Raw genomic sequence first — 72,089 nt, 5'->3', positions numbered from 1 at the left:
GTTGTTTCTGAAGCTCTCAGAGCTGACAAGAAAATATTACTTAATTAAGAAAAACGCCCTAGTGAGTCCAGAATTTAGCTCAAGGGAGACAGTGCCAACTATATTTTCTGTCTTTTCCCCCTTCTCTTTCCTTATATCTTAATAGTGAGAGTCCAGGCCAGGTGTTGCACAAGTGCAAATTGGTGCAGGTGATTCCATGCACACTCAGCAGAGCTTTGCTTCTTCTCTCTGACCCATCGTCACTGTGGAGCTTTGGGCCAGGCTTCTGCTTCCAAACATAAGATTCTGAGATGATAATAATAATAACAATAATAGCAATAATAATTGGCCTAAGCAATGAATAATGACCCCATAATCAAGTGACAGTGTCACAGCGTGTTGAGCATTTTTAGAAAGATGCTATGCTAAATGTTTGACTTTAGGGTGACTTCAAAGTGGAGTTTGCTCTTCCAGAGCTGCTGGGGGCAGCCCATTCCCTCCTGTCTTGAAGTGGAGGATTTTGAAGAGAGTGCTAATTGTCAGAATAACTGCAGGCTAATCGCCCGACAAAAGCACCAGTAATATTTCCAGCTGTGGGAAGAAAGGGTGTTAATCTAGCAACCACTCTCTGAAGTAATATACACATCATATCATTGGCTTGAAATCACGATTTTATTAATGACTTTGAATGTTTTACCATCTTAGGGGTGCTTTCTTCAATTTAAGAGTCAGTGCGTGTTCAAGCAGAATTGCTGTGGGTATATTTTCCAGTTTTTCTAATTGCATATATCTAGAACAAAGCTGAATGTTATTTCAGCAAATGTCAGGATGGCTTCACACACAGCAGTCGATTAGAGTTAATTTGTATCCAAGTTAGCACCTTATTTGGTTGCTTTGAAAATCTTCGCTATTAGATTTAGCGGGTGTCATTCCGTGAAAGCAGAGGCAAGGAACTGTTGATTTTGTTGGTTGATTTAGGTATGGTCAGGACTTCCTCTGAGAAGGCGATTTATGTATTTGGCTTTCCAGATTCTCCTATGATTGCAGAATCTGTGATGCCAGCAGGAATTTACCATAATAAACACCAGGCTTTTCTTGGAAGCAGCTCTGTGACATGCCGAGGAACTGCAGCTCTGGGGGGAAGCCTCAGGTGTGGGATGTAAGAGGGGTTTACTCCACTGGGCATCAGTCCTGCAGATGTGGGCAAGGGCGAGGAGCCCCACTCAAAGGGCCCATTCATGTGTGTAACATCGCTCACGTGGGCTGGGGCAGGCAGGAATGGGGCCCAAAACTGTTCTATTCTGTTTGCAAAAAGTACCCACTGCACAAAGAGTGTGACTTTATTCCCGAGCGAAACTCTGGCAAAACTCTTGCTGAGGGCAAGGATTTTTGTGTCTCAGTTTACACAGAGGTAGCAGTGGAATCAGAAGACAGACAGGTTTTAATTAGATAAGAAGCTAATTAGCAATTAATGCTGTAAATAAAAGTCAATACCGATAAAATCCTTAAAACAAATAATTTCCCGTGTCTGATTTTGAATAGTGATTTTCTGTTGTATCATGCAAAAATGACACTTTTATCTAATACTTATTCGGGGAACATTTAATTTAATTTAGGTTTACTTATTGATAAGGGTTGGAACAGGGTTTAGGAGAGGGAAGCCAATAAAGTTGATAGTGATAAATTATCATGAGTCCCCAGAGCAGTGTAATAAAACTGCATTGGGAAATGAAGCAGAACTACAAAGTGCTCTTTGGTTAATTTAAGAAGAAATTGAGTGAAACACAAAGCAATAAATCAGAGCAAGCCAGTCAGTGTGAATTTCTCCATGTAAATGTCACTTTAAATCCTACGCAGAAAACATGTGGCCAGAGAAAGAACAAAATATAGAAATTAAAAAGCAGGATACTTCCAAGTGGTCTCTGAACGCTGAGCTCTCTGGCTAATAAAAATGATGTACAGTAATGTAATTCACCACAAGACCTTGTTTAGCGTAGTGTGAGTGCGGCATTTTACTTTACTTGCCCTGGAGTACTCCTGCCCCATGCTGTTAGACTAATTCAGTTTAAATCACTCTGCCTAGAAAAAAAGTGAGGCGTAATGAAATTAAAACTCGCTGAGGACACATTAGAGTTAAAGAGTGTCATGTGCTGAGATTATTTAGTTAGGGGAGTTTGATGTAATTGTTGACAGGTCGTATTTATTCATCGTAGTAAATAAAGATTCACGAACTATTAAGAATGTGCATATATAACTAGTAAGACAGTAAAAGGCAATTAAGCAGTCAGTTTAATGTCTTATCTTGCTGGTTGCCCTACAGTTGTTTTACAACTAGGAATTAAAATTTGAAAAGAAAGTTTTCAGTGGCCCTGGCCAAATATTGATTAAGTAGTTGTTTGCTGATGCCATTGTGGCACATAAAAAGGCCAGTGGTTCTGCCCCTTGTTGTTCATCTTCCATTGTTGCTGATTCTTAACCTCGGAGATCAAAGGAGGATCATTTCAGTTTATCTGTCTTGGAAAATCCTTCTTTGCTCCTAAACCCGTATGGATTAATGGCCAAATTGTCCTTAATGAGATGTGAAATTTGAATGGAATCCTTATTTTGCATGGTCTGTTGAATGTATACACTGTATGTCCTTACAGTTTTGTGGTTTTTTTTCTTTAGCATTGCTGGATTTGATTTTGTTTTAATCACTTTTTTTATAAATACAGTGCTTTGAAATGTTACTATTGTAGCAGGTAAAATACAACATATTTAACTGAATTTTACTAAAACTAATTTTGTTGCATGTAATCTTTTTGGTGAGTGTAGCCTAAAGGGAAAAAAAAAAAAAAAAAAAAAGAAGTTGTCTTTGTATACCAAATCACATAGGAGACAAATAGTCCAGGGCTGCCAATAAAAGAAAGGGAGCTTGAGGAGCCAGCCCATTCTCCAGATGTGATTCTCAGAATACAGGGAACATAAACAAGCTTGCAACGTTGGTTTGGTCATTTTCTTTGGTTTGGATTTTAAGGACCCTATTTGCCCCAGTTAGGATAGTTGTGCTGTCCCTTTTCCCTAAAAAAGGAAGTTGGATCAATGAGACTGCGCAGAAAAACAAGCAAGAGCCCTTGAGAACAATCAGTTCCTTGTTGCATGGCAGAAAGCTATATTTATTTCAGAGATAGTAAAATTTACCCCACCACATCCTCAGCAGAAGAGGCTGTGCAATCTGGATGTGTTTTCTTGTCATTATGATATGAGTTTTCATCTGAATTGTGAGGTATGGGAGTGTTAGATCCAGCTCCCACTGCATCCACTGGACACAGAAATTCGGCTTCACAAACAGTAGTCAGAAGCCTGGTGAGACCAGAAAGCCTCTCTTGGTGTTGCACTGATTTTTAGGTGGGTGGGTGAGTCTCCTCTGCTGTGGTGAAAAAGAACAGAGCAAACGCTAAGACAATTTTTAAATCATCATTTTCTCATTCCCTTTCTTAAATACACTCTGCTTCCATTCTGTCTGGTTAATGCTGATTAAAATATCAGACCGTGCATGCTTTGCAAGTATGCAGCTACTTTAGGAGACATTTTGTTCCAGAGTAAGAGCTAACACTCTTTGAAAGCATTTTAGATACAAATTTCCTCAAAGTCCATGAACTCAACTTTTTTGTTTCCATAGAGAGCTGTGGTGAGCACAAGGATATCCATGCTACCTTTTCATTTTTTTTAACAGATATTTGCCTGGTTGTAGACTTTCTGCCAAACATTTTCAATGTTTATATCATGCACAAGCCCATATAAGGACCAGTCTTAAGGATTTTTATATTTATGATATGCCTTGTGTTGGATGTCTGATCTAAAAATGACTATGTAGTAATATTTTTATCAGATATATTGTCACATAGATCGCTGTGGTTTGAATAGTATGAGGAATAAACTGCCTGTGGCTGACAATTCTGCAAGCAGACAGCTTATTCAGCCCCTGTCAAGTCTTATTCACCTTACTGAAATGATCAGGACTGTTCATGCCAATATAATCAGAATCTCTTCCACGTACTAGCCCGGAAAAGCAATAGCAACCGCAGCTCTTTTGGCAAAATTACTCTGCACTTTGTTAAAAATGTAACCCATCTACCCCCCGTGAGGCAGTAGCACCAACCTTACTCAGTGTAACCAAATTGCACTTTAAACTGTTTTCCATCTCTGTTTTTAACTGTCCCAGGGAGGATGGAGATGAGTACGGACAGGCTTTATAGAAACCAGGCTAGCAGAGCAGCAGGGAAAGCTTCCACAGAAAATCCGTTTTTACTGAAGATGGTGTGGCAGGACTTCCTTTTCATTTTGACCTAAGGGCTGGCTGTTTGATCTGGTGTGAAGTGCTGAAGGGTCAGAGCTGAGGTGAGGGGATCTGTGCCCCAGCAAACACTCTGACACCTACCCAGCCCCTCCTGTCAGGCTGAGTGGTGAGAAAAAGGCTCGCACAGAACTAGCTGGAAGTCAGGACTCAGCTGGTCTCATGAACAGCAAAGTTCGTTCTTTTCAGAAGGAAGGCGTTTTAAAAGAAAAGAAGGAAGTAGAAATTTTTCAGCTAAAGAAAATAGGAAGTGAAATACACTGTTCCACAATAAAATCCTGGAAAATACAGATTTTGCAAAAAAACCCCAGAAACTCTGGAATTCCATTTACCAAGGGATAAATCAAATAACTCCACTGCAGATGGTGAACTGATGCTGTTGTGTGAGTGAACACTGAATTAAATTATCAGTATTTACACAGAAGAAGAGATACTTCCAAACAATTACTAGCTAAGAAGTGATCTTATAAGTGAGCCGTCGTCCAATCTTTATGGTGTGATGTTATAGATGGAGATCTATAATTTTTTTTGTAGAATTAACACATGTGGTGCAGAGAAAGGCATCATGTGTACCTCCCTTGCTGAGTTTGTTGGCTATTCCCTGTATGGTATATGACTTCACTGTGTTCTTTGTCTGTGCAACTGGAAATTAATAGAAGAAAACATTTAGGAATCTATTTAGAAGATTATACAATAGATGTCACAGTTAGGAAAAAGCCCTGTGGCTTCATCCCTGCATTAGCACAGTTGATTTGACCTGCTCTCTTTAAATCAACAGGCTCAAGCAAAACTGCTGGAATATTTGGCAGCTACATAGAAAACCACACAAACCCCTGTTGCTTTAGTACCCACAACTTGTTTTCCAACAAATACAGTGTTGTCTTTTGAGACCCCCTTAAAACGAACTGCTTGTCTTCCTCTTCTGAACAACACTGAAACTGGCACGAGCTGCATGTTGTGTGCTCTGGGGCAGGGACTGAAGCAGCCAGAAGCACTACAGGGTCTCAGGGTGCTCACACGTCCTGGTGCAAAATGGCTGCATGCAGCAGACATAGTTTTAATCTTTTTTGTTATTTCCATCTCTGTGTTTTGAAAGTTTCTTGAGACCAAATTGTATTGGCATTTCTGCCAAAATTGTATTGTCCTGTGCTCTCAGCAGGGCTGTGCAGGTTACTTAGCATTGAATTTGGCCCTGCACGGAAGTTTAATCACATTCCAGATTTGAGGGAACACCTTCACTTTCTCAGACTTAACAAGACCTTATAGTGCTAAACATCTATTTTTTGCTGGTAAAGAAGAGTTTTGACACAAGCAGTAACTGAAGTAAAAATGCTCCAAACATAGCAAATTAAAAAAAGCTGCTTTACAGAATAGCATTTAATTTTTCTAACATATGATTTAGAAAGAAAAAAAAAAAAAAAAAAAAGGGCAAACACCCCTCCCAGCTCTCTGCTGTAAGGAGCTCTGTAACCAATCTGCTCCATCAGTCCTGGCAGGGTGAGAAGCAGTGCTGCTCACTCTGAGGGGTATCAGGAGAAGCACACTCTGTCCTCGTATACAATATTCCTGTCCTCAACCTTTGGTCCTAATCAACCCAGCACATGAATTTTTTGGAAGGATATCCCATAATTTGAATGGTTGTCAAACCTTATACTATGATGAGTGTAAAGAGGCTTTGTCCCCAGGCTGTAAGAGGTCACTTGGCCAAAGAAGAATTTAAATCAGAATTTAACGTTACTGTGCTTTTCCTGTATTGGCAGTAGAAAACATGAAGTGATGACTGATGGCATAAATATTTCTGTTAATCTGACATCAGAAGGAGACTTGTCATCCCTGGAAGAGTAAATCAGAGACAGAAATTTAAAGTGAATATTAAAAGAATCCTAACTATAGCTAGTATCTGGATCCTGGTAATGGTAGTTAAAAATAAAAAACAAAACACCTTAGAAAAGTTTAATGGGGGGGGGGGGGAAGGATCCCCCAGATGATCAAGATGTGTAGGAGGGACTCACCTGTTCTTATTCTTGAGTGCCACCACGCAGAAAAGTGACCTCTCTGTTACTAGCCACCTGGTGCTAAGTGTTTGGCAGCTGCTTAGCACAGGGAGGGCCCGTGGAACGCTGGGTTTCCCAGGATGGCAAAGCAGGAACCCCTTTGGAGGCACTTTCGCTGTTGCTCCTCCTGTTTTAGCCCTTAGGGTGCCTTGGGCCCTTTTTCAGGGCCGGATCCTTTGGTTGAAAGCCCCATTGTGCTTCTCTGAGTGTGAACTTGAAGCAGTGAGCAGAGTCCTTGCAATTCAGGGCTGGGTGCAGGGTTGGCTCCCAGCCCAGGTGGGAGCTGGGGCTACCCTTTTTCCAACCCAGGAAGCTCCTCACTCTGCCCTTTTCTTCTGTCAGGCTTGCAAGTGGTTTCTTTATATTTATTGTGAGGTTTAAAGCTTCCACAGGAGCGTCGTGTTCTCGAGGTGGAGGCGGGGGGGGGGTCACAGTTGTGCCTTGTAGGTGCTGCTTTGCACTTGGTGACATTCAGGTCCCTGTGAGTTGGGCTGAAGGGCTTGCTCCCACCCTTGCACAGCTGCTGCTGGTTTGCTGCTGTGGAAAAGGGGCTGCCCAGGGCATATTTCCATAGGCTTTAACTTTCTTCTGACTGGGCTGTGGTGAGCGTGGTTCTGAATCTTTGAATTGGGCTAAGGGATCTTTCTAAATACCCCTTTTGAGTAGGAAGGAGTGATCTCGGTGACTAATATGTTTATAAGTAAGTGATACCCCTATACAAACAAACAAGAAAAAAGTGGTTATGGCAAAATTGGTGCTGGAAGAGTTGGCTTCAGTTTGAAGGGAAACTGGCACAATTTGCTCTGTGTTCCTTGCCGTGCCTTTCTGCATTGCTTGTGCCTGGAGCCAGCTGAGATAGGACTGCTGGCTCCTCCTTCCCAGTTGCTGATCTCTGCTGCTCTTCCGCTCCTCTGTGGTTAAATTGTCTCCTTGTATCTGTGGTTGTGGGTTTTTTTGGTTGTGGTTGTTTTTTTTTTGTTTTTTTTTTTTTTTTTTTTTTTTTTTTTTTTTTTTTGGTGTGTGTGTGTTTGGTCCGCTTTTTGTTTTGTTGTTGAAGAAATGGGACCGATGATATTTTCCTCTCTCAATGGTATTTCCAAATGTCTGGTGTCCAGGAATCAAAAGTGTTCCATAGGTTCAGCTGTCATCATTCATCTGCTGAAACTGCAAATCCAGATGGACTGATACTTGAGAATGAATGTTTGTGGCTACACAGGATTGCAGCCTGTCCTTGGAAGAGTAGCTGAGATTTCAGCTTTTGGGTTTGCAGAATTGGGAAACACCAGGTGTTGTTTGTCAGTGGGTACCCTCTGGTCCAGTGGCCCATGGTTTGGATCACTTAACTCACCAGATGCAGCAAGCCCTGGCACAGAGCATCAGGGTGTGCTTTGGTGAAGTAGTAAAGACTCTGCACCTTTATTTTCAGTAGTTCTATTACTATTTTTTAAAGCTAAAGCAGATCAGTGGTCTGGGATTAAGTCTGTGAATCTAGAGGTGTTACCTCATTTACACTGAGACTCTGAGCCACCAAGTATTTACCATAGTGCAGCAGTAATTGATGCATATTTTTTGCTAGTTTTGCTGAGTCTCCCATGAATACCCTGCAATTCTCTCAAATATGTGGTGTGAAAAATCTATTCAATATTACATACAAATAATCATTGGTTCTAAGAAAGTATTCAGTGCTTGGAATTTATGTGGTTATGACTGGGCTCCCAGATCTTGCATGGGTTTCTCTTCTACAACTGCTCTTGCATTCACTAAAAATGTGTATTTCCTGGAGAACTGTTAAAACTTGTTTTCCTTCTTTTTCAAAATTTTTTTTTTTTTTACTATTGTACTTGTTAAAACAGAAACATGCAGTGAGCAGAAAAGGAGACAAAGATCAGGCTTTAAATATTCTTTTGCGGTACATTGCCAATATTTATAGTTTATTCTTGACAAAGAGAAATAGTCCAGCAACTTGGACATGAATTAATGAGCCAAAAAACTGGGAAACCAGTTGCAATTGATAAACTGGCTTAAATTTGTAAGCAGGTCTTATAAAAAGAAAAGATTTGAGATTTAAAACTGCATTACAACTTGCAGTAAGGCAAAATTTGATTTCTAGAGTTGGTGAGACAAATATTTTTTACTGATTTCTAAAATTTCAAGGAAAATTAGATTGTTGCAGTCTATTCCTCAAACAGTAAATGTATAGGTTTGGTTTTGTGTGTTTTTCTTCTTTCTTAGCACCACTAATTCCTCTAATTAATAGTGTCAAGCATGTGAGATTGCTCATAAATCTGAAAAAAGGCCTATTGAATTTAATAGCAAGACTTGCATTGTCTTTAATGAAATTTGGTCAGATCCTAAACAGAAAGGTTTTTTTTCTGTCTCTCTCTTTGTTTTTTCTTCCCCCCCCCGCCCTCTCCTTTCCTTGAGGCAGAAAAAGTTTCGAGTTTTTCTGAGGAAACTGAGGAATTCTAGCATTCCTGGGCATGAGAGGAGAATACTGATTAGAATCAGGCAGAGAACAAGCAGGTGCTGAGCATGTTCATTGCTTAACCCCCTGCCCTGCTCCTGCATCCCTGCCTGACCTGGCACTGAGACCCTGCAAATAGCAGCAAGTTGCCAGATGTTGGAGATGTTTTCAGTAGGGTGATTATTCACCAGCTCTCGTCTAAAACCAAGGGGTTCCTACAATGGCTGTATTTCATCTTTAAAGCTGGGTAAGCCATTGGAGACAGTGTTGGGGAAAAATACTGTATTTCTGGGAGTGAGAGCTGGCTGTTCTGTAGCTGGCTGCTCTGTGGTATCCCTTCGCAAAAAGTAATTAAAAAACCTAACAAGCAGAGTAGATTGCTTGAGGGGGGAGAAAGCTGTCTTTTTTTTTTTTTCCTTTTTTTTTCTTCTTCTTTTTTTTTTTTTATATTTTTTTTGGTAATGAACAAAAAAAGATTTTATGGTTTAGAAACAGTGCACCCTAAAGAGAGGTGTGTTTAAAAGTTAAGACTCGAAAGCTTTTGTCTGGAGAATAATACGCTCGGAGTAAAGAGCGGCACAATAGAACTCTTTTCTTCCAGTTATGTATGGACGAGCATCAGTCAGCCAAGGAAGAACTTCAAAGGCCAATGTGAAAACTTGCTAGGCTCTTTCTTTCCTGACAGGTTCTTCTTGAGGTAAGATGGGGAGAGCTGTTTGTGCTGGGAACTGGAGCTCGCCTCCTGTGGCAGGGGAGGTGATAAATCATGTGCAAGCTGAGGTACCCAGGCTCAGCTATCTCTGTCTCCAGTTGATTTGCCTTTTTAGAAGTTACTAAACCATCCCATTTCATGAGTCTTTTATTGCTTATTCATAAAGAGGTCTCAAATTCCACTTCTGCCTTGCTGGAAAGGCACAGTGCCAGATGGAAGGGGAAGATGATCCACCTCTCTGCCTCCAAAAATACTCATTATTCATACACTGTAATTTGCCTTTAAGGTGGAAAAACAGCCCTAATGGGTTTTAATATAAGTGGTCCAAGGATATAACTGCTGTCTACTAAAACAGCAACCAAACTTCATGTCTGCAAGTATGTATGGAGAATATCAGAGCTGGAAAAGGAGATGCTTCTCTGATATAGGAAAGAGCAACTCCAAATAGCATCCAGAGAAACGTCTTCAGCTTGACCTTATATAATAATTTCATTTTATGAATTTTAAAATATTATTTTCTGGTTGGAAATTTATTTATGGTAAATACTGCAGTCTAGATTAATTTACCTTGTTTTAAAATGGATTTAAGGAGCAGTTTCAGTGTTACCTGTGAGGCTGTGCTCTGAAGGCACTGCTTTAGAGGACTGTGTCACATCAGTCTTTGTTAAGAGGAAGAGACACAGCAGAGAAACCAGAGGATGTGTCTGATGGAGAAAGCAGCTCTTTTGAGTTCCCAGGAGCACAAAGCAGAGCAGGCTGTACTGCAAGCCCAAGCAGGGCTGATGCTCCTGCTGATGCACATAGGGCTATTCACTTTCTGGGGGGATAGTGGGGTAGGGAAGGCCAGGCCCCTTTTGCTACAAAAGAAACCCTGCAGCATCTTGTCTCTAATATTTGAGAAATGCTTCCACAGGTGAGTGGGTAAACCTTCTGCCAGCCTGTGGCCATAGCAGTGTGAGCATCAGTTAGTGCCACTTGTGCTGCCACGGAGCCTGGGGCCAAGCACAGCTCTGGGAGCAGAGTGCTGGGTGTCCTTGCTCAGGAAATTTGTAGCAGTTTTTCTGACTTTCAGGGAAGGGCCACGTAGGATGTCCTCAAAGTGTTTGTGGTGGAAGCCTGGATTTGGACTTCACTGCTGCAAAGATGAGGCTATGGGATTTTGTGTGCTTTCTTTGTGTTCCTGTCCTGATCATCCAGCTCCCCCAGACTGAACATTTGAGTCCCTTTCCATGACAGCCCTTGTTCATTTAGCTATGCATTAGGCAGGGAAGAAGCACCAGTAATTATGAACAAGCTGTGGCAATACTGTGTTCCAGTAACTGTTTCATGGTGTGTTTGAGTTGATTGCTGCAAGGATGGAAAATAAGTCTTTGGGATGATGTGGAAGATCTCTGCATGCTCTGTCCCTTGGCTCAAGCCTGCTGTATGTGCTCAGACATCCTTGGCTTCGGTGAGGCTGTTTGAAGAAAAGAGAGTTTCTCTGGGGGTTAGGTTATTTGCCCACAGCAGCAGCAGTTGTGATATTTGCTAGGAGTGCATTGCATGACACAGTCTCTGGGCTGCTTTGAAGCCATCAATGGAAGGTGGCCGAAAAGCCAGATTAGTGTTGGCTGTCTTAAATTTTCTGTATAAGTGCACACATACTGAGGAGAAATTCTTCAAGTGAAAAAAAAGATGGGTTTCCACTGCATTGATGATTTCAGGTGAGTTCAGCTTTACTGCTGAGAAAATTTCATTTAGCAAAGCAAAGAAGTTGTGCTGTCTTCACACAATGAAGATGTGCAGTTGTGGAAAATGGTCATTTGAAACAATGGTACTTTATAATAAATTCCAAATGTGCAATCCTGCAACTGATTTATTTTTTTAAACTTTCAGCAATAACCCAATCCCCATCTAACTCCTTGAACATCAAATCTATGGACATTCACTTGCAATGAATTTTATCTTTCATTTCAGGAAAAGGGAGAAAGAATAAATAGGATTTAGAGCTGAGAACACGACAATAGACTTGAATTTGGTAGGGTGTTGTCAGTAGGATTTTAGTTTCTAAAAGCAAGAGAAAGGGGACCATTTTGGTTTTTTGTTATGTTCTGGGCTGACAGTCTTAGACCATTAGTGGAAATCAGGTAATAGTCCATCAGCTCTACAGAGCTTAAAACATATTTGGAAAATGAAAGAATTTGATGCCCACTTTCCTGAAACGATTTTAGACTCTTGCAATGTGAATGGAACATTTTTGACCATGATGATGTCTCTGTATTCTCATCTCCAAAGTGCTTGTTTTAACAAAATAATAAATGTTTGTTGACTTCCCTGCTGGAAAAGTTCTAGATAAACTCAGGATGTTATTTTTGCCCTGTTCCTTCTCCAAATTTAAAGCAGTCTCTCTTTGGTAGAGATTGAGATGGGGAAAGTTAAGGACCAGGAAAAGATTCTTATTTTGCTGCTACTTTTCATCAGATGTTCACCGGTCATGGAGTGCCACAGTCATTTGTAGAATGAGTCTTTACAGGTATCAAAATAGAATACAAGCTTGAAAATTTGTCTGACAAGTTTCTGTTACACAAATATTCAGGAGATGCTTGGGCATTTATCTGTCTCTGCCCTTGGCTGCACGGGGAGGAGTGCTGGGTAAAGAGCTCAGCATTAACTTCAGTACATGTAGATTCAGCCATTATCTTCTTTTTCCAGTATGTTTCTGTAGTTGCTGTGTATCCTCTGATCCAAATTTTACTAAAAGAACAATTTTTATTTTGTTTAGTTTGGTAGGTTACAAAGAATAAACCAACGTAATCTGAGATATTGTCTTAATGACTCTGGTGGACCAAGCAATAATGGACTGAGGAATTACAAATTTGTACTTTTAGGTAGATTTTCCAATAAACTGTCAGGAAACAGTGCTACAGTATAGAATATGTTTTTAGATCAGGTCCTGGACCTGGCATCAAGTTTGATGCCTACTGGCATCAAACCAGAGTTGTTCCTTTGCTGAAGTTCTTTGATTTTTCAGGAGTGTAATAGAGATCTTAACCTGCCTAATGGATCATTTTGTAGTTTGAATAACTGAGGAAGGGCATACAAGATGTACTGACAGATACTGGATTATTTGTGTTGTAAGATCAAGTTATTTTTCTAATTTTTCTTTGGGGATAATAGTTGCTCTTTATAGAAAATTTCGTTCTATTTAATAACATAAAACAAGTTATGGAATCAATAATACCGTATTTGGGGGAAAATGTAAAAGATTTCTGGTCTCGTTTAATACAGCTTCTGTAACAAGGGGATAAAGCACACTTCAGTGTGATGTGTGTGCCTATTGTTATCAGTCTCCTGAATGTATTTTTAAGGAATAGTGCAGATTTTGAGGAATGATGCTCAGTAACTTCTGCTTGTTGTGTGTGTGTGTGTGTGTGTGTCACATTTCACACACATTCTGCAGATGCATATAAACGGTGAAGCTGGGGCAGAGCTCGGTCTGACCAGGCACATTGTTTGTGCAGCCAGAAGAAATTCATGTACTTGGTACAAAAGATGAGTTTGTAACTATTTAAGCAAAGCTGTACCTCTTTTTATTAGTCAAAGAGTGCAAATGGAAGATTTTATGCATATTAAGAAATGTTTCTTTTACTGCTCAGAGGGCTTGCTGTCAGCACCCATTAAAGTCTCCAAATTAAAATAAAAATAAACAGAGCAACAAACAACCCCCTCCAACCCTTGAAATTTCAAACAAAACCAATCCTACAAATATGCTCTGTGTGGTATATAATTTAGTAAAGTAGGTTATATCCTCAAGACATTCTGCTGGCACCCCTCCATGTGAACATTGCTAATATCCTTTGAGTTACTTTGTGCTATTGTCTTTCTAAATACTACTTGGAGGTTGTGCTGCGCTGGAGATCTCAGAAGTGTTTTTTCTGCTGGGAAGATACGAGTCCATTGACCATGAAACTCTGTCAAATCATGACAATTACGGCAACATTTTGTTCTAAAGAAAACAAAAGGAAGAATTCAGGCTACAGAAAAATCACTTCTCTACATTTGCCATAACTAAATATTTTCGTTTGTTAATTTTAAAATTTTGATTGTAATTTTTAGATTTTTTTATTATTAGAAAACGAAGATTAAAGACCTGATTATTATTCTGTTTTGAGACAAAATGAATGTATTTTAAAATAATTTTTTCAGTTTTCTACTGTTGAGACCTATTACGATTTCTCTTAACCAGAAGGAAAACAAATGCAGAGATACTCAAATCCTTTGGGGACAGATCTCCCTCCACAAAGCGTCCTTCAGAGGGCTGACTGAGAAGAAATGTCAGAAACAAGATTTTCACTTTTCTTTGCCCCACCACGCAGACTCTGCAGCCAGTCAGCCCGTGGGATGTGCAGAAGTTGGCAGCCTGTTGCAGGGTGAAGGAAAGCAGCGATTTTTGATTTTTGATTTTGGTGGTGGTGGTTTCCTGTGGTGCTGCTGTGCACAGGGGGAGCAGCACCGGGCAGGAAGGACCCAGAGCAGGAGCTCTGAGTGCCCCAGCTGGGATGGTCCCTGGGAGGAAAAAAGAGGCTGTCCCAGCCAACAGTAGGAGTACTCATTTGCACCAGAGCAACATATTTCCCCCACCCGTGCAGTGTTAGTATTGAGCAAATTTGGTTTGCAGTTAGCTTAGAAAGAAGCGATTTACGCAATAACTGTAATGGGGTTTTTTTTCGGTTTGTTTTGCAGAGTTTTATTAATTTAAAATCATAGGAGCTGTTGAGGGAAATAGCAGACAACTTAGCAGCAAGGCAGTTAATTATAACAGTGCAGTGGTTTGAAATGGAGACATGAATATTAATTCTTTTAAAGCTGCTTGACGTACAAGCCGAGTTTGTTTGGGGCTGCTTCTTTCTCTCTCTCACTTTAGCATTCCTTCATTTTTTCATTCTTTTGTCCACTTGACACACAGCCTCTCTAAAGTGGTTTTGCAGAAACTGTTGGCATGATCCCTGAACAGTTTTTCTATGGAGTAAATTGCTCCCCCAACGTATAGCCCGCCTTTTATCTAAAAGGTTTGTCTACGCTGTTTCAAACAGATGAAGAAATATCTGTTGGTGTGAAGGTGTGGGTGGAACGATGGTCTGTGCTGACAGTACTGAGCACCTCTGTGGCTTTTGGATATTGGGGATAAAAAGGTTTGTGGGGAAAAGAATGTGGAGTTTTTTGCTTTTGGAAGATTTCTGGGGCTGCCAAAAGTTTTCAGTTCGGTTATATTCAACACCTTTGAAATTTAAATACAGGTTGAGAAAAGAGTTTTGTTTATTAACTCAAGTTATGGGTGCTGTCAGTCTTCTGCAGGGGGGAAAAAAAGGAAAGAAAGGTGTAACTTCGAGCACACACTGATTTGTTCTTATTACATAACAAAAGTCTATTTCTTTATCATGTTATCATTCAGTTAATAAAAATTAGCTACAATAACAGCACCAACTTAGAAACCCCTCAAAGTCCAGGGGATTTTCTTTCACAATGAACATGAATACTGTTCAGAAATACAAACAGTCAAAGGATAACTTTAGGTCTGAAAGAGAAACCTGGCAAGGGTAATTGAATAAGCCTGGATCTCCTGAATATGTCATGGTGAGTGCAGTCAACATGTCATAATTAGGTTTATTGAGGGCCATTCCAACAATCTGCTTCTATTCTTCCTGCCTTATTGTCCACAGCTAGGCAAATAGCCAGGGGACAAAAGGAATCAAGTGCTGACAAAACATGAAAGAGGAAAAAGATTTAGCTGCTTTTATCAAAGAAACTGAGAAGGACTTTGTGTAAATAAAGTAAGTAACTGGCCATCCTGCATTTAGGCAATGCCGTTTTCATTAGAATTAATTCTTGACATATTGGAAGGGTTCCAAGGGAAGGATTTCTACTTCTGACAAGTTTAATTTGTAAATTAAAAACAGTTGGTTAAACATGAGCTGCCATCAACAAAACTTAACCAAAGCCATACATGGTCAAGTCCTAAGCAGGTGAAAAAGAGAATTACTCTGAAAACAAAGTTCCCCAAAATTATGCAAATTCTTGTTATTTCATAATAAATGTTTTCTATTGAGACCTTCAGCAGATAGCTGATTGCAAATCTTCTTTGGATCCTGTTTATTTTGCTATTTACATCCTGTTAACTTGCACACTACTTGCTGCTTGCTGTTGATGGTGGATAAGAAAAAGTGACCTCAAGGTTTTGGGATCTGCTGGGGTCTAATAGTAGAAAAAAAAAAAGTAAGGCTTATGTAAAGTGCCCGTGCTTCGGGTAGTAAGTGGAGAAGAGCTTTTCAGGTGGGTTTTTCCTGCCTCTCCTTTAACTTTTCAAGTGATGGTGGTTCAAATGATGGTTTTGTTTGGGCACAGGGACAAATGAAGCATGTTCTGGATTCACATATGGTAGTTTGATTATAGAACCATCTCAGCACTGCCATCCTTGTTTGGGAGCTGCTCCTGGAGAATCCTCCTCTTACTGAAGTCAACGTGAATTTCTTGCTGCCTTAGTGGGAGTAGGATTGGTCCTTCTGGGCTGAGCACAGCACAGGTTATATCAGAGGATGTGCTTTGGGGCAGTACCAGTGGTCTTTTACGATTAAAGAATTAACATATGGTCACATTTTCATTCTCTCCTACAACTTTTAATTTTCCTTTAAGAAAATTAGGTTGCGTTGTATGTGTGAAAACTAGACACCCCTGTTTTGTAACTGTCTGAAGGGTTTGTTTTCTGAAAAGTTTGTCACTGAACATTTCCAGACCAAAAACCTTCAAAACCTTTTGCAAATTTAGTCTTAAGGTTGAGCAGATGTAGTATGAAACTTGCAGGGGAAAAAAATTTAAACACACATAAATCCCTTTCTTCAGAACTTTAGATTGTCTTGAAATTAAAAAGGAAGACTGAAATTTATGAAATAAAAGTTCAGTGCAGAAAACTTCAAAAAATGTGTCCAAAGTCTTTTGGTGCTTCCCAGGACTCTGTGCAGCTAGAACTAGCAGCTGTCCTGCAGAGGAGTTGGAATGCTGACAGCATAATTCAGTTTATCTGGGTGCTTTCCCATAAATTTGGGTTTTGCTGGAAGTTCAAACTTGTCTTTGAATTTGTATATTTTCTAAGATTTGATTTGATTTTCAATTTTAGTGATATTTTAAGATTTTTTTCCCTTTAAAAAGAAAGGAAAAAAAGCCAGACTTGGTTTCATTGATCCAGGAACACTCTGGGCTCTTAAAGACAACCTAAAAGTGCTGATAAAATGTCTGGCAGGAGCTTGGGTTTGGGCAGGAGATGAAGGAGGATGTGCCCATCTGCATCAGGCTCTGCATAAACCCCAGGAATGGTGGCACTCTTGGTAGCAAAGAGCAGATTGTCTGACTTTTGGGACTGTGTTTCCACCCACAGGACACAGAAGGTAGGGGAATGCTGTTCTTCGAAGTTTAAGTCGGCTACTTTCAGTCAATTTCCTGAAGATAAGATTAGATGGTGATTATTACACTCTAAAATATTTTGGTTTATTTTTTTCTGTTTATATATTAATTTCTCCTCCCCCCCCCCCCCCTTTTTTTTTTTTTTTCCCAGTAACAGTAATAAACCCACTGCCAGTATTAAATTACTTTGTATAGGATTTACTACTGAAGTTGCAGATAATAAAAAAAGCTGGATAATCAGACTTTCAAATGTGGTAAAGCTATTTAAATGAAAACCAAAACCAGAAATAATATTAAAAATTGCAAAAAGCAGAGAATAGCTGAATTCAGTTATCACAAAATGGTCTTGTGGTGTTTGTCACAGATTTTTCAGGAAAATATTGTCCAATAGCACGCATGCCCCAGGCAGTACTGGAAGGACAGCTAATTGTAGGGGAGTAGGGCTGGCTGTGTGCATGCCCCTGTCCAGCTCAAGTGGTTTGTCTCTATGAATGGCTCTGTTCTGCTTTGTATCAGCAAAGAACTGGTGTAATACAAAACACTAAGAAATCCATTTGCTTATGTTTCAAATTTCATGGTGGTTCTTGATAATTCAATAATGATAATGACAATAATAAATGGTCCCTTTGGTTCACAAAACATAGAGATTTATCTGTTTTTATGGTAGTGAATATGTAAGATGGCTTGAATAATAAAATATTGGGTTTGCCCAGTATTAGGCTATTTTAGAACTGTTATTATCGTACACTGTGTATGTTTTATGTACCGATAGAGGGTGGAGTGACAGATCAGACAAAATGCAGAATAAATTTAATAGAGAAATCCATGTTTTCCCCATTTTAGTGTTTGGGGGGGATCTGTGTTAATGTATAAGGGTAAAGCAATTTACTAAAATTTGAAAGATGGAAAGCATCTAAACTATTTGTTTTGTTTTATTGGGTTGATTCTTAACATGTTCCAAATGGAAAGTCTAGATATTCTTGCTGGAGACTTGTGCTACAGCTTTACATGTGTAATTTATACATTACAGTCAGGAATTATTGTGACACTTTGCTGTATTTCTAGACTGTGCATTATGAATAAGAGCAGTTTGCATCAAAGAAGGTCTCTACAGGCTGCAAACCCCACTGCACTGCTAGTGAACAGAGGACAGTCTGTGTGTTTCGTGCTTGTTTCAATAATGTAATAATTGTGGCAATTAGTGTGTGAGTAGATTTGCCTTATTAGTTGTGACCTGATGGGGGTCAAAATGCAGGTCTCAGCTCCTGCAATGACACCGCAGTGTCTGTCATGGGTGAGATCCCTCACCCTCCTGGTGGTGAGGCTGGGGCTGTGCCAGCCTTGGGAGCTGTCTGTGTCTGAGCCTCACCTTGGCCTTGTGAAGCAAACAAACCTGGTGGCACCTGGCTGGGCCAGCTCCTCTGGCCTCTGTGAGGCTGTGGCATGGAGGAGGCTGCTGGGTGCATGGCTCAGTGCTGGGAGATGCCTGAGCAGTCCCTCAGCCTGGAACAAACCCTTGGGAACAGCTTTTCCATCTGCAGCCCCAAGCTGGTGCCATGTGTCAGGCTGCTGCTCAGCTCACTGTCCCCACTGTACCCACAGCCTTGCTCTGAAGTGCTCTACATCTGGGAAGCATTCCTGTTCTTGAGTGGAGGTGGCATATAGATGACTATTTCTAAATGTACTGTGACGCAGTTTTGCTTCCAGTGCCCTTCCAAGGCTGTGATTTCTAGAAGAGGAATTCAAGTGGGGCAGGATGTTTTATGTCCACAGCTAATAGTGTAATCGAGCCTCATCTACAGAGCTGCCTGTGAATACACGAAGAGTGAAAATAATAATGTGGAGTATGGAAAATATAGGGAAAATAAATTAGCTAATATTTAAAAAAATGTGTTAGAAAATATAACACTTCTGAAATAGAGGAGCATCAGGTGTTAGAGGAGCATTGCAGTGGCGGCGTTTGACATTAAATGAAATAAATCTCAAGAGTTTTGAGGGTCTTGACTAGTGTTAAAGCAAGATTGCAAACCAGGGTAGCTCAAAAAGCTCCATCCAGATTTCAGTAGTACCGTTAATTTGATGCAATACAGTTGAGCAGTTTTCTAGCAGGCTGCTCAACATATGGCTTTGTATTCTGAAAAAAAAGCTATTTAACCATGCTGGTGCTGGCACTGAAACCTCCAAGTCTCTTCTGCCCCTCTTCTGCAGCTGAGACCTTTTCTTCTGTTGCATGTTTTTCATTATTGTGCTGCTTCTCTCCACTTTACAAATGCAAGATGCTTTTCCAGAGTTTTCAGTACTGAATTTCCATCTGGATGTTTAGGGTCAAAGTTCTTCACGTTCTGGTGAGTAAGAAAGATTCTGATCCAGGACTGGGATGATCAACACTTGCTAAGCAAGACAGGGGTAGGGTGGCAGTGGAGGAGTAAAAAAATAAATCCCAGGAAGTGTCAGTGAGGGGAAGTCTTGTGAGAGCTTGCACACAGTGAGTGGATGCAATAGTAATGAGAAACCCTTTTTGCAATAGTGGGGCTAAAAATGTGGTCTGTGTTTTTCCAGGTTGTTTGTACTCCTACAACCTTCTTAATTATGGGAGATAGCAGCACAATTCCTGGTGTGAATGCACTCATAAGTCACTTTTACACTGTTATGAGTATAGCTAATCCTCTTTCATGGGGGAGTAATTCTTCTGCAAGGAAACAACCTTGTATTTGTTAAGTAAATTATTTCTGTGTAAAGAGAAGTCTGAGTCTATAAATAATAAGTCAGAATTTATAAAGAGGACACCTGGGAACTTCTTGTTTCTGTGTACTTGCATTGTGACTGTAATTATATTACATTATATTTTATGTTGAAGCTTCTCATTTCAATCTTATATTCTTGCTATTTTAAAGAGAAAATAGAAGACTTCGTAGGCAGAATTAAAAAGTTCGCAGAGTTTTCCTAGTGCAGCTTCATAAGTCTCAAATAATCAAAACTAGCAAGTCAACCTAACAAAATCCCTAATTATTGTAATTTAAAACAAAGTATTAGAGACCTTTAGGCAATTAAGGAAGTTGAACACTCACACATTTTAACACAGTACTGAATTCATTAGGAAAAATGTAAATCAATAATAATTTAAGTAAAGAGTTTTTTATTCCCTAGGCACTAAAATGCAAACTACTGAACGTGCTTTGTCTCAGAAAAAAATAAGAATATTAACTTGCTGATTCCTTTTCTTTATAGCCCCGGAGAGAAGCGTATTAAAACTATTTGTTTCTTTGGTCTAAGTCTAAGGGTGAAAGTTTAAACCCCAAAGTGTTTTTTGTGGACGGGAGCAAGCAGAGGCTGAGCTGGACCCCAGCGTTTTGCCGAGGGTTGAGGCCTTATGAACACAATGGGATGTTGATGCTTTTTTAACACATTTAGCCATATTAACTTATTTTCTGTTGTGGGGATGTTTGCGTTGTTTTTTATTTGTTTACTCTTGTTTGTTTGAACTAATCACCACTTAAGTAAAAGCCTCTCTGCCTGCCCTGCCTCCTCTTCACCCAGCATTTAGCCATGGTGACCAGTCAGGCATAAAAACGTGCTTATCTGCAAATGAATGGCAGCTCTTTGCTTCATTAAAGCCTCTTTCTCTTCTGGCACTCGCATTGTGACCCTTTGATATTAATTCAAAGGGCAATTAAAGAATGCGGCCCATCTTTGAAGTAGAGCATTCAGGGCAAGGAATGGGATGAACCTGGGACTCTGATGGACTGTGCACATTCAACAGGCCTTTTCAAGGCAGTTTGAAGTGACTCAAAGAAAATGGGCAGGAGAAGGTCAAAGAGAAAAAAGGGGCTAAAGAAACAGTCTGTATTTGTTCGAAGTATTAGCCAAGCAAACTGCAAATAGCAACAAAATGAAACAGTTAATAGAGCAGCCAGACAGAGGCATGTCAATCACTTAACTTGAACAGCATTGGGCTAACCAAGGCTTCAGTCCACTGTGTTATCTAATTATCTTGGGAAAGCCAGTAGCTGGAAGTAATAGTATTGTATTTCTTTCTGCTTACTGCTCAGAAAAGGTGATAAATACTCACAGCTTCATAATTATTCAACATATATACATAAAGAGTGGTGGGTTGGTGGATTGTAGGCAAGCTGCTAGTAGAAAACCAACAAAAAACCCTTCTCAATTAACCTGAGATGCAGAATGTGAGCATTAGCATGTTTAAAAATCGTGTAAGGGTTTGCTTATGGAGCGAGCTAAGTAAGACACACATGGTTTCCTCTGGAACAAACCTTAAAGACAAACACATTTACAAACCTTGCAGCGTTGTTTTCGATCTTTCCTCCAAATATAGCTTTAAACCACATATAATGTTAAGGGTCAGACTTTAAACCACAATAAACAATGAGATTAAGAGCCAAGACTGCAACTCTCCTTACTTAGCATATGCTGTTGTACCTAAGAGATGTAGCACACATGGTATGAGATTCCTGCTTTGTTTTGCCCTAACAGGGTAAATTAAGGACAAAGTTTCACATTTGCCTCACAATTTTTTTTTTTTTTTTGTATTGTTGGTTAAATTATCCCCATGGGGCTTGATTTTCCACTGACCCAAATTTGCACATGAAAAACAAATACATGATTTTATTTGCCCAAATGGATGTGCCCATAAACAGGCATATTTTAAAGTCCTGGCATAAGAAAAGATTCCTGAACTTATCTTTAAATTGTTGCATTAAATTGTCAAATTATTGAAACAAGGAAATAATAATGAATTTCCAATGTGAGAAAAGTGCTCTGGCCTTGATCCAGATGATGCAGAAGATTGCATAATAAGACACGAGCAGAAGTGTATGGAAAGAACCATCTTGAAATATGTGAAGTTTTGCAGCGTTACTGAGCCACTTGAATCTTGGGGATGCTTTTTTGGTCTTGATTTTTTTTTTTTTGTCTGTTTTTGGTGTCAATTGATTGTATTAGAAAGCGTGGCTTTTGCTTTCTACTGATTAAGTCTGCCTCACAGGTTTGCATCAGTTTGCAGGTGCTGCTGCAACCAAAACCTTTGTGTAAATGTAACTTCAGTCTCCAACATGATCCCGTTTGGTGGGATCTCACTTGTGTTAACAAGCCCTAAGCTGTGTAGCAGGATTGGGTGGTAACTTGGTTTAACATGGTAAAGAATTTGTAACAAAAAATGCTCTACACACATGAAATGGACAATATACAATGTGACTTAACGCATGTTAAAATAATACTCCATCAACAGCTGGTAATCGTTTACTGTGGAGGAGAAGGAAGAAATAATTTTTTGTTGCTGTTGTTGAGAAAACAAAAGCATTGGCACAGTCAAAAAAATCACTTTTGTTGAGATCTTGCATGCTAAATTTTAACCAGAGGGACTATTTTTTTTTTCCTGGCTACATTGCACCCTCCTTTGAACTTCAGTCTAACAAATAATCTAAAAGGCTATTCAGTGTGGTTGTGCTTGTATGAAGGGTTCGGCCATCATGCGAGAAGAAATATAGTCTTTTCTTTTATAGTGGCCACTGTATTTTCTTTTTTAGGAGCAGAAAAAAGAGGAATTCTTGTATATGTTAGGCATAACACTGTTTTGAAGTTACATTGTAATAGAAAAAATGGCACTGTGTGAACACTTCACCGTCTAAGAATTTCAGCTGAAATAACTATATGGAACCAATGACCTTTGTTTTGTATGAGTGCCTCCTGATGTCCATAGGGTTTTATCTGTAGTCTGTTGGAGCCAAAGCCATAGATTAAATTAGTTTGCTTTTAAGAGGTTCTCCTCTTATAGGAGGGATAAGGCTTTATAAGGATGCCTCTGAATATCTCAAGACTGACAGAGTATCATTTCATCCGCCGAAAACAGAAAGGATTTCTACAAGGAACATAGAGCCTTAGCTGGTGCACACTGCCTTGCCTGTATCTCCAGATGGATTTGGACCAGGATCCATGGCAGAGGCAGTCCTGTTTGGTGTAATTGGCTAGCTGGGCTGTTTTCATCATCTCTCCTTTGATTTTAAGCTGTTTCTAATATTATCTAAACTTCTTTCTTCCACTGCAAATGGAAAGTGCACTGTTCTCGCTCCCTGGGGTAGCTGTATTTGCCCGGAGCAAGGAAGGTCAGTGCACGTCCCAGAGGGTTGCTGGATAGCAAACCAGTTTAATAGGCTCTGCCAAGGCAAAACTGGGAGAGTGGGACTGCAAAAGGAAGCAATAGTCTTCATGTTATGGCCAGAGCAAAAGAAGGATGGCTGGATGGAGTCAGCTGAGCTGACAAAAGAAAATGGAAGGCACTGAAGTCCCATGATGCGTGTTACCTATTATCTGAGCATACAGCAAACCACTTGGGGTTTGAGCACCCTGTTCTGTGGAAACTTGGAGAATTGGGATATCTACCCAAATCCTATTCACATGAATTTTGGGGAGCTTTGTTTCCTCCTTAGATTTTGGTTTCAAGCCAAGCAAGGCCTGGCTGCAACATGCATTGGTGAGACAGGTGCTGCAGCCAGGGCCTTGCTTGGAACTGTGGGTTTTTTTTTTTTTTTTTTTTTTGTTTTTTTTTTTTTTTTTTGTTTTTTTTTTTTTTTTTTTTTTTGTTTTTTTTTTTTTTTTTTTTGTTGCAGTTCTCTCTACTCATGGTTTTATCCTACAGAAATCTGTCTAATTGTCTGAGGGAGCCATCAAGCCCCAAACCCTGAAAAGAACCCCACATTATTTGGGGTATGTTCTCTTTTGGAAAGAGGAAAGAGCATTTTAGGTCTTCTCGGAGATGCATAATGATTTAATAAAACCCCCAAACTTTGATTATTGCTGTTGCCTGGTAGAGTTCCCTAGCTGTGTTGTGACTGAGTCCCCTCTGTACATGAGACAAGTGTGTTTTGAGGCTGGACACTGCCCTGGGCCACTCCTGATTAGCCAGGGAACCGGAGATGTGGAGTGAGTGCTTGGGATGTACCCCTCTCAGCAGGGAGTGGGATGCTTGAAAGCACAAAATTTCTTGTCTGGCTATTCCCCAACTCAACTAAACTGAAGTCTAGTTTAGCTGCATGGAAAGAGGTAGAACCTGAGCATCTTTTCTGCAAAATTGGCACCTGGTTTTCCTTGTTGGTGCAAGTACCTGATGTGTCTGTTGTCTTTGATTTCTTCAGTGAGTGTTGGTTTGTGCTGTGTGGATTTAGATTTATAAATGCAAAACGTATTTTTAATCTGCTTTTCTCTCAGAGTTTTGGGAAATATTTTTGCCTAGCAAGAAAGCAGAGCCAGCTTTTAGACTGTAACATCATAATTGCTGAGGCTATACTGCATTTTCTGAACAAAAATAGCGGTTGGTCTCTTTGCTTTGCTAAAACCCCTTATTTGCTGTGTCCCAGTGCTTCTCCTTGAGACTGGAGGCCTTTTATTTGCTGGTGTTCCTTCCCAGACGCTGACTGCTGTAGCACTGCGTGTGCAACATACACTCGATACATCATCTGAGCACTGGAAAGCATTCATTCCCTTTGTGCAGTCTCTCAGGCCTGATGTAAACCAGGCAGAAGTTCCTGCCATAATGTAACATGATTCCAGGAATTAGAAATTTCCAACTCTGAATGTACCAGCAAGAGGCAGCGATGGGCTGGTGGTGGGCTCCTCACCCTCTCCTTTTGGCGCAGTGTGTGTGTATGGCTGCAAGAAGAGAGGGTACAGAGAGGAAGAATAGATGCCAATATAAATGTATCTTTTTTTTTTTTTTTTTTTTCCGTAGACTCTGAAATTTCTTCCGAGAATTAAGTCTAAAACCACCAAGTGTTAGCTAGAAAGTGGTTCTGAGCACCTCAACTGAAAGGCTGGATCTTGCTGACATGGGAATCAATGGAAGTTTTGCCTTTGGCTTTTATGGCTGTGGGACTGCATCTTAAAAATGCTGTAAAGCAATCTGAAAAAAGTTGTGAAGCTGCAGAAATACACAGACAAATCTGAAAAGCACGAAAGGAGGCTTTTTAGAATATATTATCATTCACGGGGAGGTTTTTTCTAATGTCAAAGCTCTTGAGTGTTACCGGGAGTTTTGCAAAGCTTGGAAACAAAAGATCAAACTCTAAAGGAGTATTTTTAGGTTTGTTTTTTTTTAAATTTTGAAACCCACTAAACGAAAAAAAAAATATTGTACTCAAATTCAAATAACAACAAGTTAAAAAGAGGTGAGAAATGCTTAATAAAACATGTCTAAAATTAATTATTACTAGAAAATAAGTTTTTTCCACTTGCAAACAATTGGCAGGGTTTAGGAATCAAGTCTGGGGTCAAAGGGTCTTGATGGCCAAGTCAAAGGGCACCCAGAGATGTATATTAATGCATGTCAGCTTCTAGATCCTAGAGTCAAGCAGTAGTTCATAAAAGAAACAAGGCATCTTAAGAAGAAGTGTTATTAGCAAACATCAGGTCAAAGTTTATCTTTGGGTCAGTGTGTATGGGAGGGTCATCCATTCATGCTCCTAACACAGGCGTTATCCGTAAAGCTGCTGGCGAAAGATGTAAAGGCAAAACAGAAAACTGAAGTTTTAACTGCAAAAACTTGGAGATTTATCAGAACACTTTGCAAGACTAAGACTAAAATTGAGCATCCTTACTGGAGCAAAGGAAAATAGGAGTTTTGTTTCAATTACTCTTAGGTAGTGTTTTTTGCTCAATTCCTTTTTAAATCCAAAGATAAAACTTAATTTCGTATGGACATGCAGGATTCTCAGCAATGTCTTTGCACCCTTGCCTGAGCCAGAGTTGATGCTATAGGGGACAGACACGTCTTTCTTTTGAAAGGACCAGTATAGCCAATGTCAAACCCTTTGATGTGGAGGTATTGTAAATCTTTCCACGTGATCCTTCCTGGAAGCCATGGATTTCCTAAGAAGCGCGTTGACCAGTTCATCCCATTTACAACGCTGCTTCTGCAGCTCTGCTTTCTCCTCTTCCCACCGCCTTGGGTGTGGGAACCCTGGCGCCCAGGGCAGCCGTGGCCGGGGGCACTCCGCCACTCAGACCTGGAGGAATGCTCCTGCTGTGCCGGAGCACACAAAGGCTGCCTACTTGCTTTGACAAGCCCATGCTGCAGAAAATCCTTGCAATCTTTTGTGCTTCGTGGTGTTGACTTATTTTAGTTCCACGCTAAGATGCTCCCCATTGAAACAAGCAAAAAAAAAAAAAAAAAAAAAAAAAAAAAAAAAAAAAAAAAAGGGGAAAAATGGAATACGGTTCTTTTAAAAATTGGTATTCTGATGCCTTTAGGAGGCACTTTGCCTGACTTTCTAAAGAGAAGTGTTTGAACAGTGCAACTTTGCTTATGCTTTGGAGGGGAAGAGAAAGGCATAGTTGTAGGAATAATAAATATGGCTGTTCACTAAAGCCCATTATGTTTGAGTTGAATGGCGATTAAAATATAATGTGCAATGATAACTGAGTATTTCTGGGAACCATTGTGACAAGAGGTGACTTAGAAAAGAGATTATCTGTTGGACTCTTACTTAGTGTATGGTCTGAATATCCTAGACCTGAATTGTGAATTTAGTACATATGTTGTGCGCAGGAAAGTCCTCAGCTCCAGAGACATCAGCATAATGGAGAGCCTTAGCATGCTCAGGAAAACAGTCACGTGTTTGCTGCTCTTCAGTGCAGTTATAAAAGGAGAGTTCCGGCCTCGTAATTAAGTTTTTCAGTAAATCTCTCTGAATTTTGTTCTGGTAAAATATATGAGGAAAGTCTTATATGTGAGAAAAACCCTTGAGCTGCAACAATCAAACTTCAATGTTTTTAGACAAAATGTTTTCCCTGTTGGACCTTGGCAGTTGGACAAAACTGACTTTTTTTGGGAGCACATCATATTTGCAAGGAGAACTTTCCTGACTCCAGATGGAATTCCTGGTTGGGAGTAGGAGATAAAGTGCCTGTCCTGTCTGCTGTGAGCAGGGCATGTCACTGCATTAGGAAGGGAATATGTTTCCTTGGCACTGAGGTCAAAGCTGTAACCAGACCTCTCTAGTCCTTCAAGTTCCTCCACTTCTACCCTCCATTGGGTATCTGGAGCGTGGGAGAGTCAAACTCAAATGCTTGAGGCTTATTTTGGGGTGTGTGTCGGGTTTTTGTTTGGTTGGTTTTTGATCTGTCTTTTTTCAAGCACTCATTGGACTTTCTGAAGAGTGGAAATAGAGCAGGAGTTACTGGTCTCATAGACTGTTCAGTTGGTCTCCCCTCCAAAGCCTCCTGAGTGAGTGCCATGACCACATGCCTCTCCTTCTAGAAGACAAATGATTCCTTCTTTCTTTTCATTTTTCACAAAAGACTTAACTAGATTTTGGGTTTTTTTCCACTAGCACAGAATTGGGAAGGCGGGGGAGAGAGCTTGGAAGGAGAAATGTGAAATGAAGAGAAGGGCAAATATTCCCTTTCTCACCAAGTTGCAACCATGGTCTGAAAGCATGAAATGACATCAATTGGAAACATACCCAAACGGCAGAGCAGCTGAACCTTTGCTACTATAATCTCTCATGGCTCCACCGAAGTTAATTTGAAAGTCTGCCTGTTCTTAAATAGGTGCAAAAGCCTTCCAGAGAATTGTGTGTTACCATAAGAAATCGTATTAAAGGGAACGGCATTTTGAGAATCTGTAAGTTGTCACTTTTGTAGCTGCATTGAGTTTGATATAAACTCTCAGGAAATTTGTGGGGTTGACTTTAATGTTGTGAGAATATCTGTACTGCTAAACTGAGAGTTGAAACTCCGTAAAATACTTTGTGCTGGAGCCTGGTCCTGATGGAGTTCTGCTAAAAAATGTGAGCTGTATCATGGCAACAGACTATGAAACATGTTGTACGTGTGGTGCAGAGTTCAGAAAGCCAAAAGTTTGTTCACTGTCTTCATGAACTCCAAGGCTAAGGAGGACTGTGGGAATCTTGGTTCCTTCAGTGGCTCAGCAGGATCAAATTTACTTCTAATTCTTTCTCCCTAATTCTGGTTGCAAAAATTGACCAGATAACTTGAGTTTATCAGACAAAATTAGGAGTTTATCATGTTCCAAATGAAGCTTGAGGGAGCATTCATTTACTACAAGATGGTGCCCACTAAAATAATAAACAATTACTTTAAAAGAGGAAAACAACTGAATGCCAATTAAGACAAGCATCAGAATGACAATGTTCCATTTTTCCACTGTACTGAGAATGATTTGTGTCCAAGGGATTACTTTTGAAATTGTTTTGAATTCTGCCCTTTAATTTATTAAATGAATCCTTCTTAGGAACTTGATCGCTAATTCACTTTAATTTAGAAAAGCCCCACTGTCTTTGGGTGTAGGCAGAGCCCTCAGGGGTCTATAAAACTGTCAATACGGCTGTTAATTTGGCTTTTCTTTTTTGCTTATGGCTTAAAGCTTAATTGTGAGAGCTGGGAAGATGCCACAGTTTTGGTTTGCAGGGACTCAGTGTCTTATGGGTTTCAGATTCCATCAGAAGTCATAGGAACCCTCCTGCTGCTGCTGCTGACACGCCAAGCTGGAAAAGCTGCAAAAATCTGGGGAGGACCAAGGGTTTGCTGAAAGTGAGTCCCACCTGGTTTTCATGCTGGAATCGGAGATGGACAAGAACCAAGTCACTCAGTCTAAATGTCCCTCAGCTTTGGGCTGGGCTGGATCCTGATCAGGATCTGAACTTTTTGTGCCTTAGGCTTGTCTCTAATTGAATCCATGCAAACCCAGACATTTCACATGACTTTGATGCAAAACCATAAATAGGCCCATTTTTTATTCAAAACGAAGTCCAGGTTTGCTTAGAAAGATCACAAACCTCCTACTGAACCTTGATGGTCCCAGATTATAATGAAAATTGAAGTCTCCAGTGCAATAACATTCCTGGAGGCAAAGGTGCTTGATTTTTGTCTTTCTAGTTAAATGTGTTACTGTTCAGAGGCAGGAAATTATGTCCCATTTGCTGCAAGTTGGACAGAAGATGGTCTAGACCCTTCCTTACACATACCCTGGTTGTAATTAAGTTTCTTGGGTTATATCCCAATCAAAAAAATCTTAGTGGCAATTCTAGTGGTTTTGTGTCTTATATGGAGGAGTCTAGAAATAATTCCAAGTGATATGCAATTAAAAATGCAAAAGAAAGCATGGAAGTTTGGATGGGATTTTGTTTGGATTGAAACACTTTTTGCAAACTCTTTCCCTGATCAGTCAGATTAGGAAAAAAACCACCACCTCTAAATATTTGAATGTTGCAAAACAATTTTTGAGTTGAAGGAGACTTTCAAAAAGTGCAAGGATTTTGGCAATACAAATTCTGGTACCTAAGCAGAACACCATGACTATTATTTTATTTTAATGATAGATGCGGGCTCTTCTTGAAAATTTGTGAGCGTTTACTGTGAAGTTATCCACTGCACATACTGGTTAATCCATTTATACGTGATCATATATGTTAGAATTAAATGAGTGTTCATCAGACATAGCCTGGGTCAAAGATTGTTTGTAAAATATTGTTTGGCAACTGCCCTTAGACTGTGATTTGGAAAGTCTGACCGGAGTGTCTGAATAGGTAATTGTCACTGAAAACATCAGAAATGTTTCCAGGCCATCTGTCACTCAGCCATTTGTTGTTATTTGTATTTCTATGGTAAACAGGAGCCCTGCTCATGGACTGCCACTGTGCTGGGAGCTGTACCAACACAGATTTTGGGGTTACTCTGTGAAAAGGACCTAATGATGTAAGCGCATGAAGGTGCACAGACATGTTTAGACTTTCAAGTAGAGATGGAAGCTGTTGAGCTCTATAACAAGCAGTGGCTTCAACTCACTGGTACCCAAACTGCAGCAGATGTTGGCAAGTTGTCACAGTAGCAAAAGGCCCTCTAGAATTCCTGTCTCATTTGATGTCTATTGAGACAACTAATGTTCTAGGCTTCTGCTGTGAGCCCAAAGGCACAGCATTTATGTGCTACCAGGCACAGAGTAAAACCGATTACTTGGCCAACAGTAGACAAAGGCAAAAAGTCCACTACCCTCACAGGGTAGCCCTCTTGCATTTGTTTCTGTGGTTTGTGATCCTCTCAGGCAGGATTAAGCCTGGAACCCTGGATCTCCCTGTCCCGCTTGTCTAACAGTAAAAAGGAAGCCACTTAGAAAAGCTTCCAAGAGCTGTTTTCTCTGTTGATCTTGGTTTTCTTTTGCAGGCACAGGAGGCTGGCTGGCAGAGTGCAGCTTTTATTCTTTTCTCTCTCTCTGCTGTTGTGCAGAGTTCACTCTGGCAGGCTCTCCAGGACACATCTGGGGTGTCTTTTAGGCCCCTCCATCAGGCTCTGTCCGGCTGGGTTGCAGGCCAAATTTTGATTTCCTAATTGGTACTAGGATTGATTACTTCGATGAGGCTCTCAGCAGGGTTTGACCTAAAGCAGGTAGAGAATCACATCTCACAATGTATATGGTATGAATTGAAGAAAAAAACCATCAGCTTTTAAAAAAATAGTCAAATAAAAAGAAAGAGCACAATTTTTGCTGAAATTCAGTTGGGTTTGAATGCTTGTCTTTTCTAAGTTTCCTAGAAAAGTCCAGCAAAGTATGTGCTGCTTGTTTGCATAGGCAGGGAAAGTGGGCTGTGTGGTAACGGTTGTGGTTCTTCCAGAACTCATCATGGAGGTATTTCTCTTTCAGGCTGGATTTACAAGATGAGGTACTCAAGCTTCCATTTTAGGACCTGTGATGTTTTCATATAGTGGCAGGAAAATGCCAAGCACTCTGGAGAGTCTGCTTTCGAGAAGTCCCCTTGGTTTTGAATGTGCTATAATATGATCTTTTCAGGAGAAATTAGAAACAAGAACTACTTTCATTCCCACCTAAGAAAGCTCTCTTGTTGCATGTTTTGTGATGGAGCTATTAGGACTCCCACTTGTGATGTTCCTGGGTACCCAGCAGTGCATGTGTCAGTCTTTGCAGGCTGTGGTGCTCTTAGTTGAGTAAAAGTGGAAGCAAAAAAGAGCTCTGAGTGTTGCCAGAGCACTGGAAGGCAAGATGAAGCATGAGCCAGGATTTTTATAGCTGACATAAAGCTTCTCCCAGATCTTCTCCTGCTTGCTGCTGAAATGTTGAGGACCTCTGGGGAAACAGAGAGAACCTTTCAATAGATGCTATCAATTAACCCTACAGCCTAACAATTTAAGACAGCTGGTTTTACAGAGATGAAAGCTGTAGCTAAGAAACTAGGCATTTTAACTTTTCTGGATTCATCTATTTGCATTTTGGCAATTCCCTCCCTCCCCAATTTTAAACATTGCAAATCTGATTTGGGGCCACTTTTACTATTATCTTTGAGAATTTGCCCTATTTCTGGAGGGTAAACCCATTAGTTTTAATGAAACTATTGATTTTCAGTGTGTGGGAGATCATCTGAAGTGAGCACCTCTTCACGCTCCAAGAAAACCCACAGCAACTTTCATTGGGTTCCCCGCTTGGGCAAAAGGAACTAAAGTAAAAACCTTGTGTCTTCTGAGTGTGAACATTGCTGATGCCTGAGGGTGTGTGAGGGCTACCTCTGAGTCTAGAGGCTGGATCCAAAGACCACTGACACAATGTGACTTGCATTTAATGCTGGGAAAGTAGAACTACATTCTTCAGTCTCTTTCTTTGGAAATTGCAAAGAGCAAATTAGTTGTATGTGTGGTTTTGCACCTTATATATCACTTAAAAACTCTCTGTTTAGACAATCATGTCACTTTAAGTCATTGAATTTTTGGATGTTCTAGGAAGACTGTGGGAGGGGAAATAAAGGAAATGAATGAAAATCTGTTTTGTAATGTTAGTGTCCAAACAAAGCTTCCAGGACTCATCAACAGGCATTCTGCCACTTCTGCTGTATGTGTAGGGTGAAGAGTTAAGAGAAGCCAGTGTGTTTTATTGCACTAAATTTGGTTCAGAGTTACTTTTTCAGTTTTTCGGACTGCGAATAATTCAGAGAGACAGATATAAATTGGTTAATATATGTAGAGGTTTCAAGGCTGGTGATATTAAGTATGTGTATATTTAGTCAAATAATTTTTGACATCTCTACCATTAGGCATTCACCAGCAACCGTCATTTCCGTAGGTTTTCAAGAACATTTATCAGCATCTGTCAACAAGTAGTAAATGAGAGCAAATGTACGGGAATTGCAGATGTCTGTGGTGTAGAGCTGGATCCAGAGTGGCTCCCAGCTGGCACATTTTCCATGCTATAAAGGTGCTGTGGGGCTGGCTGCAGCCCAGCACAGCCCATCACTCCCTTTCATTGACTGCTCTGAGATCAGCTGGTGCAGGGCTTTGTTCTGTTTTTTTTTTTAATAGGACTGAAAAATTGTGAATTTTCTTTGGAATAGATAGCAAGCTGTATATCTTCCTTTATTATTAGCAAGCAGAGTCCATGTCCTCAGAGCACTGTGTGTGTGCTTTATTTTCTCGTGTTTGTTTAGTGTCCGTATTATGGCAGTGCTCTGGTCAGGTGACATCTGTGAGCTCCAATAGCTTTTGTGAGGTTGGTAGGAGACAGTCCTCAAGAAATGTAATTAAAGGATGATGTCAGGAACTCATGGGCATGCAAACCTCTCAGGGTGAGGAACAAGGAGCATCTGCAGGTGACCAATTCTTGGATGGGCTCAAGGTAATTACTGTAACAGCATCACAGGCACTGTAATGAATGAAACAGCATTGTGTGCTTCAGGGAGTCTTGGGCATAGAGCTCTGCACCACCCCCATGCTGGCACCCAAGGTAGGGGCTGGAATGAGAAACCCCACAGGAAGTAACACAAAGAGATACTGAGCACCCTGCTGCTATCCCGTTGTAGGGTTCTTTTATCCCAAACACTGGAATGACCATAAAGGCAGGGGCTGTCTTTGACCAGTGGGACTGGAGGGCTCAATGCCCAGTAGGACCAGGTTTCATGACAGAAGATGATGGATTTTGAGGTCAGCACCCCAATTCTTATGTAGCTGTGATGGAAGTGACCTAGAGTTACTAAAAGCTTTGGCTGGAAAAGAAGTATTTGGCAGGAGTAGGTAGTGTCTTTGAAAATCAATCATAGGAAAAAATATTTGATGCAAAAGATAAGCGATTTTTATTGACTGAATAAAAAGCAGAGAAAAAAATAGTCAGTACTTTTAGTTTTCTTTCACAAAAGCCTCCTGCAAAGTTAAGTGATTTCTAGAGGAAATGTAGTTGTATTCAACAACAAATTCCAATATTCTGTTTAAGGAGAAAAAGAATTCTGGAAGTATTTTAGCCATTCCAAGTCCTGAAAGCCATAAATAGAGATGGTCATATAACTCAGTGTACCTCTGTAGTGGGTAAAAGTCGCTTGAGGGGGGTCTGGCTGCTGTGGGTTTAAGAAGAGATGATAAACTTGATTTCCCACTGAGACTTTGAGGATTGTAATCATGACATGGAGATGAACCTATCCACAACAGCTTGCCTCTGCTATGCTAGTGATTGTTTGGAATCAAGAATGTTATTAATTCAGGTGCTAGAACTAGTTGAGACAAATATCAAGTTTATAAAAAACATTCTTAAATTTTTTTTTTTTTTTTACTTTAGCCATCTGTACCATTTCTGTTTTCTTCAAAAATATGTTAACAATACTACAAGTGGAATCAGTGAAGAAATGCAGAGCTGTTGTCGAATAATGGTTGTAGGCCCAGTAGTTTGATCAGCTCATATAACTTTAGGAGTTCTGTTTGCATGGTGTTGTTGCAAAGGATTGAGGCAAATATAATTTATAGATTTTTTTTTTTATTATTCTGAAAAATCCACACTGCCTTACACAATTGAGAGATTGCTGACAACTCAATTATTTGCAGTGCTTTAACTCACTAATACAGTCTCGTTATTTATCCAGAGACTCCTTCATTTGCTTTATTTAATTTTTCAGCTGACAAATTCCATCTCCCAAGATACTCAATGCTTTCAGTCTTAATTGGTTATCAATCAGCTCTTCCATCAACTGATACCAGCTTGAAGACATGACGCCAATCCTGTATTAATATGTTCTGGGATTTCTGCAAGAAAGATCTCACTTTCCTTCTAAGTCTACCTGACTTAGTCTTATATTAGAATATCACCAAAAATACCAAATTTCTAAAGGTTTTTTGGGGAAAACCTCATTTGGATTTCTGTATTTATTTTCCTTCGCCTTTTTTTTTTTTTTTTTTTTATTTAAAGAGGCAAAGTTCTTTACTCCTCCAGAAGCTTTTCCTTGAAATGTCCATATTTATAAATGAACAGACAAGGGTTTGCAATACCTAAATACAGTACTCGTCTTCTCAGCGTTAGCAGGGATGCTCCCTGTGGGAAGAAGGGCTGGAAAAACTCCACAGACATAGGCGCTTGGAGCTCCCGGAGAAAAACAACGAGCTGTGCTCCTGCAGAGCTGCTTGGGGCAGTGGGGCTGTGCTCGGGGGGCAGCCCAGGTGACTCTCGGCCGGGGCCAGCCCGGCTGTGTGCCCTGTGCCCATCCGTGCTGTGTGCTCTGTGCCCATCCCTGCTGTGTGCCCTGTCCCATCCCGGCTGTGTGCCCTGTGCCCATCCCGGCTGTGTGCTCTGTGCCCATCCCTGCTGTGTGCTCTGTGCCCATCCTGGCTGTGTGCTCTGTGCCCATCCGTGCTGTGTGCTCTGTGCCCATCCCTGCTGTGTGCCCTGTCCCATCTCGGCTGTGTGCCCTGTGCCCATCCCTGCTGTGCTCTGTGCCCATCCCTGCTGTGTGCTCTGTGCCCATCCCTGCTGTGTGCTCTGTGCCCATCCCGGCTGTGTGCTCTGTGCCCATCTCGGCTGTGTGCTCTGTGCCCATCCGTGCTGTGCGCTCTGTGCCCATCCTGGCTGTGTGCTCTGTGCCCATCCCTGCTGTGTGCCCTGTGCCCATCCCTGCTGTGTGCTCTGTGCCCATCCCGGCTGTGTGCTCTGTGCCCATCCCTGCTGTGTGCTCTGTGCCCATCCGTGCTGTGCGCTCTGTGCCCATCCCTGCTGTGTGCTCTGTGCCCATCCCGGCTGTGTGCCCTGTGCCCATCCCTGCTGTGTGCTCTGTGCCCATCCCGGCTGTGTGCTCTGTGCCCATCCCTGCTGTGTGCTCTGTGCCCATCCGTGCTGTGCGCTCTGTGCCCATCCCTGCTGTGTGCTCTGTGCCCATCCCGGCTGTGCACCCTGTGCCCATCCCTGCTGTGTGCTCTGTGTCCATCCCTGCTCTGTGCTCTGAGCCCAGCCCGGTTGTGTGCTCTGTGCCCATCCCGGCTGTGTGCCCTGTGCCCATCCCGGCTGTGTGCTCTGTGCCCATCCCGGCTGTGTGCTCTGTGCCCGGCCCTGCTGTGTGCTCTGTGCCCATCCGTGCTGTGCGCTCTGTGCCCATCCGTGCTGTGTGCTCTGTGCCCATCCCTGCTGTGTGCCCTGTGCCCATCCGTGCTGTGTGCTCTGTGCCCATCCCGGCTGTGCTCTGTGCCCATCCCTGCTGTGTGCCCTGTGCCCATCCCTGCTCTGTGCTCTGTGCCCATCCCGGCTGTGCTCTGTGCCCATCCCTGCTCTGTGCTCTGTGCCCATCCCGGCTGTGTGCTCTGTGCCCGGCCCTGCTGTGTGCTCTGTGCCCATCCGTGCTGTGCGCTCTGTGCCCATCCCGGCTGTGTGCTCTGTGCCCGGCCCTGCTGTGCGCCCTGTGCCCAGCCCCGGTACCGCAGGGCGGCTCCTCCCGCTCCTGCCTGCTCTGCTGGGAAAGGAGGGACGGACAGAGCGAGCCTCAAAGCTTGTCTGGATCCAGCTTTGCTTGTGTACCAGTAGAAACAGCAGAGCAGTCTTTTAATGTCAGTGAATGGAAATCTACACAGTCGGTGAAGAATCTTGGCTTCGTGGGGAAAACTAGCAACTTAAATTTTATTTAGTCATTAAACCTGAGCTAACCCTTATGTGAATACCAACTTCTGAAACCACAGGGAAACCTCCCACAGGCTACATGACTTTTACCAAATCACATTATTTATTTGGCTTTTTTTGGTTGTGGTTTTTGGTTTGGTTTTTTTTTGGTTTTTTTTTTGGTAACACACATAAGTGTGTGTACTCCCTGGACCATAGGATCTAAGCGCTAACTGCAGTTCCTTTATATTTAGTTTTCAATGTATAATAATAATAATAATAATGACAATAAATAATAGTAATCCCCCACTGCAAATTTACAGCAGTGAAAGTTGGGATCAGACCCACATGCAAAGCTGTTAAGTACTTGAGCGTTACTTGTATCAACAAAGCAAATCTCTTTTTGGCAAAGGAGGTGGGGGAATAAGAAGAGATTTTTGTAGTTGTATTTGCAGTTTCCTTTTCCCTTCTTTTCACTCTAGAAATTCCTTATCCTTTCATGCACAGTTGAGAATTAGCCATTTATTCTTAGTGCTGGCGATGCAGTCTTTGATATTTAAAATGGAATGTGATGCTCTGTGGTTTTGAATGAAGTACATGCTAGCAGATTAATGGTGCAGAACAGTTAAACACTGGGCATTTTTTTTCCTTTCTATATTATTTCATCATTGCAAAAAAATTAAATATATTTTTAAAAAAGAAGAGCCTGTGAATTGTCTATTGTTTATGCAGTGAAATTGTTTTCACAGTGTTGTCATTCTCTTCTAAGTTGAAATCATTGAATAGCTATGAGCTGTCACATTTTTTGTCACTTATAACTGCATCAAGCTGTGCTGACAAAATGTCCCTGCATAACTGTTAATATGCATTGTCATTTTAAGCATGAAACAGTTTAGCTAATGATTTATCTCTTATAATGCAGCACTTGGGGCAGCTGTATGATTTGTCTCTTTAGCAAGTCAAGTAATTTCTTTAACAAAATGTTAAGCACAGATGGGCCATAGGCTGTCAGTTAACCATTATTGTGCATGCATCTGCTTGCCTTCAATGCACTGTTTTATGTATTCAGCCACTTACTTAGGCACAGTTCTCTGAAAAGCGGAACCTACTCTGATTGGCAAATAAAATGTTCATTTGTCTCTTCTTCCTATTGTTTTGTTTTGGTAACACATGTCAGCAGCTCAATTACCCAGTTCATTAACAGCTCCCAGTGGACATGATGGCCAACCCATGATAAGGAGGGCGATTGTGGCACATATGGTCAATAATAGCCTGTCTCTTGGTAATTGTAAATAAAAGTCACTGTTGGCCATTTCCTTTTACTGCAGCTACTGTTTTCCTTTTCACTTTGCCGTACAAAGCACATTTCTCTATGTGAATCAGCCCAAACAAAATAAAAATACCATCCATTTCTCTCAAGAAGATCACTTCTATAGCTGCTGTGGTGGTTGTTTCCTTTCTGTGCTGACTTTTCAGCTTAGAGCTCACAGGTTATGGGCTTGCTCTTTTCCAATTCCAGCAACGAATTAATTGTTCTTATTAAGGAGTTTACTTAAGTAGCAACATATTTTCTCAACATTTCCCTCATTCTCCCACTGCAGACCTTTTTTAAAGTGCCTGTGGAGCTAAAAAAAGTAATTCACTTTTTTTTTTTTTTTTTTTTTTTTGTAAGTTTGCCCGTTACAAATAGCAGCGGTTTTCAAAGGAGTAATTGAAGTGTGAATTAATCCTTGTTAGATGAGCGATATTCCTGTCTAGAACAGAGGCTTTCTTTTTGGTTTAGTTTCTTCTTCTTTGATATATCATAGTCAAAATGCCAGACTACTTGTGGGTATTTCACATTGCACCAGGTACTCTGCTGGTTTTCTAGCAAGGCTGAGAATTTTTTTATATATTTGCTGATTCCTAAATGTTCACTTTTAATAGAAAAAAAGAAGAACGTAGCAGCATTAGCATGTTTTATCATAACCCATCTGAGAAATCTTTTGTGGCTGCTTGTTTCATTCTTTGTTTCCTGAAATTTGATCTTGCCCTTCCTCTAAAAGAAAAGGAGTCCAGCTGATAACAAGTTTTGGGCTGTGACTTAACAGGGTGAAACTTGGAGTGTCCAAATCTTCCTTCTGCCCTCTTACCTCATGGGTGTTGAAGCACAGAGAATTAACGTTGAACTGGATAAGGTTGCAGCTCTGAGTCTCAGTAACCTTGCCCAAATGTGCTTTGGTGGGAGAACCTAAACTTTAGGGGTGCTCTTCTGTTCCTTGAAGCGTGGTTTATCTTAGATAAACACGGCATCGAGTCGCGGCGTCTAAAGAGCTCACAGGTGGCTGTGGGGTGACTCGGGACCCCTGAGCTTGTCCCCTGCTGCCTGCCATATTCATAACTAATCTCCTCCCCGGGCTGCAGGCACTCGGGGAGTTGTTGAGTGTCAGAGTTTATTTGTCCTGGTTTGATTAGCACAGACCTGGCAGGGCGTATTTTCTTTTTAATGGCTCCTTGCTGTGACAGTGAGGTTTTGGGAGGAGGAGGAGGAGGAGGAGGAGGAGGAGGAGAGGGGGGAACCTGGCGTCATGTTTCCCCAGGCAAACACAGAAAAATGAAGGGCTGATGTGCTGGGAGGGAGAGAGGTGCTCTAGAGTCTTCATTATATTTTGTATGGATATAGGAGCCTGCCCCTAACAGGGCTGCTGAGAGGGAAGGAGAGAGGGGGGCTGTTAGCACGAAATAAGGATGCCGTTTTATCTTCCTGTGGACTTTATTTTGAGGAAGAAAAGGATGCTTGGTGCATTTCTATCTCGTCAACTGTTAAAAGCCAGCTGCTGAAAGCCTACCCCAACACAAACAAGGATCCAGGCAGGAATGTCCTGCTGGCCACCTACTGCAGCTCCCGTGGCGGGGAGGCAGCCCCAGAGGTGTGTTTGGGGAGTGCCTCCGGCACCCCCATCCCGCTGCAGCTCAGCTGCTCGCCGTCCCTTTCCCCCTAATTCCCCCGCAGTGTGACGGAGGGCCGTGTTTGAGCCCCGTACCTCTGGCGGGTTGGAGGGACGCCTCCAGGTGCGGAGGTTTGGGGAGGGGGAGCTGGATTAACCCCTGCTGTGCATCCCCTTCACCCGGCTGCCCTCCCCAGCCCCCCGGCCCGCCGCCCCCGCCTCCGCGGCAGCCGCTTTTGTGCCTCCCGCATCCTGCCAGGCAGGTGTCAGAGCCCTGAATGCGGGCAAAGGCCCCGCTGATGGATACCACAGATGGAGCGTGGAAATCGGCCCAATAGGCCTCAGCCACAGGCCATTTCTTAGGACCCAACAAAAGCCTCCAAATAAGTCAACAAAAATCCCAAAGATCACAAAGAGAAAGTGTCATTTGTCATTTGCTGTGGGTTTGTGTGGGGGTGGCGGCCCTGCTGCACTCCCCTTGCCTGCACCCGAGCAAACACGAGGAGGTCACTCGCCTCGCCTCGGCCTGGATGGCTGCGGGGATCAGACGGGAGCCGGCAGCCACCGCTGTCCTGGGGAGCCCAGGGCCGGGAGAATGGACACTGGGGAGACCCAGGCTGGGAGAATGGACATTGGGGGATCCCTGGGGCCGGGAGAATGGACATTGGGGAGACCCAGGCTGGGAGAATGGACATTGGGGAGACCAGGGCCAGGAGAATGGGCATTGGGGAGCCCCAGGGCCAGGAGAATGGACACTGGGGAGACCCAGGCTGGGAGAATGGACACTGGGGGATCCCTGGGGCCAGGAGAATAGACACTGGGGGAGCCCCAGGGCCAGGAGAATGGGCATTGGGGAGCCCCAGGGCCAGGAGAATGGACACTGGGGAGACCCAGGCTGGGAGAATGGACACTGGGGGAACCTTGGGGCCGGGAGAATGGACATTGGGGAGCCCCAGGCTGGGAGAATGGACATTGGGGAAGCCCAGGGCCAGGAGAATGGGCATTGGGGGAACCTTGGGGCCGGGAGAATGGACATTGGGGGAGCCCCGGGGCTCGCAGAATTAGCACCTCAATGTGCCCTGGGGCAGCAGAATGAATACGCAGCGAGCCCCAGGGCTGGCAGAATGAACACCCAGGGAATCCCAGAGCCAGGAGAATGAGCAACCCAGTGAGCCCCAGGGCTGGCAGAATGGGCACCCCAGGGAGTCCCAGGGCTGGTAGAACAAGCACCCCAGGGAGCCCTGGGGCCAGCAGAATGAACACCCCAATAAGCCCCAGAGTCAGCAGAATGAACATCCCAGGGAACTCCAGAGCTGCAGTGGAGCAAGGCGGCAGACTGTGAAATTAATCTTGCTTAAATAAAGAGCTGAGGAAATGGATATGTGGAGGGTAGCTAGCTAATAAACTGCTACCAGAATCCTCCCTGGTCTTTGCTTTTTAAAATTTGTTTTCATTGGCCTTATTTTAGTGAGATCTATGGCAAGACAGAATTCTTTCTGGCTGTTACACCAGGAGGAAGAGGCTGTGTAATATGCTATGAAAAACGTTACTGTGTGTGAAGAGCTGTGAGAGTTCTGCTTCCCTGGGCTGAAGGATGATAACCTCTCCATGATAACCCCTCTGCCTGCCTCTGTCAGGTGCACTGTATTGCAGCTCTAATGCATGGGCTTTAAATGGTTGTCATGTTATTGTTATTTAATTATTCAAATGGAATGTCTTGCTGAGAGGAAGAACAGCCCACAGAATGACCTCTTGTGTGTCATTTTGTTGTTTGGTTTTTGCCCCGATGTGTCTATTTACAGTGTTTGGAAAAGGGATGGTTGCAGAACTCCAGGTGACTGAATGCCTGTGACATTGGGCAGTGGGGTTTTCATTTGTGCTGATAATTGGCATGCAGCATTTCCTTAGGCCACTAGATAGGTCATGAGAGGTTAAGGGACAAATAATTTCTCTTTGATTCTGTAATTCCTTTTTTAATTACTCTTTGTGACTTGGCAACTGGTAGTGCTGCTGGTTGCCTCTCCCATTTTGAGCTGTATAGTAAGAGGGGTTCCGGTCATCCCAAGGAGCCCAGTCAGGGAATCTCCCAGCACAGTGAGTCTCCTTCTATTTATAACTTGAGGGGTTGGAAAATTAGGATCATTAGGACGCATATAAAGGTTAGTGATATGCAGGTTTTGTGTCTGTGGAGGTGATGGATGTGGAAATAACCCAGCTAAAATCTCACCTGCTTTTCTGGTGCTGAATAATATCTTTGCATATCATGGAAGTCAGCAGATCTGTTAATGACATCCTGCTTAGAGAGAGGGCAACACACTGTGACTATTGAATGTATATAAAATATATATTGCTTCTCTGAAGGCTGAGGTGCATTCAATTTTTGTGCTTAGCCAGTACTCTGACTACCTTCTCAGCTACACAAAAATCTAATGGTATTTTAACTGGAAATAAATAAGAATAAAGGATTCCTTGATTATAGTGCTATTTATGAATACTTTGTAAGAAATAAAAACAGCACCATTTGTAGTACAGATATGTAGCTATCCTTTGAGATTACATTTGTCTGACTTTATATCACAGGGCAAATAAGACAAAAGAAACCAGTGTTTTCAATAAAGCTGCACATTGCAGTCAGGCCTCGAAAAAAGTAATGCCCATGAAAGCAGATAGAAGGAAAGTAATTTCATGTGATACACATTTTCTCCCTACTTTAATTTTATTTTTTTCTCTTTAAATTCTTGCCCTTGATCACACATATTCCAGACTCTTAGATTCTGTAGATTTGGGATGTTCATTGCTTCACCTTTGTGCCTTTCATACACTGCTTAATGAAATATAAAGTGTAAATGAAGTTAGGGTTTTAATTCTACATTCTTCTGCAGAAAGAATGAGAGCATAGGGGACTATGTCAAGATTTTGCTAAGTTTTTAAAAAATTTTAAAAAAGATAATAGTATGTCTCCTGATACTTCCTACTGGGTTGGTGAGGGAATTCACTTCAGAAATTTGGCGATAAATATCTCCTTCAAATTGCACATTTTAAGCTGGCTTTTTATAGGCAAATACATAGATGTTTATAGAAGTTCTACACATGTGGAGTCTGAAAGCACATTGAAAGAGTTCCTGACATCTCAGGATTTGACTTTCTTTTAAACTCATTGTACACAATTAAAGGCAACTTTTGTCAGAGAAGTTGTCTCCAAAAGGGACATTTCTGAGCTCTGTTTCAGATCTCACCACACCAGGTAAGGGCAAAGTGCAGTGGCAGTCAGTGTGACCCTGGTGGTGTGGCTGGTGTGCTCTCCTCCAGCATAGCTGGGCAGTAAGAGCTGTTCTGCTTAAGGTGGGTGATTTGTATCTGAGAGTGATATTGGGGAAGTATATTTAAAATATCCTAGATTTCTTTTTGCTCTTGAATGACAGTGTTGAGCCATCCTGAAGGGTTTGTAACTTGGCAGTTGATGAGGAAGGCAAGTGCCACTTGGGATTTGGGATTTGTCGCTAATTCAGACAATGTAGTATGTTAATTTTGAGATACTCTAGATTGTCTGTTTAGTAAGGACTGAACTTGAGCTGTTTAGGAGAGAATGTTTGTGCTGATTCTCCTTTGTTCTAGAGAACAATATTCTCAAGAATGAGAACCTCCTAGTCCAGTCTTACTTGGAACAAACCTTCACTGCAAGTAAGAGACTCTGGGAGTTGATATTTGTTCAGCATATTGATGCTGAGATCCACAGGAGTTTCTCCTTATGTCTGTGTATGCTGGGTCCAAGATATTGATGCTGTCTGGGAAATGAAGACATCTTTCACAAAGGAGCCACTGGTCTAGCAGTAATTGTTCTTTCCTTTTGGTGTGCAGAAATTAATTAAACTTTTCAGATGAATTGTTTGAAAAAGCACTTTGTGTTTCTCATGCTCTAAATAAACAGATTAGGTGTATTTATTAGCTCAAACAGCTTGAGTGAAATTGGAAATGCAAGATAGCTAGAAATGAACCTGGTGGGGGGTTTTAGCTGGAGCTTGAGAAACAGTTTGCTCTCAAATAAATTACATTAAAAGGGTTATATTAAATCAATGTCTATATCAATAATTTCTTTGGCATTGAAGAAATTGAAGTAGTAGCAGCAATGCTTGTATTTCCATTGAACAAGCAGTTTCAGCATCGCTGGGGAGTGTCTGCCCTCTTTAGGTGGTTTCCCTTGACTCAGGCAAGAAGGAATGCTGGTTGCCTGGACAGCAGCTGATGCAAGTGAAGACTGGCTTTGAAAGTCTGCTTTTTTGGTTCATTACCGTTTGCTGGAGAAAGAGAGTGGCTGGGTACTGGAAGAGGTTCTGCTGCCTTCACAGTTATAGCTCTGGGTTCAGCTGTAGCTGGAGTTCACTTGATGGCCAGGGGAAACAAGCAGTGCTGCCAGGACCTGGCTGTGACCTCACTATCTCCATGTCTGTGAAGTCCAGAAGGAGTTTCCCTATTGACTTCTCTATAAACTGCTGATTTCAAGAGATGTTAGCCCTTTCCTGGGTCATGGTCATGCTGTGTGTGGTTTGTTTCTTGCTGACTTTTCTTGAGTTCTGACTCAGGGTTTGTGAGGGACTTTTGGTCCAAGACAGCCTCCATATGAAAGGATGTCATTGATTGATTCAATATTTTACTGTTCTTTCTCCTTAACTAAAGCTAATTTTTTGCCTTTTCTTTTTCTCTTTTGAGCATCAGCACCTCAGTCTGATGAAGGCTCTGACATTGATTCTGAACCAGATTTGCCTTTAAAAAGAAAGCAGCGTCGCAGCAGGACAACCTTCACAGCAGAACAACTGGAAGAGCTGGAAAGAGCTTTTGAGCGGACACACTACCCTGACATTTACACCAGGGAAGAACTTGCACAAAGAGCCAAACTCACAGAGGCTCGTGTCCAGGTATGTATAATGTAAGCTGCCTAATGAAAGGAGTGTCCTTTTCTGTTAGCATGTGAGTCCTTTTATATTCTTACATGATCCTGCTCTGGAATAGAAGGAAAATGTGAAACAACATTGTTTACATCTGTAGAGTTTGTACATCTGTACATAGATGTTGGTTTTACAACTGTTTAAGAGAACTGTGTTGAAAAACTTTTGTGTCTTCCCCATTAATTGTTCCATACCTACCATGAGTGTAATACAGAATCTCTGAAGAAGGTGGTCTGATATCCCCATTTGTTTGTTTTATGCATTTAACAGCACTCTGCATGTAATCAGTCAGCTGTTGGCCCTGTTTATGGTTACGCAATTGATTTAATCTGTTGTTGTCTGAGTCTTCCAGGCATTAAAAAAGGAGAGAAAAACATTTTTTTAAGGACAATGAGGTTACAGAGCCATGCAAAGTGAGCAAAGTGGCTGGTGCAGTATCTACACTTCACTTTTAGGTTAGATTTTGAAGTTGACTTGGTATAAAATCTGTAATATCTATTTTATCCCCACTCTCAGCTTAATTCAAAAGAAAATAAGTGCTCAAATAACTTTTAAGTCTTCACGGCCTCATGTAGATCTGGATTGTCTAAAACAAGTTAATGTACCAGAGCAGTAACATGGAGTTGATTTAAATTTTTTAAAAAAGCATGAACCTGGAATTTTAGCTGTCCAAACCCAGGAAAGTAGCAGCCAAATTATCCTGGAATAATCTGCACCTCAGAGTTCAAGTTTCAATTAGGACTTATCCTGTTTAATATCAAAGAAACCCATCCTGTGAAAAGTTTCATACTGCAGGCAGAATCTTCTGCTGCTCTTTCACCACTTGACATCTGCGAATTGCTGGGAACAGTACACCCCATTTAAATCAGTCTGAATTGCTAGTGTTACTGAGCAAATGTGTGGTTGGGTGACAAGCAAAATGGTGAAGCTTGTAATCTAACAAAGGAAGAGAAATGAGTGGTGACTTGTGGTCTGGCCAAGGATGCAGGTGAATTTGGTTTCTTTGGTGCAACTCTATTGTGTTTTGACCTTTGAAACTCAGCCTGAGGCATTCAGACTGTGCAAACTGAAATAAGCAATACAAAACACCTCTCTGACTTTTTAAGACAATCATGCCTATTGCAGCATGGCTGTATTATTGAGCATCTGTCTTGAAAGGCTCAGGCTTTTTACCTGCTAAATGTTTTTGCAGAAAACTTCATGCCACATTTCTTGTAAGTGTTTGCTATGACTGTGGGAGAAAATCAGATGTGTGGACCAATTTGTCTGGAAGGCAAACTCAGTTGTGCATGACTCTTTTCTTTACATATTTACTAAGTGAAATGCTTGCAAAACAGCTCCATAGATAGACTTGAGCCAGGTAAGACCAAATCAAGCCCCAGGAATAATTTGCACACAAAATAACAAAGATAACTTGCTTCACAAGTGTTGTTAGCAAGACGAATGGGATCTAGGAGATGATGTTTTGGTCTACGTTAGCTTCAGTGGAAAAATACGATAAAATGAAAAAGACCTTGTTCATGTTTTTCTAAATCAATGACCCACAGCTAGAAGAAAAGCAGAACTCTCATTAACATAACAGCTGTCTTAATGTGGCTTTAACCCTGTGACTTTTTACATTCCTCATGGCTTCCTTGGTTCCCTTGAGACGCATCCTGTCTCACACCACTCGTATGATCTACAGCCTCACAAATTCCCCAGTACCTCTGACATGGATATTTTACCTAACCCAGCATGGAGGAGAGTTCCCAGTCAATGAATGATTAAAATACCAGAACAAAACCTTCCTGGATTAAAGATGAGCTGGGGTTGAAGTAACCAGCCTGTGGGCAGTTTCCTAGTGCACTCCATCTGTCTGGTACACTTGAAGGCTGGCAGAATGATTTAGCAGTGGATTAAGGGATACAGGATTTGCCTTATCAGCATTCAGCACCTCTCTATAGCCCCTTAAAATAGCCACGTATGATGAGCATGAAATAAAAGACGACCTGTGAAAAGAAATAACCCTAAGAGACTTGAGGCTGAGAGGGCTGGATAGCCATACTGAAGTAGCATTCAAGCTTTCTTAGTCACACTTCTTTTTTGGTAACATTATGACAGACATCAGAGATACCAAATTTTATATGGATATATACACAAAGATCTCTTTGACTGCTTCCCAATAAAGCAATATCTAAAAGAGCTGGCTCTTGCAGCCTGAATCCAACTAAGCCCAGAAATTATTTTTTTTTCCTTTGCAGCTGTAAGGTCCAATGTTGTACAGTTGTTTTATATTGTCTAGGTAGTTATTTAGTTGATTACAACTGGATCAACCTAGTTATTCTCTCAGTCCCTCTGTGCAGTACTTTCATCTCATATTTTGTTTTCTCTACCCTGCCACTCCTGTGCTTCCCCTTTCCTTCCGTTCCCTGAGGCCATCTATTACTCTCGTAAAAGGAAGAGTCTTACACCCCTGAAACATATTTTTTCTCACTTCCCACTGCTGAAGGGTAACCAAAGGCATGTTTCTAACCTGGTTGCTTGGAGGTGGGGAAAAAAACTTGCCTCTGCTCTGGGATCAAGCGTAGAGCATATCAGCCCCTAAGGGGAATTTTTTGAGAGCTACAAGCAACTGAAAACAGACTTTACACTGTGAATGTTATTTGTGTACCTAATCATGGGACCAGGAAAGTCTTTTGGAGAAAGAAGTGTTCCAACAAACTCCACATTGTAAGAGTCATGAGATGTGTAACTAGAATCATGGCAAATATTTCAACACTGGGTGTAATAAAGAGTAAAAATTCTCCCTGCAATTGCTCCTGCAGTACCTTTCCACTTGAGGCCTGTTGAGTCCTTTCCACCAGTTTTTGAACCTAGATGTAATGTGGGGCCAGGACGACTTCTTCTGCTGCCTCTTCCAAAGGCACTTGCTCTTCTCTGCACCTTAGATGCAGAAGGAAAAGGAGAGTTCTTTGGTCTTGTGAGTTTATCAGATCAAATTCAGAAATATAAGCACAGTTCCAAAGGAAGGCCCTTCCTTTAAAAATAAAAAAATAGTGATACTCTGGGAATGTGAAGTTAAAGGTCTGAATATTTTGAGTATAAATTGTAACCCTGCGGTACTTTACCTGTCCAGTTTAAAACCACATTAAAACCATAATTTTATTGCGCTGCAGGTGCTTAAGATCTGTGGCCTGTTTTTACTGACAATCTGAAGGCAAGTGTTAAAAGTGGATTTATCTCCAGTGTAGATCCAGTTTATCTCTCTGAGCTGCAGAGCTGAGGAGTTATGGTTTCTGTAAACAAATGGTGCACTGGGAATGAAGTGGGTAATATCTTTTCTGGCCACCTTTGATTCCCTCATCAGGCTTGTTTTTAGACCTGGATGAACCAGGCAAGCTTTGGCAGCAGCTTGGGGCCTATTTCAGATTGATGGTGGGAAGTGTTTATGTCAATCTTTTGGCAAAGGATTTTTAAATAAGGTTCAGGTTTGTGGCTGGCCAGGAACCTGCCTTGGCCAACGGGGGCTGGCCATGCAGGCAAATCTTTTGGGGCTGTGTGTTGATGGCAGGCATCTCAAATTGCCAGAAATGTGGGGCATGAGACTTGTGTATTGGACCATGTTAAGGAGTGCCTCAGCTGTATGAATCCTTGGGGCAGGAGGCCCTGCTGTGACAAGCAGCTGGCACATGGCCTCCCTGTTTAATTCCAAAATGCAATGGGAAAAATTTATTTAGATTCTTTTTCATCCATGAATAATGGTGAAAAAGAAGGGCAAGTCAGGAAGAATTCTGAATCATGACTATTTCCCAACCTGAAGACTTTCTTCTCAGCCAAGTCCCAGTTTTAAACTGATTTGCTTGAAGACATTAAAAAAAAAAGTTGTTTATCAACAGAGCATGTCTGAAAACTTAGGCAGATATCTCCAGGCTACTAGCATGGAATTGAATGTTCCCATGTCAAAGTTGTAATCAGCTTGTAAGCTATTGTAAAAACCTTATTATAACCTCAACAAATAAGTCCCGAGAGCTCAGATGTTTTGAGTAGCTAGAAGAAAAATTATTAAAAAAAAATAAGTGTTGTGCTTGCATTTTATTTTCTTTGCTTCACTGTGGTGTACAGGGAGGGAAAGAGTTTGGAGAGGAGTGAGGGGAAAGGTGAGAGAAGAAATTATGACTCTTGAGCTAGTAGTAAAGTTTAAAGGTTCTGAAGTCCAATCTCTCAGCTTTAATAGTTTTTTCTCAGTAGAAAACAGTGAAAAAGTACTCCCTGAGAAATCACTGGGGAGGGGGAATCTGTGCCAAGAAAAAGTCTTAATTTGCTTTCAGCTCCTCTGAAATGGCTTGAGCATAGACACTGAACTGCCTAGTCCTGTGGGAAGATGGGGCAAAGGAAGGTAGGATGGATTCAAGAGCACTTCAGACCTTTCATCAGATCTTTACAGTTATTCCTGATGTGGTTTATGGAGAATTTCTGATGCCTTTTCTTGAGATAGAATCTTTTGCATCATAAAAAGGCTAAAGAAAGAAAATGCTGTGTGCATCCTTGCAGTAGATAACCCTGTAACTGCAGGTCCCCCCTCCCCTATAAAAGGGGAAATTTATGAGTAAATTAACCAACTGCATTTGTATGCAAGCCCAAGAGGACATTTTTAAATATAAAGAAAAAGAGGGATATGATTTTGATTGTCTCTTTCTGGTCCCTGCTGCCTAAGGGCTCTAATTAGTGTCACTTTAAGTTATAAATACACAGTTCAATTTGCTTATTACTCAATAATTTTCAGAACTCTTCAGCTGCAGTTTTTTAGAAGAATTTTTGTAGGACTGAGTCAAAGTTTTCTCAAAGAAACCTAAGAAATTGGAGTATGTTGGATCATGCTGGGAGGTGGTTGGAAGTCCCTGTTCCCTTTGATACAGTCCAGTGGCTTTTTGGTCTATGTTGGTTTTTTGTTTTGTGTGTGGTTTGTTGGGTTTGATTTTGACTTTTTTGTTTTGGTTTGGTTTTATTTTAGTTTTTTTGGGGGGGATTATTTAGTAAGCTTTTCTCTTTTATTCCCACCCCCTCCCTTCCCCCCAGTATGTTTTCAAAGAACTCTGGTTTCTAGCACACTGATAACTCGTAGTATCCTAAACAGCATCACTTCCCATCCCCATGAAGAGCAGGCTTTGGCACGCAGGGAACCCTCAGCATTGTGACATTCCCACTGGTGGCCATGGCAGGTTGCTCTCAGCAGGCTTTGGGCACAGCTTTGGGATGCTGTGAGGGAACATGGTGTGCATCTGTCCACGGTGGACTTTATTCCTGTGAGACTGGAAGGGGCGCAGATGTCACAGTCAAGCTGATTTTTCAACTAGTTGTGCTGAAAAGCAATTCTGTTTCTTCTCTTCATCCTGTGGCTGCTCCCTGGCAGTGCTCTCCCTGCAGCTCATTGTACTGATCCATGGCGAGTGAGAATGAAACTCACCCTGCTGCTGCAAAAAAAGAAAAGGGAGGATAAAACATTTATTTCCTGTGCACACCCCGAAGGGCTGCAGAAGTAAGCGAGGTCTGGCACCTGTAGGGACTGCAGGAGCAGACACTGAGGTTGTCTGTAGAAGTCACACTGCCATGTTTTGCAAAGGTAAAAACAGTCAGCCCTGCCTGGGCTGGTGGAGCTCAGCTTTGTTTGCAATTTCCTTCTTCAGCCTCCCCTCTTCCCAAGGCACCCCTGCTGCTTCTGGCTCAGCCCACATTCTTTCCCTGGAGGAACATCCGCCAAGGACTCCTGCTTCCAGGATGGTCAGACTTTGTTTTGACCATGTGAATTTTGTGGGAAGGGAGAGGTGGGGAATAGTACAGTGAGGGAGGCAGTTACCATGAAAAATATCATGAGGAAAAACCAAACCAGCCCCTCCCTCCTCCCATCTAAAATCCATCTAAAATTAGAAGTGCCGTTAACAATACATCAGTCTTTCGACTTTTGTGTTTCTGGCACTCGTGCTTGCAATGGTCAGGACTTTGTATAACAAAATATCCATGGTTTTTTGCAACATTCACATCTTGAATGTTTTGCCCTGTTGAATTGGAGATCTTTTTGCCTTAAAAGCACACAGAGTACTCTGTGTTTATGATCAGACTGTCGAAATGTCAAGGCTAATTACACTAGTGTGTTCCCAAGTGAATAAATGCATCTTCTAAAGAATATCCTGTTGAGATCAACAGAATAAGATATTGGCATGATTGCTTGCAAACTACTTTAAGAAAAAATGATAATAAGAGGCAAGATCCAAATATCAGGAAATAGAGATGGAAGAAACCTATTAGTTCACCTTATCCATCTATTTGGTGCAAAATACAGTTTTTATGTTCTGTTGCAGAGTGATTAATGTTTTGGTAAATCCAGTCCCAAGTGCTTGAAAAACTGGAGCCTCCAATATTTCAAGCATTACTTTCTCTTGTTTTGTTCTATATTTCACCCTCTTCAGTTCTATTTTTGAGATATAAATGTTGGCCAGACATAGGGATTCAAGTTTGTTTCCAAATCATCTGCATCATTTACATTCCATCTTTGAAAGTGACATAGGAACCAAGGAGTCCAAGCCTCACTACAGTGAGTGTGACTTGGCTCCTGTGAAGACATCGTTTTTGAATGGCTGGGTCCCTCAGCCAAGTCATGTTTCCTCTGTCCATGTTCAGATAGTTTAGAGTTTGATTCCTCTTGTGCCCACTGCAGGGTGGCACTTTCTCACAGGATAACCCTTGGGATCTCCTCCAGGGGCTGCTTCCTCCATCCCTGCAGCCAGGTGATGATTGTGCCTATCAAAAATGGGAGAATCCTATGGGGACATGCTGGATTTGAAAAAGCCATTTATATCATGAGGATTTTGTCATGTTGGTGGAAGTTGAAATCTGTTGCACATAAGGGGATATTGTATTTAAATCATATTAGAAATGTACAAACAAAAGAAAATATTCCCCCAGGTGTTTACAATATGTTTCTAAGCAGGCACACTGGCTTGTGGTGACTGGATTTATTTTTAAGTCTCGGCTTGAGATTAGCAGTTTTTCAAGACTTCTTTAATGGTAGTAGTATACATGGATTTTTCATGATATATGAAGGTTTAAGAAATGGAAAACAAATCTGGACTCTTGAAATAGATCAAGGTAACTGATTGTAGTCTAAGGGAAATATTAAAAACCCCAATAATTTCAGTTAAAATGAGGTATAACTACTTCTGCACAAAGCTTGGGATTTGACTAATTTTAATAAGCATCACATAAAATGCTATTATATTTATTTAGTACATAAAATTACATAAAACCAAAGATACTTAGATTTGAATTATTTAGGTTTCAATTATTTAGTTTTTAGTAACTTTTTCTTGATTTGGCAGCTTTTTTATTTTTGTTTTCTTACGTGCCTCTTCCATTCCGTGCTGATGAACTTGTGCGGTATTAGTGGCAAAAAGTCTTCCTCTGCAGTTTTGAACTTGTTCAGGGGGTTTTGGTGAATTAATTTTGGACAAACTCTGGTGCTAGTCAAGTGCCATCTGCCTTCCTGTCAAGAAGAGCAAGAGGGCAGTGCCAGAGGACTGTGCCAGTGCCATGTGACATAGGTGCCCGTCAGGTAGTGCTCATTTAGCACATCCCAGTCACACAGGACTGAGGTGGCAATACACAGCCTTGTTTCTGCACAGCCCAGCCAGGTTTCTGAACCCCTGCAGTGTCCCTCTTAATACAATGGGGCTCCAGGTGGTAACAAAGGTGGTAACAAAATACAGCAAGGATGCCCATTTTGTGGCTGCTGCAGACTTTTTGATACCATTGGGTGTGTCCCTTTCAGAGTGTCTAACATGTAACTGCAGTGGTGGAAAAAATGCAAGTCTACAAAGTTAGCCAAAAATCTGTCTGTAAATAAAAACATAAAACTTGGCATTTATGTAAATCGCTTACTACTGAATTAAAGTTTGGGATCTGACTCATTTTAATAAAGATCTGGAGTTTGAAGGCAAATGCTTATCTGTAGAGAAAATAAAATCTTGTTACCTCACTTTCCTGAGTGAAATCCATTCACACAGAGTAGTTCAGCTGGTGTTGCCAAAGCACTTGGAGATCATGAGATAACCCTCTTGACCTGAAGAAGAGAGAGTGTCAAGGCAACAAGCCATAGTTAATGACCTGGGTCAGCTAATTACAACAAGCTTTTGCTGTTCCCTGATCACTCTTTGACCTCCATTATCCTTCCTAAGTGTTCTTTGGATCTTTAGCAAGGTCTCTTTCTTGCTCTACAGACTGAATCTAGACCCGTCCTCAACTACTGCTCATTGCAGGTTTTGCATCTCCATACCTTGTCGCTGCCAGCTGCTTTCAGAAATGGTTCATGTGGAGACAGAGAGGGTTAGTATGTATAGCAAAACAATAAGAGAGGGATTTGTGACGTAGAACAGAGGCTCCACCTATCCCTCTGTCCTAGATCTTAAACTGCAGTGGGAGTGTATAATTGAGGAGTTGGGGTTGTGGCCAAAGGAGGAGGCAGCTGTGTGAACTGAGCATCTCATTCTGAAAAGAGGATGAAGTCAGAACAAGCTACATGGTGACAGATGGCCTATGTCAGGAACCAGATGGCCCAGTGATACTCCTGCCATGAAACAGCAAGCAGAGGAGAAGCCCCCAGTGTAGCCCAAAATGTTATTACCCTCTTGTGTGAGGGCTACTCATGGTTTATAAATGGTGTTACACTGAGGATCCCAGTCTGTGATGCCTGATTCATAGGCCAGAAAGGGCTGCTTGCCGGAAGGGTTACAGATCTGAGCCCCATCTTATACAAACACATCGATATGTGACTCATCAGCTAACATGCCTCAGCAGCTCTCAGGCCAGGCTGCCTTACAGGCTGTGCAGATCTACTTTATCAGATGTTAACACTCACTGAGGTCTTATCTAATTGATTGTATCTATAGATGAACATCGCAGCTGATTCAGGGTGTAGGGTTATGAGCAACTGGCTGCTTCTTTACAAATGAGTGCAGTCTCTGTTACCTTAACCAACCATTCTCTCCCTCAGTGCTCAGCCATGGAGCTGAGAGCTGTGATCAGGAGCCTGCTCTCACCCTGCAACAAGGCAATGTGCATGCACCCTGCTCCAGGCACCCATGCACTGACTTCTTGCCCTTCCAATTTGTGATGTGTGGAGTTGCTATAATATCAAAATTAACAAATGTGTTTTGCAACTCCTATTATGTCTGCATTTGTGATGTCTTGCCTCTTCTATCTTGGATGTAGCAAGAACCATCCAACACTCGGAAAACTTAAAACATGAACTGAGAATGATGTGAACAAAAGCAGATTTATAGCTAAAATGTCCCACAGATCCAAACCCCATCTGGTTGGTGTGCTGTCCTGGAAATGGATTTCAAAGTGGTTCTGAAATGCTAATGTAGTACTGAAGTTCTGACCTACTGTTTTAAGTTTATTAACGGTTGTTTTGTACATATGTGAACACATGAAAACTTGCTGGGAGGGATTTGTGTATTTTTCTAATTAAAAGCTCAAAGTTCTGTTGGTCATTAGGGCAATATAGTATCCCAATATATAAGTATGTGCATCTTCTAACAGTGCATTAAGTGATGCCACTAACTTGTCAGCAAGTTAAATACAATACAGCACAGACTAAATAGCTTTTGCTGGCACTTAGATTAAATGGAGAGGTTTCCCCTTTCTCATTAAATCTGGCATAGTAATGATAGTGATTAAAACCACTAAAACTTGAAAGAGTAGCCAGTTTTTTCTCAGGAAAGGCTGTATTTGAGAGGAAACTAGAGATCAGAGCACCTGTGTTGAATCTGTTGGACCATGCAAATGTGTGCCAAGGGCACCTTTCTTGTCTAGGAGCCATCAGTGTGCATCTTCTGCATCTCCCATCTCAGATGTTGAGAGTGTTTGAAATACAACGCTGTTATGATACATCTGTATTAAATGTGCAAAATTCAAATGTTCATATTTAAAACATTTGCAGGTCTGGTTTAGTAATCGTCGTGCCAGATGGAGGAAACAGGCAGGAGCCAACCAACTGATGGCTTTCAACCATCTGATCCCTGGAGGATTCCCACCCAGTGCCATGCCAACTTTGCCGACATACCAGCTCTCTGAGCCCTCCTACCAACCCACCTCCATACCCCAAGGTACAGTAACCCACAGGTACTTGGTTAAAATAGTGTTATTGAGGGGTTTTCCTGTGCTCATCCACTGTAGGAATATTTTCTTTTCTAATGTGTGGGCTAATTTAGTGTCTGACTCAGGCAGCACCCTGAGAGCCTGTTTATTTTAAGCACGTAAGAACTCAGATTTGTTTTGCCGCAAGAAGGGAGTGGTTCCGTGTGAAGGGTGCTCTCCAGAGAAATAATCACCTTCTGCCCAGCAGACGTGCAGATTTGGTAAAGTGACAGACACTCATCCCTGGCCTGCCACTGCACTGGCTGCTTTACTGGGAGTGCCTGGTGTGATGTAGAAGGAGACCAAGTGCATTCTTTGTTGTGACTATCAGCGATGCAGTATCAGAACTTCTGTAAATACTATGAATATTTATCTGATGGTGGAAAAAACAGCTGTTCAGACCACCTTGTTTCACATCAGACTGTAGCCAGTCTTAGTAGGTAGAAATTTTTCTTAATGGAATCAGAAATTCTGTGAGCTCTGATGGATTTGAGTGGGAGGGAAAAGACCCACAAAACTAGGCTTTGTTCGATTTTACTATTAAATAAAAACCTTATGAGTGACATTTTATAAAATAAATTATGTGTTCTTATTGCTTCCTTCTTGAGATTTTGATCCTAGCTCTTGGTGGAGGTTCTAATTGAGGGAACATTTCAAAGCCCAGGGCTTCCCCCATCCACTTCTTGACTTGATACAAACCATGGTGGGATTTCTGAATTATGACCAGGAGAGGAAAGCTGGTCTTAGAAGTAAACAAATATTTTCCTTTATTTTTATATACAGACATATATAAAACTATTGCTGACAATATGTGCTCACTAAGGAGTGTCTGAAAACCACATGTCTGTTGTTATGGTATTTGCAGTCTGTTTAAGAATTTTTTGCGTAAACTCACAGGCCAATTAAATATCCAGCAATATTATAGATTTACTTTTCTACTTAACCATTATTTAGATACAGGTTCTGATGCAGTTCTCTTAAGCTGAGCTTCACATAATGAACTTATTATGCCAGAAGTAAAGGAGGAAAACATATCAACGTGTTTCTTCTGCTTCCAGCCGTGTCTGATCCGAGCAGCACCGTCCATAGACCTCAGCCTCTCCCTCCAAGCACTGTACACCAAAGCAGCCTCCCTTCAAACCCTGAGAGCAGCTCTGCCTATTGCCTCCCCAGCAGCAGGCATGGATTTTCCAGCTATACAGACAGCTTTGTGCCTCCGTCCGGGCCCTCCAATCCCATGAACCCTGCCATTGGCAATGGCCTCTCACCTCAGGTCAGTCCTGTGTTTTCAGACAGAGGATTTGCTGTATACCAGAACCAAAGAGTCTATTCCCTCAGGCCACAGTATAATGAATTGCCAAATTTAAACCATAATGTATTCTTTATATAAGCCACATGATTTCAGTTTGCTAGTTTCCTTTTTTTTTTTTTTTCTTCCTACTGGCTGAATGAAGAGTCATAGCTTATATTTAATTTCAACTGATTTATAATGGAATCATGCAGACTTCATGATTGCATTCAGTTGTCAAGCATTTGTAATGTACTGCTCTCTTCTCCTGAAGATCCATGAATAGGTACAGAAAAGAGATCTTGTATTTTTTTCTGTGAATAAAATATCTCCTTAAAATAACCTCATCAAGATTTTACCAAGCGGTCCAGGAAAATTATGGGAAAGTTGTATGAAGAGTTCCAAGGACTGAGAAATGTGTGTTGAGATGAGCTATAATCAAGTTATAAATACATAAATTAGGAGTATTACAGCTCTTTGGCAATATGTAAATGCATGAATACCATAATTGTTTTTCTAATTTGCGTGAGCTCTTTTAAGGAAATCAGGTTAATAAATTGCCTCGATAATTGAGTGTCAAAAGATTGGTTAAATTTTCCTACACACAGCATCTGTCTGAAGCTGACATTATTAGTTAAAGCTTGAATAGATGGTGGTTTATTTTATTATCAAGAGCTTTGCCCAGGTGCTTGGAAAGAGATGTCCACTAAATTCTGAGGAGTCACAAAGAGGATGCAATCTATAATTACGATCAGGAATCTCTTCAGGGCTGAAAGTGAGAGTTTTAACAGCTTTATCTGCTTTCTACTCTTTTTTCCTCTCAGTGGTTAGAAAAACAGAGAGAAGCTCAGAATGACACAAATGAAAAGTGAAAAGACAATTATACTCAATTACACACTAATCACTGACTATCACCACTGCCTAAGCAGGGAGAGGGCATTCTAATAGGCAGAAAATGAGATTTTAATGGCACAAAGGGTGGCCAAAATAACGACTCGTATATCTTTGCCTCCTTCGTTTTCTTCAACTTGTGGTTTGCATCTCGGGAGTGCAGTTCCTGGTTCCTGTGCAACGGTGATAACTCTGTGCAGCTGAAAAGTTCAAAGGCACTGGAGTTGAAAAGAATGAATAACAAAGGCAATGAAATAAACATTTTTGCCCAAAGGCAAAAGTTCATAAACCCTTTTTTGTAACGGTAAATGTAATTAAGATTCACAGATTCCTATAGCATAGAGTGGGGTACAAAACTTTATGGCTTGAAACCTCAGGAAAAAAATACCACCAGAAAAGCAAATGGATGTACTTCCAACAAGACTTGAATAGATTTTGTTTGAAAGAATTCTGATTTCTTAATGCAAACTTCAACAAAATCCATGACATTATATTAGTTGTTTCTGTTTGTTTTTTTGGTTTTTTTTAATGCTAGTTTCATAGTGTGCAAGGCTTCCACATTTTTGACATGATTATCTATTTGGTTTTCAGTGTTAATCCATAAAAAGTAGTTGTTAGTGTCAGTTTAAATGTGTGTTGGTTCTGGCCATGGAAAATGTGATCTTTTTTTCCCTCTTTCACAAAGCTTTTATTGTGTGTGACACAGAACTGGAGCACAACAGTAAAGAAATCTTGTGATGGCTGGGCTAAATGGGACAAAAATATGAGGCCAGGTCTTCTCCTGCCAAAGTTTTGCTGATTTGAGGTTTGATGTAATCAAAAGGAGATTCTGTGTTTTTTTTACACCCAGCTCTGTATTCACACTAGGAGACTTCTGTTGTTTTTTATTTGTTTGTTTGCTTGTTTGTTTTCCTTAGACTTCTGAAACCTTTTTCTAACCCAGTGTTCAGCACTTCTAACTGTGCCCAGCAGCTCTACCAACAGGAGAGCTGATCACTTGAACACTGACATTGTGCTTTCACTGCTCAGTGCATAGAGGAGATTACTTATATCCATTTAGATTTGCAACAACTTCTTGGCAACTGACTGATTACCTTCAACAGATGTTAAAAATCTTCCCATCAAACAATCAAATGAAAAACCCAGACCTCAACTCATGTGGCATTACCAACAGCTCCTCTATATCAGCTTTGGTGCCCAAACAATGAGTTAGAGACGTGCATAAAATGTAGAGATGTATAAAGTGACACACTCAGATTTTGTGTTTATATAATGCAGTAATACAGCCTCAAATATGTAAATTATATGCAACAAATGGAGGGACTGTAGCAAACCAGTGAAACTCTTGATGGCCAAAGAAGCCTCAGCTGCTTATCACAATGTTGGTGAGTGAAATGTCCCTTAGTTGTGGGGTGTGTCACTGCTCATCTCCTCTCTGTGCTTTCTCAGGACTCTTCCTGAGGTGCTGAAAGAGAAGCTGAGGTAAGGTAAAGTTGAAAGTCAGCTCTGCATTTGGGGTTTCATGGAAATGGGAGTTTTCCTGCTGAGTGGGCATGTTGCACTGCCCTGTCTGCGTGCACGGAATTTAGATGAGAAAGAAAGAGGGTCTATTTACTAGCCAGTGCATTTTTTACCACAATAAATCTGGGTGTGTGAGCAATTAACATAATGTTTCCACCCATCCATGTGTCTCTTGCAGGCAAGTGCTCCTGACACACAGTCTGAAGCTGAATTTGTGGTGACTGTAGCAGGGAGGGGGAAGGGGGGGCTTTATCTGAAGCCCAGATAATATTGTGTGATTAAAAAAAAACACCCTTAGAACATACAGAACAAAATCTAACACTAAAGATACGCAGGATCATATTCTTAGCAGACTTAAACCTCTTTCTCCTCTTCGACATTGATTTGTTAAAAATGAGGTCTGACACAAAGATGCCAGGGAAGCATTATTTTCTATGTAGAAAGATTTCATTCTAACATTTTTCTTGAATATGATGGACAAATATGGTGTTTAAGGTAAGCACTGGTAAAGGCAGAGGACAAGCAGAGACACCTAGGGTGATGTAATTCTATTTTTATTGAGTTAGCCTTGAATTTTGGGGTAAGAGGGGACTGTATTCCTCAGTTCTAGGAAGCAGAATGCTCTATTACATACCTGTCTTGCAAGCTGTGTGTTGAAAAGTTGTTGATCTTGTTTAAAAATATAAGAGAACAGAGAGAGTTCCACCTTGTTTAATACTTTTTAACATCAAGACAAGATCTGCAGAGATCCTTCAGATGACTGATTATTCTCCCTGCTCATCTGGTTTATTCATTACTACCTGGATGTGTGAGAGAACCTCTGTCTTGCAGGCATGCATGGGTTGACTTTTGCTGGAAAAAGTCAGGGATTAGTGTCTTGGGGAGCTGGCAGCCTGGAGTGTTTGTATTTCATGAAAAAGCAACTCAACTGCAAGCATGCCATCTCAGCCAGGGCTCTTTGAATATAATGTCAGAAAAGAGATTATTAGTGTGTAATATATGTAAATTGCATATTTTTTATGTTTTCTATGCCTATTATGCAGCTTCTTGCCTGTCATGCATACATTTATGGGAATATTGTATTTCCTTTTCAAATTAGGTTTTAGTTGCTTACTGAATTTTCTTTTAACAAATGTTTTTGTAACTCAGAATTAGGAAGGGATAGCATATCTGGACGTTAATGTATGTATACAGGACTTAGGCATGCTTTTGGATTGGCATGGCACTTTATGATTAGTGTCCATCGCTGGCTTTTTGCTGTGAAGCAGAACAGAGACTGCAGAAACACTTGTCTCACAACTGCAGGTGTATGGTCTGGGTAAAGGGCAGACCGTTTTAAAGACAGGATATCAATATTTTGGACTGCTTCATTTAAGATAAGGAAAAAGGCTTTTCCGGTGTACATCGGCATCCCCTGACCTCCTCATGTGCTTTTTATTAGTGTCAGAGCAGCAGAGTCTGCCCTACACCAGGTCAGGCAGTTTGCTGGTTTGGAGAGTGATGTTCTGGCTGCTGTGGATTCAGGGGGGCAGCAATACTCTGCCTGGATTGCTGCCCACGAGGCCATGTGCTTCCTCTATTTAACCTGTGGAATATTTAACCTGTAGGATAGTTAACCTCTGGGATATTTAACCTGTAAAATAATCCAGGCTTAAGCAGTACTTCAGTTTTAAGATTTTACTGGGCAAAGAACAAATGTGTGTAGCCTGTCTGCTGCTAGGCATAATTTTTTTTCCTCCCTGCCCTCTAGAAAACTTCTTAGATCTACTCTTTCCTCTTGCTTGCCTTCTCCCCCATAATTGAATCAAACCCGTAGCTTTAAAGGCTGCCGTTTTAACAGGGGAAGTGGATTGAGTATTGAATTGGCAATGTAGGAGATCATAACAGCCTTTAACAAAGTTTGCAGTTTCATGCCATTACCTGGAGCTCAGGAATAATCTTGATAAGAAAATCCTAAACTTTCCCGTGAACAGTAGTAAAGATGCAAGCTGTTTCAAGGCTTCTTTCCTCTACTGTCAAAACATTTCACTGCCTGAGTTTAAGAGTTATCCTGTAACTCCTTTTGGTGAGCTAGATCTTAGGCAATGCACTTCTCTTAAGTCTTCGAGAGCACTTGGTTTTCATTACCCTGATGTATGGAACCGATAGCAGCTGTCGAATCAGTTAGATATGTTCATATTGTCTTGTTAGCTCTGCCTTTAAGGGAGGCACAGGAACCAGGGCTAAAAGAATTTCATTCCCTCATTAAGAGTGACAAAAGCAGTGAAAAAAAGCAACTATTAATTCATCATATTTTTCCCTATGCCTTCTGTTGGATTACCTTGAAATGGTTGCCCACAGAAACATTTGGGTTCAAGTCCAACAGCAACACAAAGCTCATGATCTTTGGCACAGTGCACTTGGCTTTGAGAGCTCTTTGCTTAATGACCCAAGAACATAAGACAGGGCATGGATTTCTTGTGAGTAAGAAAGTTAATTCACATGATATCATTTTCATGAACACGAGTTTTTGTTCTTTTTATTTTAATTTAAAAATAGAATTTCAGACAATGAGGTTGATTATTTTTGTTTCTGTGAGTAAACCAGATGAAATTCAATAGTTTTGTAATTTTTACTGTGTAAAAATAACAACATGTATTATTTATTTAGTAAATTTAAGAATATTTATGTAAAATAATTTATATTTTATACAAGTATATATTTATAGATGATATAACATATGTGCTAAATACATTAATATAGCAGAAAAAAATAAACAGGTGATGGTGTATTTTTGAATGTGCACCTTAACTTTTCTCTTTTGGTTTGTTTTGCTTTCAGCCATAACAAATCCATACACCCCAACTGTTGAGGGAAGGTGTGTGAGAGCTGAGCTAGTGACAGCTGGGCTGGTGTTTATAATGGCCAGAATCCTTCTTTTGTGTTTGGAGCTGAATAGAAGGTGGGAGGAGGAGAGTTCACAGGCAAAGAGCAACCCAATACCAAATTTAGGCTTGTTATGAATTCTTTTGAGTAATATTGCCATAGCTGAGCATTGAATGAGTTATGAATTCATTTGAGTAATATTGCCATAGCTGAGCATTTAAAGTAATGAGACTCCAGTCTCTGAGGCTGCCTGAAAAAACTGTGAGATGATTGATTGTATAGATATGCTTATATATTCTAGATATATTATCTATACTATAGATATGCTTATATTAATATAAATTATGAGTTTATGTTCATCTTTGAGATTTCTTTTTACCTTTTCAGTCATCTTTGGTTGCTTTTCATACCAGGGGCTCAAGAATTAGAATTATTTTGGTGATAGTATCAAGTTCTGGGACTCTATGATAGATCACTTTAAAAAAGGCATGAGTTTTGTGAGAGACTACAATAATGTTATGAATAATGTTTGGTAATTCTCTGTAGTAAAAAAAAAAAAAAAAAAAGTATTTAATGAAAGAATCAAGTTATGCTCCTAATTACCCTAAACGTGCACCAGTGCTCCTTCTCTAATTCCAGTGTAGGTACCAATAATACATGGTGGTGTAAAATCAGTAGGAGGTCTCATTTGGTATGAGTATGCAGAGGGTCAGATCACCAATGTCCAAAGTCAGTACATTTGCTCTTATTTTCATTAACCAAGTATGTGGTTGCCAGCTCTTGCCATTTGGCAAAAATTACTTTCTGTTGGGTTTTTTGTATCCAATAGAAATATTCATATATATAAAATGAATCAGCAACGTGGTTCTAGGATCCCATAGATATATAGCCATACAGGTAATTAACTTTAATTAATCATCTAAAATCTCTCATTATAGTGCATGATAATAATCCTTTTTGTGTTCTTTCTTGTGCAATATTTTGTTTTTTGAGAGATTTCTCTACAGTGAAGAGAGTTAACAGCAGGTAATGCCATTCATCTCAGAAGAGGTTGAAATTTTCAGTGTTAGTGATGAATGAGGGTATCTGACCCACATCTGTTTTACATTAGAATGGAACATTGCCCTGACATCGTTAGGAGCATTTGTCAAGATTCCCTGGACAGAGCTTCTGTAAATTACATGCTGCAAATGTGTCAGGGTCAGATAAGAGGATATCATTAACTGTGCTAAAGTTTACTCATGGTTCTGTCAGTTCAACTTAATATGTTAACTGCCACCCATTTTCCTTGAGCTGTTTCATTAAATCTTTCATTCACAGGAGGGGAAAAATAGTATCACTGTACCCAAAAAAATATTGCACATGTTCTTTTCTCATAAATCATATTAATTGCAGGCATGGTCACAAAGCATATTAAACACAGGCATCCGTAAATGAATTAAAACATATGAGAATTTTATTGTGCCTATGGATGGTCCTACATCCTCAAATACTAACCATGTTAACAGCCAGAATTTTTCATTTCAATAAAATAAGCTCTTTTTTTCTAGTTTAGTGGCTTTTATTTTGGTGATAATAGAAGTATTTTCCAACAGCTGATAACGGACCAGATATTGTGTTCATGCCTTCAAGGCTTTCATCACTCCAGTTCTCTTTCTTGATCATATCCTCTGCTGGTGGTTTTGTAGTGACTCCACTGGCAAGGGATTTGTCCTAATGAATATTTGGATTGATTCTCTCAGAAAACTTTTCTGTAGAATTTGGTTTGTTGCAGTCCACTATTTTCTGTTTATTTATTCCTAATTTTGCCTTTGTTTTCTAATAGAATGATTTTCTCAATTATATATTGTATTTTATAAGCACAAAGGCTGTGCATCAACATTCCTGTGTGCATTTTGTAAAAGGTGAGAACAAAATATATGTAGCTAAAAAACTTAAATCTGATTTTTTTTTTCCACACTTATAGGAGTTCTACTCTAAATAAATTGAATAGTCATTGTATCACTTTATTGTACTGTTAGCTCAGCCGTTTGGATTCTGGGTCAGTGAGGCTGATAATTACTAATTTAGCTTTCCCAAAGTGATTTAGAAGGAAGCAGATATTTTCCAGTAATTTGGATGGTATGGAGATTGAATAAATTTATTTTCTACCTTAAATATTATAAAGCAATCATATCTGTTTACTTCCTTAGACTATACTGCTTCATACCCACAGAAGATCTGAGCTACAAAATCCAGATCCATGTGTGTCTCCTGCGCAGTGCTAAGCTGAGGGTGCTGGCATCTTGCAGACATGGCCCGTTAATGGATTTCTAATTGATTAGGTGAAAGTTAGCCATGCCCTTCCTGTAACTCCTTGTATGGTGAGAAGGTCATGGCACATACCGCAGCAAAGACTCCTGCCCTGAGGCTACTTCCCTTAGAGCTTTCAAACAGACATGAACCAAAAATCAAATTATTTAGATACTAATCAACTGCAGGATGATTCTGAAGGCCTCTGAGAAAGATATTTCTGGGAAGTTGGTTACTGTTCAGACTTCGGTTTTCTTCCAGCTCAGAGACAGATGGCTCAGTCAGTTCTGCTCCAGAATATTTACTAGGTGCATGTTCCACTTAATAAAAAGATCCTTAATTATTTTCTAGTTTTAAAAAGTTGAAGTAGATCTCACCAAACACTAATTTTAGTTTGTCAAAGAAAAGAAATCTCTATCCAAACAGAGTTGCTACTGATGTTTGAATGCCATTTGAGACTCTGTCTGGACCCAGTTTAAATTTCAAGATAAATCTCCAATTTTAAAATAACTTCCAATCCGAAAGCTTTTGAGCTCCCTCTTTTTTACTGGCAAAGTGCAAATTACTTTGTCTTGGGTTTTATTCTGTTAAAAATGTTAAATTAAAAAAAAAGAAAACAAACCCTCTACTTGAAATACACAGTTGGTAAAATAGTTATTTACCCAAAATAGCAATTGGTCCTTAAAGTGCTGGCAGACAGCACTGATGTGAGAGCCCTGAGGCAGAGAAGAGTTTCCTGTGACATGAGCCCAGCCTGGCCCCTTCTCTCTGCTCTTGAACTTGGAACAAAACCTGGGGATGTCCTGTAAATATTGGTATCACCCTGGCCCTACATGGCAATGGAAAGGGTTGTGCACTTGAGATTTCTGATAAACCCCTGTGCATCTTAAACCTTAGTCAAAACCATGATACTCCTGCCAACATAACATTCCCCAAAGTAGTAATTTTCAGTGTAAATGTTTAAGTTATCCTTTTTTTTTTTTTTCCTAGTTTTTCTTTTATTTTTACTCTATTAGTATTGATTTCAAAGGACAAGCATTAATATAGCCTGAATGAACATAGGTTCTAATACTGTGACTTGCTGATGCAGTGTCAGGTCATTAAGCATGCTACATTTTGGACCATATCAAATTCCAAAATTATAAGAAAATATTTGGAATTTCTGAAACAGAAAAGCTTGCTAAAGTAATAGAAATTTTAATATTTGTTCAGAACAATTTTTTCAAACAAAAACTTGAGAGTCCAGTATTTTCAACTTTTGGGAGAATTTTGGAACAAAATGATGTACAGATAACATGATTTTTTCAATCTGTGATGATTTCAGGGTTGTTTTTTTTTATTATTAACCACAAGTTCTTTTAACAAGTTTTGGGAATTAAGGCATTTGTTGAATAAGTAGAAATATCTTACATCCTGAATCCAAATTCATCTTGTTTTGATAACTTAAAAGTTGTAAGATTCAATATCTGAATGCAGTCTCTGCACATATTTTGGAATTTCTTTTTGCATGAATGCTTCAGTTTGTGAAACATCCAGCAAATACCACTGGAATAAACTCATGTGTTCAGCTTAGTAAATCAGAAGTGAATATTCCAGTGCTATATTTGTAACTGAACTTCTTTCTCAGCACTTTTTTTTCAGTAGATCTTGGATGTATTTGATGCAAACATATTTTGTGTTCTCCATGCAAGGATCTGGATTTCTCTTTCTGAACTCCTCTGTTTCTACTTCTTGCTCTTTTCCTAATCAGACTGTAAAAACTGGGTATGTCTTCTTTCCTACCTAAATCACTGTCCTTGGATCTTGTTTCATCTGTTTATTAAAAAAAATACAACCCAAACCAACAAAAAGCGAATTACTCAGAGCTGGAAACACAAGCTCCCTGCAATAATAATACCTTTTAGTTTGTGATGGAAAAAGTACAATTCCGGAGGAGCATCACAACTTCAGGAAACGATATGTTGTTATGAAGTTTAATTTAGTTTTTAAAAAATAGACTCAAATTTTAAAAACTCTCTTTAGTTTATGGCAAGAATTGCTGCAAAGCAAAATGATTATCAAATAGCACGTCAGATAATTGTAATGCCTTTTTGGAGCAAGAACAGGCTGTGAATTATCACAATATGCAGCTTTGGCAGAAGCTGTATGTCACCCATCCGTTAGAAGCTGCAAAATGTTTGTCAGGCTCTGAGTGCAATTTATTTCAGTAACAGTAAGCAAATCTCAGTCAAACACTTATTTTCAAAGTGTTCTAAGTGGTCTGCTAAGAAAGGAAATGTTCCTCAACCTGTAGTGGGAGATATTTTTGAACAACAAGAACTTTTCACTGTAGTTTCATGCTGGAAAACGCAGATGCTTTGGAATTTTTTTCTTTCTCTTCTACTGGAAATGATGGCCTAGAGGGCTGGGCTTTTATAGGGAAAAACATGTATTTTCCAGTAAACTCTTCAGCCACTGATTTCAAAACTCTCCCTGTAGAAGCAGCTTAATAAAGGAGCCACAGCTGACTGGAAGTCACTCTGGACTGTCTGACCCTTTCTGCTGTGTCCTCTAACCCAGATGATGGAATCCAAACTGGTGTTAGGACCAGCACTTCACACTTGCACATTCATGTCTTTACAGCACACGGGCATGCAGCAAGAGGGGTATGGCTGCTCTGCCCCTTTCCCAGCACCCAGAACATCAGGATCCAGTGGGGTTTTTTGTTGCTTCCATCAGTAGTGCTACTGGGCTCTGCTCCAAACTGATTTCCTTGTAATGGTTGCTGATCTTGGAGAAAAAAATTACACAAGCTTTTTCACAGTTTTTTTTATGTATTTAGACCATGCAGGACATCATGGTTAAACAGCCACTACTTGTTTTTTGTTCTTTATAATTTAGTCCTCAAGGAATAAACATCTGCAGAACTGCCTGCTGGGGCTGGGATCAGGCACTCTAAAACCATAAAAGTTTTAAAAAATAATTCCTTGTTTGTCCCAATATCAGTTCTTATTGCTTGTTAGCCATCAGATTTTATTTTGGTGGATGACGCAACCAAATTCTACTTCCTCTTGGGATTAGCTACTCAAAGCACAACTGAAGTATCAAGTCTACCTGATTTAGGAAATCAAATTATAGCTTTGAGAACTTCTGTGGTTCTGTAAGCAATGCAATCCTTCATATATTTTAACTCTTTCTATTATTCTACTTCTTAGGTAATGGGACTTTGACTAACCACGGTGGTGTGCCTCACCAGCCCCAAACTGATTATGCCCTGTCCCCTCTAACTGGGGCCTGGAGCCCACCACCACTGTGTCAGCCAGCTGCAGCCAGAGGCTGGATCACATGAAGAGCTTAGACAGCCTGCCCACATCCCAGTCCTACTGCCCCCGACCTACAGCACCACGGGATACAGCATGGACCCTGTCACGGGCTACCAGTACGGCCAGTATGGACAAAGTGAGTACAGCCCCTTCCACTGGGGAGGGCACCCAGCCACCAACACGCCTGTGCTCTGTCTGTCTGTCTGTCTGTCTGTCTGTGAGGAAGGGAGTTCTGAGCAGAGATCCTCAGGGCTCACTGCTACTTCTCTCCTCAAAGCCATGCATGCTGGTGAGATAGCTGATTGTTCGAGCAGATTTCTGCTGCATAATTATTTTCTTAAGTGATGTCAACAACATCTTGATGTTATTAATTGTTGAGACATGAAACCTGATTGCCATTAGGTAAAACATAAGGGTTGTCCAAAATGAAATAACCGCTGGCATTCCACTATTAGAAACACATGTTCCTTAATGAGGTCAGCTCAAGAATCATTACAGTATATAATCCCAGATACATAGAGTTTTGTCAAACTTGTCCTAGGAATAAATATTAGTCCCTTTCCTTTGATATATCAGTATTAAATATGACATTGTCAACCTGTAGTTGGCATGGCCCCATGCTGTGAGGTTGTCATAGCATGACTTAAAAAGCTTCTTTTGCTTTTTTGCAGGTGCCTTTCATTATCTGAAGCCAGATATTGCATAAATGAACTGTCCACTTCAAGTTAAAGCTGGTCTTGTTTTCCGGTCTCACTCCAAGGCTTGGATATGAGGGATCTTCTCGACACAGTGCAGCCTAAACTGGGGCAGTCCCACTGAGAGAACAGGCTTGTTATGTTCTCTGCAGTCATAGCTTTTAGTAGACTTTTGAAGGCTGGACAAAGCTATACAGAAGACAAAGGCCAAAAGCAATATGAATAAATGTGACATGCTTCATTATGAGTGGGTATACAAAACAGAGCAGTATTTAACATCACAGCCTGGCAAACATTCCATTTTTTTGTTGTTGTTGAAATTAATGTGCATTGATTGGGACAAATGGAACATTTTGAAACTAAACTTAGAGCAGTTGAGCTCTGCATACTCTGACTCATCTGACATCCAGTGCTGACTTTAGTCTAACTTTAAAACAGCTCAGTTTCTGAAGCAAGGTTGGAGAGCCTCTCACTGTACACACTGGAAATTGTCATCAAGAGGAAACATCACAGTCCCTAGGAAGCTGGAGAAGTGTGAAAGACTTCCTGATCAACCCATTGGTTACCTTACCATGCTTTTGTAATCAACTTGCCAATAAATGTCACTCATATTGGTTTTGCTTTACCAAGAGAGGAGATCTTGTGTAACATGAAATCCAGATTTTACCTTTTTGTATGTGTTTTCCCAGTGTGTTTACCTTTTTAAACAAACATGGGAGACAAACCCCACCAACAACACGACTTATTTTTCACAACTGCCTAGCAATGTGCAATACGTGTACCTCACACAAACTTTGGGATCATCCAAAGTCATAGATATAGAATCAGAACTATATTTTTGCAGGTACTTTTATTTTTGCAGTGCATAATTCCTGATGATAAAATACAGAAATGTTGCAGTCTGCTGGGTTACTGAAATCCAGCTTGCTAATCATGATTTAAAGGTCATCTTCAGGAAACAATACTAAGAAATGATTACGTTTACATGTTTTTTAGTGATGTACAGGACATAGACAGAGATGGACCTGTATTTGACACATCTGTTTAAATTATACAGTGATCCAATATAGAAAGTATAATTATAGGAACCAAGGTTACAAGAAGTTTGCATTGTGACATTTTAGAATGTCAATAAATTTGTGTTTGTGCTGTTGAGAGGAAGAGGGCGATGGAAGGCGGATTATTTATTTCTCTCTATTCTTGGAACAAAGAGGGAGGCAGAACCAAATACATTCCTTTTAGAGTTAAGGATTATGAAGTAGTGAGTTAGACTAGGTTCAGTACAGAGGTTAGTTCACACAATGGTCTTAAGGGTGATGGAAAAATGAAATATTATCTTTGTGTTGCAGCCTCTACAACAAGATGTGTTGTAAAAAAAAAAAAAAAAAACCCAGACAAAAAAAAAAAAAACAAAAACAAAAAAAAAAAAGTCTTTCATGTAAAAAGTTCAGTAAATATTTACTATTATAATGAATAAACATTATGAAGACTTGCAAAGCACTGATGATTTTGTCCTAAAATGTAGTATTGTGATAAATACATTGATACATTTTAATCTGAATATCATGAAGAAATAAACCATGTTATCTTCAATGCAGATTGTATCCATTATGTGAGTGTATTCTGTACATGTCCTGGGCTGTGGAAGCCTGGGGCAGCCTCTGTGCCCAGGTACTGCTTGTGTGCCATGTGGAACTCTGTGTGTGTCTGGCTGTGTGGGAGATCTTTGACTGGGAAGAACTTTGCATTTTCTGAGTGCTGTGGGTACCAGTGGTACATCGTCTCAACAAGGGAAAAGCCCTTGCCATACATTCAAAAGAAATAACATAGGTTTAAAACCCAGCACAAGCAGGAGAACCGGGATGGCTTCAGAAAATGCAGGGACTTTGTAATCTGTTGTGGGTGGTATCTGTCCTGAATTATATTATTTTCCTCAGAAACCTCAAGAATTTTTTAATAGGCCTACACACAAGCTGATTGTAACATGGGAAGACCCTTCAAAATGGATGGAGTAGATTTTACTTCCACATCAGCATGCAATGGAATTTTACTAGGCCTGATGAACATTTAATTCACCTAGGCTTGGTGACATTAATTTCTTCACTATTTTGTAGAAGATGTAACCACCTTGAATTTCTTTCTGCCTTTTTTCCACGTGCATTTTAGTTTTTTTGTTCTTTTAAGTCTAGCCCTCTTCCATCAAAAAACGGAAAGAGTACATTTCTTGAAAATAAGAATTGAAAATGCTTAAAATTGGGAAAGGAGATTTCTTTTTGTTTTCCTTTCCAGTGTCTGTTTCTCTGATACCTTTTTAACTTCTGAGACAATTAAAATCTAAAACTCTCTTATTAACACCTATTCCCTGCTCTACACTGCTATTTTTTCTGATTCTTTTCAAAGTTGCTTCCTAGGACTTGGCCTTTGGCAATCGTCTCATGTCCTAGGCTTGCTGCAAAGGCCAAGTAAACTTCTATTTCCCACTTGCAATCCCTTTTCTATAAACTACTGGATAGAATCTTGCTTGCCTACATGGTTTGGAACTGGGTGACGAGTGCTCCTTCCCAGGAAGAGTGTACCCTTGTCACAAGGTGATTGAAAAATGTCACCTCCTTTTCTGTTCCAGCAGCTGCAGGGCTGGGAGAGCTGTGAGCTGTCCCCATCCCCTCATCCCACTGAGGTGCTTTACTGTCCTCACGCTAGGGAACGGACATTTTGCTCCTTCATCCTCTCTCAGGGGTGTCCCAAACACTTGTGTGAGAGCCTAATGCAGAGCAGGAGAGGCTGAAAACAAGACAGAAATGGAGAAAAGGCCTGTCTCTGCCATGGTGGGGGGTGGAACTGGATGATCTTTAAGGTCCCTTCCAAACTCAGCCATTCTCTGATTCTTTGAAAATCATCCATTCTTCTCACAGTCAAGCCATGCAGCGGAGAACTGGGATGAGCTCTTGTCATGGGAAGGGAGGAGCCTGGGGCAGAGGGACTAAACAGTATTTTGATTTATTATGTGCTGTAGAATCTTTGACAGAGCTAAAAGCATAACTTGGGATACTATTGATCCCTTCTTGTTATCACTGACAAGACTGAAGAGGATATTGCATTTGACAGAAAAGCCAGGCAATCGATGGAGGAATGTGCTCACAGCAATGCAGTCCAAACCCACTCTTAGGAGTGCAGAAAGGGCAGGTCTCAGGGTTCTTCCTCTTATTTTCCATTTTTCTGTGTGTGAGTGTGCATATTTTAGAAGACAGAAATAAATCACCACAGCTGCTTAACCAACTGCCTGTCATCATTGGAACTGGAAGATTTTCAGAGACAGGCTTCCACTAATTTTTTTTTTCTTTGTCACAACCATAATTTTAAAATTACTATTAAGTCTTCCTTTATCTAGAAATGACTTCTACTCCCATCAAAATACCCACTATGAACTTTGCCATACTTTAGTATGTTTGCCATTCCTTTACCCAGCATTAATGAATGAACTAGGAAAAGAACAATTTTTATGACACCTATTATCCTTTTCCCTAGATATTTCAGTGCTTCTCATTTAATTAAAAGCTAAAAATTAACATTTTTTTCTCCAATAATCACACAGGGTTTCTACTCAGTATTGCTCAAAAGTCTCTATCCAAATAACAATGCAGTGCATCTTGAAGTGTATGTTTCTGGGCTATTTTGAAAAGCACAAAATGCCTATCCCAATCTACAAATTTTCACTGAAAATAGCTGATTGTCAAGCAGGTCTGTGTCCTCAGAAATCTGTTTCTGCACCTATGTGGTATTAGAGTTAGGCTTTTAGTCCCTATGTTAAGGTCTGTGCAAATTAAAACACAAAATCTCTGGCTACAGGTCAGTAACCTGCATCTCCAAATGTAATGAAAAAGTACCAAGCTACTTAACTTTGCAATCCCAAACCCCACCCAAATTATCACATGCCACTAACTTTTTGGTACCAAGGATGTCTGCATTCTCTCAGAAGTAAGGCAGACAACAGCATGTAAACTATATGTTATGTCTGAATTCTGTGACATGTTCTCACAAAATATTAAGAAATTGTCTCTGGTTACTGCTGATGTGTAAAGAATACATTTTGCTGTGTTGGTAACCATGAACATTCTCCACATTGGCCATCCATAAGTCTTCTGGCCTTTAAGTCTATAAAGTGGATTACTAGAAATATCTTTGGATTAAATAAGAAATTAATTTAAGACAGTATCAATAGGACCATCGGAAATCTGGAACAGCTTGAATTTATAAACTTCTTTGTATTGTTCACTTCAAGGTTCTGCTTAATTGCAAGAAAACCCAAATCCTGATTAGAAGATCTCATTTTTAATTTATTTTTGCTTTTCCAATGATATCTAGATGTTCCCTAGGGCAACTGGCGAGTCCTAGGGTTATTTAAAGAAGCACATGAATTGATTTGAATCTGTTCAAGATATTTGTCCATTATAAAATATAAAACTTGCAGTCTGCTTCTGTGGTCATGCAGGTAAGAGGCCATCTGATGTTCATATATTCACCTCCTATTCTCTCCAGCACTTCTGGGCAGCTCATCACAGGCTGGGAAATTCTCATCAGCCTCAGGGAGCAAAGTGCTACAGCTAGGGGCTCAAAAGTTACATGTATTTATCACACACACAGGCTTCAAAATCAAGATGTACACAGTGTTGGTGCTTGGCTTTGTTTTGCCATCATGGTTCCCACAAACAGCACTTTGCAGTGTTCACACACAGTTTAAATCTTTGCTGAGTGCATTTACATCACCTCAGAAGCAGTGACTGATTAACCCGGGTGGCTGTGGACAGCTTTGGGCACTGCAGCATTTGACATGCACTGTTTATTATTCAGCTACTCAGGCAATGTCATGAAAAATCATAATAAAACTAGGAAGACACATCACCTTTGACCTTTGCTGAATAATTTAATAAAGCCATCTTGATACACAAATATGAAGGAGCAGTCGCTGGTGAGAGCGGAACTATGCTTCCTTGTCTGAGAATTGGAAACAGTTCAGAAGCTGTATTAACCATTCGGTGTCTTCATCTTCAGCAAAGTTTGTCCCTTAGGCCATAACCAAATGTTAAGCTACTTGTTTCTCCCCACACTCCCTCCTTTCAGCACTCACATGAGTATCTTTGCTTATGCTGTACACAATTATGGTCTCAGTTCTTCTTATGTCTCTGTACAATCATCCATTTTTTTTTCTTCACAGGCTCAGTTTTATTTCCATAAACACTTTTCTCCCATAATGATCATAAATCATATATGATGATCAAATATTCATAATTATCTCAAAGTACACACATCTTGTTGGGAAAGATGGGACAGGAAGGGCTTTTGGATAT

The sequence above is a fragment of the Sylvia atricapilla genome, chromosome 10 (genome assembly GCF_009819655.1).
Source record: "Sylvia atricapilla isolate bSylAtr1 chromosome 10, bSylAtr1.pri, whole genome shotgun sequence".
NCBI classification, from domain to species: domain Eukaryota; kingdom Metazoa; phylum Chordata; class Aves; order Passeriformes; family Sylviidae; genus Sylvia; species Sylvia atricapilla.
The sequence above is the reverse complement of the archived record's forward strand: the minus strand, read 5'-3'. Positions refer to the sequence as shown.